At 34.3% G+C, this 72,089-nt stretch overlaps 7 protein-coding genes across 10 annotated transcripts in view; 4 read left to right on the forward strand and 3 right to left on the reverse strand.

The window, feature by feature from the left end:
* Positions 1-9,875: 9,875 nt before the first annotated feature.
* On the reverse strand, positions 9,876-15,836 carry LOC104092309 (probable hexosyltransferase MUCI70). Of its 3 annotated transcripts, none has more exons than XM_009597872.4 (8): positions 15,689-15,836; positions 15,299-15,505; positions 13,863-13,961; positions 12,285-12,643; positions 11,681-11,892; positions 11,332-11,588; positions 11,050-11,228; positions 9,876-10,509 (listed from the first exon to the last, which is right to left on the reverse strand). In XM_009597872.4, exons 2-8 carry the CDS (start codon positions 15,450-15,452, stop codon positions 10,432-10,434), a joined length of 1,338 nt encoding a protein of 445 aa, XP_009596167.1. In that variant the 5' UTR covers positions 15,453-15,505; positions 15,689-15,836; the 3' UTR covers positions 9,876-10,431. The 3 variants fall into 3 exon arrangements, with proteins under 3 accessions (XP_009596167.1, XP_009596168.1, XP_018625041.2); XM_009597873.4 differs by having other exon boundaries at positions 15,587-15,758; XM_018769525.3 differs by lacking the exon at positions 15,689-15,836 and adding an exon at positions 15,074-15,089 and having other exon boundaries at positions 15,299-15,435.
* Positions 15,837-16,492: 656 nt separating this feature from the next.
* Positions 16,493-24,289, forward strand: LOC104092308 (uncharacterized). Of its 2 annotated transcripts, XM_009597870.4 has the most exons (9): positions 16,493-16,644; positions 18,097-18,219; positions 19,181-19,378; positions 20,005-20,083; positions 21,699-21,847; positions 22,126-22,239; positions 23,237-23,368; positions 23,644-23,757; positions 23,858-24,289. In XM_009597870.4, exons 1-9 carry the CDS (start codon positions 16,591-16,593, stop codon positions 23,903-23,905), a joined length of 1,011 nt encoding a protein of 336 aa, XP_009596165.1. In that variant the 5' UTR covers positions 16,493-16,590; the 3' UTR covers positions 23,906-24,289. The 2 variants fall into 2 exon arrangements, with proteins under 2 accessions (XP_009596165.1, XP_009596166.1); XM_009597871.4 differs by lacking the exon at positions 18,097-18,219 and having other exon boundaries at positions 16,514-16,644.
* Positions 24,290-34,283: 9,994 nt separating this feature from the next.
* On the forward strand, positions 34,284-37,607 carry LOC104092307 (origin of replication complex subunit 6). Its single transcript, XM_009597869.4, has 10 exons — positions 34,284-34,574; positions 34,682-34,728; positions 35,313-35,417; positions 35,551-35,631; positions 35,806-35,917; positions 36,030-36,092; positions 36,396-36,483; positions 36,587-36,654; positions 37,041-37,137; positions 37,239-37,607. Exons 1-10 carry the CDS (start codon positions 34,455-34,457, stop codon positions 37,310-37,312), a joined length of 855 nt encoding a protein of 284 aa, XP_009596164.1. The 5' UTR covers positions 34,284-34,454; the 3' UTR covers positions 37,313-37,607.
* A 2,542-nt stretch (positions 37,608-40,149) lies between these two features.
* On the forward strand, positions 40,150-43,908 carry LOC104092306 (sphinganine C4-monooxygenase 1). The gene is made up of 2 exons (XM_070186279.1): positions 40,150-41,114; positions 43,170-43,908. Exons 1-2 carry the CDS (start codon positions 40,851-40,853, stop codon positions 43,722-43,724), a joined length of 819 nt encoding a protein of 272 aa, XP_070042380.1. The 5' UTR covers positions 40,150-40,850; the 3' UTR covers positions 43,725-43,908.
* Positions 43,909-48,887: 4,979 nt separating this feature from the next.
* LOC104092305 (putative late blight resistance protein homolog R1A-4) lies at positions 48,888-54,846 on the reverse strand. Its single transcript, XM_009597866.3, is given in 5 exon segments — positions 48,888-49,218; positions 49,568-50,724; positions 50,898-52,003; positions 52,006-53,631; positions 54,581-54,846. Coding segments are annotated over 4 exon segments (3,861 nt in total). The 5' UTR covers positions 53,593-53,631; positions 54,581-54,846; the 3' UTR covers positions 48,888-49,207.
* A 6,277-nt stretch (positions 54,847-61,123) lies between these two features.
* LOC138900216 (uncharacterized) lies at positions 61,124-61,834 on the forward strand. Its single transcript, XM_070186936.1, has one exon. It carries the CDS (start codon positions 61,124-61,126, stop codon positions 61,832-61,834), a length of 711 nt encoding a protein of 236 aa, XP_070043037.1.
* Positions 61,835-71,555: 9,721 nt separating this feature from the next.
* Positions 71,556-72,089, reverse strand: part of LOC138900217 (GRIP domain-containing protein RUD3-like) — a 1,265-nt gene continuing 731 nt past the window's right edge. Inside the window, exon 3 of the mRNA XM_070186937.1 lies at positions 71,556-71,891. Within this exon, the coding sequence (XP_070043038.1) occupies positions 71,556-71,891 (336 nt within the window). The remainder of the gene's footprint in view (positions 71,892-72,089) is intronic.

The following is a 72,089-nucleotide window of genomic DNA, read 5'->3' on the forward strand; positions in this document are numbered from 1 at the left end:
TGATAGCACACATTGCACATGCCTACACATTAGTATGTCATTTATACCAGTCCAGGAGCAAGATAATCTTATTTCATTCATCATATATGTGTATACTTGTTTAACTGCTCCAGTATGATATGTTCGGACTGGAGGCTTGTGACTATGCCGGGCGGATTATGTTATTATAACACGTGAGTTGTCCGTGCGGATATAGATATTGTACTATAGCACATGAGTTGTCCGTGTGGTTGATATTGATGTGAGCTCTAGGAGAGCCGGTTACAGTTATTGGATCGGGTTGCGCGCCGCAACTGTACTATGATGAGATGTAATTCCTTATGCTTATTTCATGTGTTTTGCTCTTACTTATATGAAAATAGTTCATAAGAAAATGTTAAAAATTTCCCTGATTGCTTAGCTTGTTTAGTAGCCTTCTTATTAATTTTTTTACTATTATATGTCATGTCTGAATTATTACTTGTTTGGTGTACGGGATCGCATTGTGTGGGGATTTATATGATTTTTGGCATGACTTATCAATTGGGCTGCTTATATTGGTTGAGATGAGGTTTCTAGACCTGAGATTTTCCCTATTGTATTGGGATAAGGAATGTTTGGAATAATGATACCATATTTTCGCTATGAATATGGGGAATGGCCCTGATTGGGCGAGTGAACTTCTCGGATTATTGATCAGATAAGTAGTTAATAGATTATGCGTGTTTCCTTCATCAACAACAATGTACAAGGATTTTATTTGATATGAGGTTTACTATCGGTATCGGATTTGCTTTGGGCTAAGCTATGGTAGTCAGCAGTTATTTTTGTGAGTATCTAAGTAATGTGGTGTATCACGTGATTATATATTGAATCATGGTTATGGCTTGTCACGACCTATTCAGACTTATACAGTATGTAAATGAGAGATTCGGGTCTTGTAAGGAATTTTGGATATTAGAAATTAGGTTCCAAGGTTTATTAGCTAAGGCTAAATTGGTGATTTTCAGTTATGTTGTGTTATCAGGCCTATATGGAAGAGAGTGACGTGGGATCACCCCTGGGTATGTGCGTTATAAGATGGCACAGTAATTTGAAGGCTTAGGAACAACTCTTCGCACGTTCGAAGATGAACGTATGTTTAAGTAGGGGAGAATGTAATGACCCGACTGGTCGTTTTGAGCGATTGTGCTATGTATAGTTATTTGAACTGTTGAGTAGCTTCGTATAATGTATTGTGACTGTTTGAATCGCTGGTTTTGATTTTCAGGTGTTTCGGAATTTATTTTGGGAGAATGAGTTTCACGATTTAAGCGTTAAGTTGGAGTAGTTGACCAAGTTGGACTTTTACGTATTTGACCTCGGATCTGAGTTTTAAAGGTTCCGTTAGGTCCGTATGGTAATTTTAGACTTGGGCGTATGTCCGAAATTTCATTTGGATATTTCTAAAAGGTTTCGGTGCTAATTAGAGAAAGTTAGAAATTCGAAGGTTTGGAATGTTCATAAGTTTGATCAAGAGTTGACTTTAATGATATCGGGATTGGATTGTGCTTACGGAAATTTCAGTAGCTTCATTATGTCATTTGGTACTTGTACGCAAAATTTGAGTTCATTTTGATTTGAATTGATATGGTTCGAACGCTTGGTTGCGCTTCTAGAAATTTTTGAAGTTCATTGCGATTCTCATACGTTTTGGCATCCAATTCATGCTTCTAGAGGTTATTTTGGTGTTTTGATCATGCAAGCGAGTTCGTGTTATGATTTTGATCTGGTGTGGGTGTTTGGTTTGGAGCCTCGGGGGCTCGGGTGAGTTTCAGATAGGTTTAGGTTGTGTTGCGCTTGTTTTTTATGTTTCGACGGCATTTTTTCAAGCATAAATATACCGCATTAAGCAAATGAGCTCCAAATTCAGTTTGGAATGAAGAATTAGATTTGTATTGAAATTATGTAACCATAACAAAAAGAATCGTCAAATTCGGACATCGTATGAGAAAGTTATGCCCATTTTCGTATCGAAAAAGATTGCTGGTTTCTAGTGAGTAACTGTTCAGTTCGCAATTGCGAACAATTCATCGCAATTGAGAAAATTTCGTTGACTTTTGGTTGACTCGTATCGGAATGGGTGTTCGAATTTCGTAAATTTAGTCGGATTCTGAGACGTGGGCCCCATCGTTGACTTCTGGTTGACTTCAGGGTTGTAATTATAAATTCGACGTTTATTATTTGGAATTGTTTCCTCATGCATTAATTGATGTAATTGAGTTGCTTTTAGCTAGTTTCGATCCGTTCGGAGGATGATTTGAGCGGGATGATGCTCCCAGTGTATCGAATTGCCTTGTTTGAGGTAAGTATTTTTTCTAACTTTGTTGAGGGAATTTTTTCTACTAATTGTCATTGTTTGCTACATGCGGGGCTGATACATATATGAGGTGACGAGTACATATGCATGTACCAGGGTTAATCATACTCGGGGGTAAACTATATGACTTATTGTGCTTTGAAGAATTATGTGACACTCTGGTTTCATATCTTTTTTGACTTTTAGATTTCTATGAATATGATATTAAATGATAGAAACCATGATTTGGCTTATTATAATTTGATTAAAACTTGATGCACTTTTGTGAAATAATTAATGTACTAAATCCGGTCGTTATTATACTTAATCACAAATACGATGCTACGACCGTTATTCTTGAAATTTTGAATTCTATACTTGAGTGGAAGATCATTTTTTAGACTTGTTGAAATACTTGAATAATAAAGTGCTTGAGATTTATTGAATTGTTATTGACTTGAAAATCGTGATTGATGTTCAATTGGAACATTCGTTTAAACACTCTCCTTGATGTTATTTATGATCCCTACCTTGCTTGTTAATGATATACATATGCTCGGTAAGGAAGAGTGTAAAGCGCGAAGAGTGATGCCGTGTCATTTCATATATATGATTATGTGAGGGAGAGTATAAAGCACGGAGAGTGATGTCGTGCAATTTCGTATATATTATCATGTGAGGAAAAGTATAAAGCATGAAGAGTGATGTCGTGCCATTCATATACATTATTATGCACCAACAATAATATCGTGCCATTTCATTTATATTATCATGTAAGGATGCGAGTAAAAGCACGAAGGGTGATGTCGTGCCTTTATTTTTATATTATCATATGTTCATGGCACGAAGGGTGTTTCCGTCCATTATAATGTGAAATCTTTTCGTTGTGTATGCATTCATTCCTTTATCTTGAGCTGTTATTATGCACCTATATTTTCTATATGACTTGTAGTCGTTGTTCTTTCTGTGTCCTCTACCCCAAGTGTTATTGTGTTATCCATGCGTTCTATTTGTTTAACTTGCAAATATTATGATTTTCTGCTTGTTTGTTATTTTTGTATCTAAGCCTTCTACCATGCTAATTAGTAAAATTTATATTCTTCCTTCCTAATTGTTGTCATAATTTATATGCCCTTTTTCCTAGTCTGTTTCCATGGTCCGTATGTACTGCTTTGTTCATTGTTGCTTCCTGTGTGCCTCCCACTTTTATTTTTTTATAGTTATTGGCATTTCTCCCACCTAGTTTGTTATATGTATACTCGGTGAGAAAGAGATAAATGCACGAAGGATGTTGTCGTGTCAATTGTCTTAATATATATATATATATATTGGGTGAGAATAAGATAAGTGCCATAAGGTATTATCGTGCCATTCAATTTGATATCTTGAATATATTCCTCAAATCAGAAAAGTTATGAATTTATTGAGATAAATACACGAAGGTGTTACCGTCTCATTCGATGTGATATCTTGAATATATTTATCACACCAGAAAAATTATGAATTTACTATTGTGACTTCTCCTAGTAATCATTTACTGCCTCGCATAGCTGTTTTATTGTACTCTTATATGTTATGCTCTATAACTGTTTCTATTACTAGTCCGGTGTACAGGTTATAATGGTGAGTATCTTTTAACTAAAAATTCTCATCACTACTTCGACGAGGTTAGACAATATACTTACTGGGTGTACGGGGTCGGTTGTACTTGTACTACACTTCTGCACCTAGCGTGCAGATTTTGGAGCAGGAGTTGTTGTACGTGGCGGGAGCTGACTTTGAAGATGTACCTGCATTCCGGTTATAGCTGCCACTTATTCTTGGTAGCTTTAGATTCCTTAATTTGTTCTCGTGTATATCAACAGATGATGTATTTTATTTCTTATCAGTTTTGAAAAAAAAATCTAAATCTTAAATGTTCATGATTCGTACTACAAATCCTTGAAAAAAGTAGAAAGGTTCAATTATTTTATCCTTTATTCTCCTCGATAAATCTTACTTAAGTGAATTGTAGTTAAATGGCTTACCTAACGAGTTGGGTTAGGTGGCATCACGACTGGTCGGATTTTGGGTCGTGACAAGTTTAGGATAATAAAGAAATCACCTAAATCGTGTATTTTATCTTCACTTGAATTTGAGCTCTCGGTGTCCTGTGATTTAATAATAATTGTTGGAAATAGATAGGACTTATACGTCTTAACTAGGGGTATACATATATCGGGTTGGTTCGAATTTTCTAATTACCAAACCAAACTAATTATATCGGGTTATTAAATCTAAAGACCAAAACAAACCAATAAAAGCCGGGTTTTTAAATCTTGATTTTTCTCGGGTTTTCGGATTTTTTGAATTTTTTTTATAAAGTCTTCATAACACAAAATATATAATTTGTGCTCCAAATATTTGTTTAATCCTAGTAAGACAGAACTATATAAGGTATTTTTTTAATAAAATAACATAAATATGAGATGATTCATGGCATTGTGCTAAAATATTCAATAATAAATATGAGAAAATCGCATAAAATAAATATTATTAATAAGCCATAATGAAAATAAATACAATTTAAAATTACTAATAAGTTGCTAAAATAAGTACGATAAATAAGTATTATTATTTACATGACTAAACACTAAAAGAAAAATAAGTTATGCATTTTATCTAAACCATGAAAAAACTAAAAAATAAATATCCAATATTGTTTTCATTCATAGTACAATTGAATTGAATGTCTTTTATTATCGTTAGTATTGATTTGATTTTGGTTTAGGATTTATTTGAGTTACTGACATTTATGGACAATAAAACTTATTGGAGCATCCAAAAATTATAAGTCCAAACTTGAAATAATACGTTAAAAGATAAAATTATGAAAAAACTTAAGAAATATTTATAAACTACACTATAATTAATAAATATTTTCATGTATTAAATATATTTAAAACTTTTATACATATAATGTCAGATTGGTTTTGGTTTCGATTTGACTTTTTTTTAGTTAAAACCAAACCAAACCAAACCAAACCAAATATCGTCGGTTTTTTTTTTTCAACATCAAACCAATCAAACCAAACCATAATCGGATTTTTTTTTTCTCGATTTGACTTGAATTACTGTGTTAGTGTTGTTTGTCGGCATGCATCCGAAAAAGAAGTTTAACTTGGTAGCCAAGTGTGGAAATAAGTTAAACTCATCTTTTTCCATCATTTTCATTTATGATCACTTGGATATATCTTATACAGATTGATACTATACAGTAACGTAACAAATGACATTTGAAGTGTCTATTTCCCAACTTAAACAATGGAAGGTCTTTCTCCATCCCTTCTGGCAAAGTTGGTGGTTAAGCTGACAATTCCATGTCGGCCTCAAGCACTCAAAATTTGAGTCTCTTTGTATTTTCCGATCGTTACAAAAGTACGACCATGATTAAAAATATCTGGTATATATATATATATATATATATATATATATATATATATATATTTAGTGGCGGAAATAAAAAAATTTCCAAGAGAATTAAAAAATAAAAAAATAATTCCACAAAAAAGTGAAGAAAATTCAACATCTAATATATATATACAGGAAAACAAAATTGATCTTATATAATAACAACAACATATCCAGTGTAATCTCACAAGTGAGGTCTAGGAAAGGTAGTACCTTTTGAAGGTAGAGATTCTGTTTTCGATAGATTCTCGACTCAATAAAAATATAATTACAGCAATTATGACAAAAAAAATACGGTAGTGAAGAAGCTATGGAAAGAAAAGCAGTAACAGCCAGCAAAATAAAATAACTGAAGTAAAGAAAACAACATGTAATAATAGAAATCTAAGAATAAGAAATATGAGAATAACGTTAATACTATTCGTTAGAAAAATCCTACTTTCTAGTAGTACTGTTTAAGCTAGGTAATTACAGGTAACTTTTATGATATGTGTTAATCAACAATTTAACTGAAAAAGATTTTGACGTACAATTAACAATAAGGAAAGAATAAGAATTCAAGTACAAAGGATCTTTACTACTATGCTAGGTAGTTGAATACAACACTTTAGTTAAATTCATTGATTGAAAGCCAAGTAAGGCTAATTAAAGAACTTAAGTTTTGCATGAGCTGTAGCTTTGACTGATGATCATGAATTCGTGATTGGCTTAATTAAGTACTGTTTTTTTTTAACTTTCATAATTAATTTGTTTATTATATGTTTAGCATCTTCAATCAAATCTAGTCACTTTCATTGTGACTTGTTTCCAATATGATTTGACAATGATATGATATAAACTGGCTACCGAAATTTCAACTACGAGTCAATATCAAATGCTATAGAATTTTGAGTGGGGAAAAGAAAGATTTGAGAAAGAAAATTGAAGGGTAACCAATTGCGGCGTGATTGATAAAGCACTAAATTTAATTCTGATATTTTGTTGAAAACATCACAAAAGAACTCAAGAAGCATGCATTAACATTGCGTTATGACTATTTTGATTCCGACTTACTTTTCCAGTAGTCTATATTATTTGACTTAAAGATTTCTACACACATTTTGAAAAAATCATTTAATAAGATTAATATTTTTTCAAACTATCATTTATTTCATCTTTAAATATTTTATTTTATTTACACTCCATTGATAATAACAGTCCTAACTCGTGATAGACCAACATGAGTTGTGATGGGATTGATATAATCTCTCGCCCTTAACGAGAGGTTTCGGGTTCGAGGTCTGGGTGTGGGGAAAAAATTATTTTAGAGAGTATTTCCCTCTTAAATGTGCGAATCCAGATATAGTCGAGTTTCGATACGAGTTAGACGTTATTTAAATAAAAATGGACATTATATTGTGGGGTTTCCACATAGTAGTTCATACGTAGTTTTCAATTTTCAGAAGAGACATCGCTTTCCATCTTGAAAGAGCCAATTCCTTTGGAAACTGTCTGTCCACTTTCGTAAAGGACGCAACTACGTGGACAAAACTCTTTAAATATTACTCTAAAAAAAGAAATTAAAAATTTTGGGTTGGCATATAATTAAAAGACTTCTCATACAAAGATGTTCAAATTCATAAAAAAATTAACTTAACACCAATTTTCTGCACACTCCCTTTCCATGTGAAATTATTATTTTTTGTTTTATGGATAGTGACTCAAATTGAGGATTTTTACATGCTCCGATATCATTTTGAAATTAGTTAATCACGCCATTTAAAAGTTTAATTATTGGAATGAAATACTTTTATATAAGTTTTTATGTCTACCTCCCATTACCATAATTATTATACTAAAAATAAAAATAAAAAGTATGTTAGGAGAGGGTAAATATATAAAACTTTCACATTTATCCTGATTGTAAATCTTTCCCGTGTGGCTTTGTTGGATGCGCAAGGTAAGAAAACGATATTCTTATACCATCAGTGCATAAAACTTAAACTCTAATATTATTAATAATAATTTCATGTATTCGACCTTGTCAAGAAATACTATTATGATATCATGAACCCTGTCGACAAATCCTCCTATTCCTATGACTTCCAAATATGCTTACATTATTTAAGACAGCCAATGCTTGAAAAGGACCCGATGAATTAGATTAATTCACTTTAAAACTTTGCATCTATATATTATGTACAACCTGATATTTAAAGTCAGAAACATATGGCCCCAACAGCTGCTTTCAAAAAAGTCCAGTTTCTAAATTGGACAACTTTTTAGCTATAAAAAGACTAAGGACCAAACATTTAACATTCATATTATACACCCAATAATTCCTCGGGTACTCGGCCAACTATTAGCATTGTATGTCACAATTATCATGAACATGTAAGTCACAAATTTTAGGTAACAACTTTTTCAAATGAATGCTATGGAAAAACATTGTCATTATAGTTTAATTTGGTGTAGCATGTCATTTTCCATTTTGATCCGGATACAAACTAAAATTTACATGCAATCACTTTATAATTAATGACATAATTATGTAAATATATTTGTAATTTTGTATCAATAATGCATAAAAATACTTAATTTCACTTATCAGTATCACAATGATATCAGGACCTGGGGTAACCAACTTTATCTTCCTTCAGAAACATCATATTAAAAAACAAAATTTGAAAAATGTATAAAAAGAGCAAGATATTAATAATGGTTATATGTATAGAACACAAGATTAGGTCGTTTACATGAATGATATTGAATATTTCACCAAATCATCAAAACGAATTTGACTTGCTAACTAGACCATCAAAACTAACCAAATGTATGACACACGTATGATGTATTATACAATTAAAAGGTAACCATTAAATATTTGTTTTTTAAGGTAATCATTAACTATAATATTTAACTCAAAAATGGTGAAGTAGAAGCCCCAAATTTTTCAAATTGTAGCCCAAAATCCACAGGCTTCTGAATATTCCCTAAAATATAGAGGCCAAAAATTCAGCCAAAAAGCAATATATATCAGAGCCAGGTTTCGATCCTGGGACCTGTGGGTTATGGGCCCACCACGCTTCCGCTGCGCCACTCTGATTTGTTGTTTTACCCTCACAGTAATATTAATTATACTAATCGAATAGCAAAAGAAAAATAAGCCCAAAGGTCCCTTGAACCTCCTTACAATTTTCACTTTGCCTTCGTATCTTCGATTTATATTTCTATTCGTTGCCATATCTTTTTTGGTTTTTCACAAAATTTGCTACATTTTCTTTTTCCAATTTTTTTAACATGTATGGGTAAGGGGAAGAATTAAAAAAATAAACAGAATTTTACACCCATTTTGTTTGCCAATGACTAAGGTTTTTCTTCTTCCGACAGCTAAGTTTGAAAAATAAATCTGTGAACTATAAAATATAGCTATTTGTTGGTTCGTCATGAATGTATTTGGTTAATTAAAAGTATAACATGATTGATTAATAAGAAAGTTCTAACTTTTCAGGTTGCACACTAAAATCTTGCAGTATGCTTATATTCATCAAGTAACTTTCACTCTTTTTCACATTCTTGTTCAAGAACTAGATGTTGATATCCTAGGACTACTATTTTATTATGTTTCATCTTGGGTTTTCAGTGTTGTTAGAGTTTGTCATTTGGTGCGTAACAAAATGGGAAATATTCTTTCGCATACATTTCTACAAAAAGTTCACTGCAACTAGCCTCAAGGTTGTTTTGAAATTTTTTTATGCCAACCACCAATTTGAACAAGCATCAAGAATCACTAGACATGAAGTGTAAAATTCAATTGCATGTTACACGAGTTGTGTTTACACTACTCTTTCATTTTTCATAGTGTCGAACCTTATTTACTGGTTATTGTTTTTGCTTTTCATCTATTTCCTGATTCGTATAATGTTATTATTTCTATGGTTTCTGTTGATGGTACTGATATATTGTCTATTTTCGTCAACAGTCTCTCTACTCCCTCTGGGTAGGGATAAGAACATGCTACCCTCCCCAAACCCCACTTGTGGGATTTTACTGGGTCGTCGTCGTCGTTACAATTTTCATGAAAAAATGTGCATAGACAAAAGTTAAGAGCATTTCACTACAGAAAAAATGAACCTGCCAAAAGATCCATGGCTCGATATGGTGAGATGGAGTAATTTCATCAATGTTAGCTGGAAATGAGAAAATACAATATCCAATATACAGAAAGTATATCTGGTCAAGATTGTACAAGTGTTTCAGATGAGATGGTCCGCGCTCCTCTCAGTGGAGTCTCTACTACAGTTAAATACATTTTTACAAGCTTCTGCAGAACTTGTTAGGATCTGAACCCACAAGTAGTCTCAGAAAATATCCAACAGTAATGATAACTCAAGCTGCAGTGACACCTCGCGAGCTAACTACTCCGTCCTCAATCACATGAAGAGGGTGGCTCAAAGGCAGATCAGTGAGTTAGTGCCCATTCTCTTGGGCCAAAATGACAAACCAAAGGTATTCAATGGAAGTTCCATCACCTACTCAGTAGAGCCTGAACTAATTCCGCATCCTAATATGTATAATATCTAGTTGTCAATGAAATGCATCAGTTCATCTTCAAACTGAAAATTAGTTCAAGTGGGATGAGCAAGAGGTCCAGTTTACCAAGTCCATGTAAAAAATGAAGAATATCAACTTATTCTTGGAGGAGGTGGAGAGGATGGATCTCTGTGATGAAATAACTTCACCAGTGACCTACGCTCACAATCCTGCAGAAGCAAACATTTAAACAGACAATGAAACTCCATAGAACTGCGTTTACACAGGTAGAGACACAGGGTCCAATGTTGTTCAAATATCAGAACTTCACAATCTAGCAGAATAATGTAGTAGTTAGTAGAACACATATGTTTCCAGCAAACAAGCACATCTGTTGCTGTGTACTGATACTATTTCAACAAAATAATGACATTGAGAGCATCATGTTTTACATGTTCACTTCCTAGTTTAATGAAAGATAGAGTAGCACAGGTGACTACAAGTTGTCCGAGCTCGATAAGATGTCAACTTATTTTAGGAAAATGGTGTTAATATTCAAACTGACACAAAACAATATTGCAAAATCAAATCACAAATAGCTTATCCTGGTTAGGCAGATGGATTGAAGGAGGTTAAAATACTGCAGAAACATATCTAGCAAAACAGTTAGTTTTCAAGAGCAAGCAGATGATTCAACAGTGACCATCTTTGTTTGTTAGTTTCGCAAGAGTTGTAAATAAAAGAATTAAAGCGGCCCGAAGAATCCTCACCTTAAACATATTTAAATGGAATGGTTTGTCTGGATTCATTCTCTTCAGTTTTAGGAATGTATACGCGAAGCTTAGTTGGTCACGTGAAGTAAATCGGTCAACTTCATTGAACCAGAGGCAAGAAAACAGATTTGACATGGGTGTATGTGCTCTGACAATAAAAGAACCTTCAGGCACATCTGCAGTATGCCAGAAAACCAAAATTAGTTCAACAAACTGCATATGAACGAAGAAGGCAACAAAGAAAAAGACAAAATAGTAAGCATGAAAATGGCTACATACAGCTCGGCAGAGGAGGATTTGGATCTGAAGGGTCAAATTTGGTAAGACCATCAGATTGGTAAAATGAAAACTGTTCGTCAATGGCAGTGTGATTGTACTTATTTAGACGCTTATTTTGGAGTACTTCTTCCCAAACACAATGCCGAGTATAATGATTTGAAATGGCATACTCAGAGCCAGTATGCCACAAGAAATGATCAATTATCAACATTGGATCAGTTGTGAGCCGCAGTTTGCTATCAAGCCAAATAGAGTACCTAATAATTGCCACAAGAGGAGAACAAATTCATCTTCAATTGGAGCAAGCTGCATAAAGAATGAAATCCAACTAGGAAATATGGAAAATCACCTAGAAGAAGGAAAGAGGCGATGTGTCAAAAACTTTGGCACTTTCCCTGTTTTACGCATATCTTTGTATGGTAAATTCTTGACAACAACTAATTTCCACAAACCAACGAATCCACCATCATCAGGTGTGCTTCCTTCTGTTGAGAGCGTGGAAAGAGTTTCCTCATCAACAAACATAACAAAACATACATTCTTCTTCGAATACTCACTGATCTGAAAAGGAAATGATCAATTCAAACTAAGCACATATTGTTATATCTACGCCTGCTTTGGGCTTTCCAAAGATAATAACATCTAACAATCTGTAAAATATTGCTATATTAAGTCACTTTTTATTAGAGAAAACTGATGTATCCGCGATACATGTATTAGAAAGTTACTAAAGACATTTCTGGATTACAAGTTTTGTATGCAATTTCTATTTCCGAGAATAAAGACAGCAAACACAGTTGAATACTACAAGGTTATTAGAATGAAAAAGAAAAAAGGAATTTCCAGCCTTTGAGGTGCTTAATAACTTCGGAATGGATATAACCAAACAATCTAAACGGATATCATTCCAAGATAGAGGAATAAATACAGAGAAAAAAAAGCCAAATCATTACCAATTTGCTTGTTGGTCTTCTTAGAAAATCAGAACTTCCAAAAATACATGATGATACGACCACTCTGCATGTACTCATGTATCTTTTATCCTCCTCTTTCAAATCAAATCCAGTACTTGGAAAACCTTCAGCTCCCCTAACAAAACCACAACGAATTGTTTGATTTACAGCAAAAAATGATTGTTCTCTTTCTTCAAAGGTCTGATGTCCACCAAATTTGGGTTCATGAGCATCAATATGGGAAGCTTCCTTTTCTGTTTCCATATATCCCAAGGAAAACTGGGTGAAATTCAAAAAGTCCTTGGGTTCAACAAGAAAATCGACGGAATCCCTAAATGCTACCTCACAAGGAAAAAAACCTGAAAAATCAAATAGAAAAGAAATGAGGATTTGCAAATTTCCTAACTGATGTTAACAAAGGGATAGACTTTCACTAACTGATCTCTAGAAGTTATGAGAATTCAGCATAGCCACGTGATAATATATACTTTTTGGCACTTTTGGAGCAAGAAAAAGAAGTGAAGAGGATGAATAAGACTCGAAACTTGTTGTGTGGGGCAAGCTTTATTTCATATCTGCGCACTCCAAATTACTTGGATTAAACACATCCAAAGCATGTTTAAGCTTTGGTTGCCACCAGCCTCAATAAAATAAACCGTTTTGAACTTTGACCTTGAAATTCATTGATAGATTACATAAGACAGGTAATAATATGATCTTGTATAGCAGGCAATATTTGCTCCAAAGAAGAGGTTTATCGAAGGCATTCTTATCCTCATATCAACCTTTTCTATATTTCATGGAACCTTTTCCAAAAGAGACTTATGTTTCTTTATAATTTTGTTATATCACTATATATGCAATAGACATTTTGATGTGTTAATCCCAGTTTGTCCAAACAAGGCCACTTCACTGTAGATGACTGAAAAGGAAGGTGCTTCGTACTAAAATCAACCTACATAAGCTTTATCAACCTTGTGTAGAGTTACCAGTTGATTGAGGTGTAGTTGAGTGGTTGATGTAGAGTTACGAAGAAAATTAAAAGTACGTATTACGGCTTAGCTTAGTTTATGGCTATTTTGGATTATGGAACAACAAGACATTCAAAGAGTGGACACCGGAAAACCATAGAAATTTGAAGCACATCTTCTTCTTATCCTTGTCATTTGGAGTAACAAAATTGTTATTTTTTTACCTTTTGATAGCTATTAACAGTAATTAACGACATAGTTTCTAAAGGACGTACTTCAGGATTTATAAAGAAAACTTAGAGATCTGCACTATCACTCTTAGATTGCCACACAACCATCAAACAAACAGGTAAAAAGAGAATGCTCAGCTATAGTTCTCCACATGTATCTCTGCTTATTAACAACTGTGGAAAGTGCTTCAAACTGACTACAAAGTTCTAGGATTTACGCTGCACTAATTCTTGCTAAAATGTCATTATTAGTTATCATCTATTTTGGCCAGGACAAATATAACTGCTCTGCTCATTGTCTGCTAGCTGGAAACTCTCTTATTAAAGACATAAACTCATGCAAGAGTCTATACGAGCATAGTAAAGGTGAGTCTTACGCTGCCTACGGGGTTTCTTCGTTGGGCGATCAGGGACATCATGCCCAATATAATCTTCTTGTAATTCTCTCCAAGGCAACATGCCATGTTCCAGTTTACCTGCAAAGCACAATCGGATTTGAATAATATCTAAACATAGGAAAAGCTTATCAAAGAATTTATAAACTCTTGAGACTCCTAGATTAGTTTAGATTGAAAACAAAGCCGATTTCTCTAACGATTTCTATATTATAGTTATAATAATAGTAATGGTTTCAGCATGAGAAGCTAGTCTCGGTAAAGCAGGTCTGTTATCCTCCAACTAATGTCTAGGATGTTAAAGCAGCCACAGGGATACAGAAGCGGATTAGGATTTGAACTTTATGGGTTCGAGTCCGGGATTCTACCATAGTTCATTTGATTTACAGGATTCAAAATCTAATATTTGTAGTTATATAGTAAAAAAATTTAATACATATAAAGAGTTTTAACCAAAACTATTGGATTTGGATGAACCCGTAACGTGTGCTCTATGTCCGTCCCTGCTTGGACGCCGCCTGCCCAAAATATACTCACGGTAGTATTACTCATTTATAAGTGTAGAAAGCCCAACGAGAAAGAGTAGCAATTGCCAGCAGTAACTTACTAATATTTACAGTCTTAAATGAATAAATTATAACATCCAGTGCGCTAGAGGATACAGATATCCAGTGCACTAGAGGATAAGCACATACAAGTTTAAAGCTTATAGCTAGAAGTTTGGCCAATAAAAAAAAAAAGATGTGCCTAAGATCAGAGGCGGATCCAAGATTTGCACATCACGAGTCCGAGTTCGGAATTCTACCACTATCCATTTGATTTACTTGGTTCGAACTCTATTACAATTGGTACTTATTTAATGGTTTTTTCACACATATACCCGGGGGCAGAGCCCCAAAAAAAGTTACGAGTTTGGCAGAATCCAGCTTTGTAGTAGCAGGTTCATCTTAATCCACTACTTTCGAAACGGACGGAATGTAAATTTATGTGAAAAAATTCAGCAAAATTACAATATCTACGCAATAACTAGTAGATATGAACACATAACTTTAAAAGTATAATAGATGGTTGAACCAATAGAGTTTAAATACTTGATCCGCATTTGTTGTGTTTGAGCCAAAGCTACCAGGTTTGAATGAAACCCATAAGTCCTTAACTACATCCTCCCCTACCTAAGATGGAAAGAAAATTACCCATTTCATAACAGGCCTGCCAAAATGCAATAAGCTTCAGTCTTATCAATAACTATAAAAATGTTAAGACTGCAATATGGAACTGTAGAATGAAATGAATTATGAGCCCGTGCAGATTATCTGTTTAAATAACTGATAAGCATTAACTACCAATGACAGTTAACTATTTGGATAGAAGTGCTGAAATTGAAAAAATTTCCAAAATGCTTTCTTTATATTACTTACCATGGAAGTGCATCCCTAAGCCAAAAACAGCGAAAGAGATAAAGCAGAGGACAGCAAGTGAAAACACCCAAAACAGCAATCCGTTGTTTGAAAACCGGCTCAACTTTCGTCCTCCTCTTCGAGAAAGTTCAGTATTGTTCTTATAGAGACCCATCACTCACAGTCACAACAACATCCCTCCAAATCCTTAAACATCAAACTTCTCATCTGTCATAATAATTATTAAAAAAAAATATGAATTTGTTTAAATATTACATGATACGTGTAAATCTAATAAAAGCATTTTACCTATTCATTTCCATTCCGATGAACGTAAATACAATTTAGGTTAGTTAAATTTGTAGATCGATAGTTGTAGATAAAAATTTGTGTTTTAGATCGGTTTTTTACCTGAGTAGTGTGATCTGAGTCTAATAACAGACCGTCGGTTGGCTCGCGCCGAGTAGAAGCTGAGCCACGACAACTAGCTCCATTACACAGTTTTTGACAATTTTTAACGTTGTCTGTTTTTAGGAAGTAGTAGTATAGTAACTTTACCATGTAGTAGTAAATCTTCCGTTTTCTTTTCAATTTTATTTTTATGATGATATGGCATTCTTTTTTAGTTTAAAATTTCTACATATATATTTTTTTTCATTACTTTTAAGAAATTAGATTCATTTAACTATTTTATTGAATTAACTTTTCAACCATTCACATATTGTTCTGCTATCACTAACATAATATACCCGCTTAATTAATTTTGCTACTTAACTGTTTTAAATTTTGTCTTATATTTTTTTATTTTCAAAACAATGACATCTTTTTGTATTTGAAACTATTTAACTTTAAATTTTATATTTTATTTGCAATCACTATAACATAAGGACATGTTTAAAGGATATTTTAGTAAGTGGCAAAAGCTATTTCTCTTTCGTGAATAAATTTCATATTTAGTCAAAATATTCTCATATAAGATGAAACACAAAGAGTATTAATTTTATATTATCACTAATATAATACACAAGCAAAATCTAAATCAACATATAAGCTCTCTCTTCATTTAAATACAACAACAGACAAAAAAGAAATACTCCGATGCACTAACATTGTATTTTCTTTTTGTGTGTAAATCATCAATATTTGAAGTTAAAGACTCAGATTAAAAATTAGCCCATGGATAGCCCGACCGAAACTGACCCGAAATAAGGAGGCGTAATACCAAGACCAAACGACACCGTATCATTAAAACCTGAAAACAGCAAGACAGCAGCAGCCGACTGCCGCCAAGTGAAAGAAGAAAGAAAACAACAATGGCAACGGAGTTAGAAGAATTGATTGCCTTTCTCTCTTCCCCTTCTCCTCCAGTAAGTATCAAAGAATCCTTTTGTACTAATAATACAACTCAATAATGTTACAAGTATTCTTTCTGCTTGAGTTTTTAATTTCTTTCAGCTAGTCTTCAATTGGATTAGTTGAAGTAAATGAAGAATAGTTTTCTTCAAATATTTATATTATAACTTGAATTTGGACCAACCCTTTTCATCAGTATAATTTACTTCTTGATTTTTTATTTCCTGTAGGCTGTAGCTACTCTTTAATTGGATTAATTTAATGTGAAGAAAGAATTTTTTTTCTTAAAATAAACAAAACAGCTGAATTGGGTCGAACCCTTTTCGTATTAAAAATTTATAATACCCTTTAATCTATTTATACTAATAATTCAACTTAATAATGTAATTAGTATAATTTCTGCTTGATTTTTATTTCTTTTAACTAGTCTTCAATTGGATTAATTGAAGTTAGGAAAGAATATTTTTCTTAAAATATTTATGTTAGAACTAAACTGGGACAAACCCTTTTCGTTTTACAGGTAATTGATTAGAGTATTTTGTCAATTAGTGATCATTTTTGCTATGTAAATGTATCACAAACCTATACCCTTTAATTCTTTTATATGAATAATTCAACTCAATAATGTAATGAGTACAATATTTTTGAATTTTATTTCTTTTAGCTAGTGTTCTAATTGGATTAATTGATGTAAAGAAAGAATCTTTTCTTTAAAATTTTATATCAGAACTGAATTGGGATGAGCCCTTTTCGTTTTACAGTTAATTGATTTGAGTTTTGGTCAATTACTGAATAATCTCTTACTATGTATGATTGAACAATGATTTTTAGTGGAAAAAGTAGTGTCTTTCTTAGATTTTTAACGTGGAACTGTGATGCATTTGAACCCCTTTCATATTTATTTCTGATCTTTTGGTCTCTTTGTTGAAGTTTTTGCTATGTATGTTTGAAGAATGGTTCAGCTTGAAATGCAACGGTTGAGATAATGGAAGAATCTTTTCGTATAAATTTTAAATTAGAACTCACTGAGGGGTGAACCCTTTCTGTCGTAGAGCTATTTTCTTTTAGTGTTTGCTAGTTTGATTGAGCTTTTTGGTATATGCTTGAGCAATGATTTTAGGTGAAAAAAGTAGCTGTTGGAATAAAGTAAGAATCTTTTGTTAAATTTTTTCCTTGGAACTGAACCATGGTGAACCTTTAAGTCCTTTTTTTTAATAGGTTTGAGTTTTAAGTTGTGCTGTTATGCTTTTTCGCTATGTATGGTGAACAATGCTTTAGGTGAAAATAGCGTTGGATTAAAAAAAATAAAGTTAGAATTTTTTCTTAAAAATTTTAATGTGGAATTGAACTTGTGATGAATCTTATTCGTGTTACAGCTAATTGCTTTGAATTTGGGTTGTCTTTTTGAGTTTTTTTGATATATATATATATATATATATATATGTATGTTTGAAAAATGATTTTAGGTGAAAAAATTAGCGGTTGATATTGTTCGTGATTACACTGGTTCTGAGGATGGCTTGGAATCTCTTGGCAAGTATTCTAACGTTGTGCTTCCCTCTCTGTTTCGCCTTCTCGGTGAAAAAAAGGTAGCAGCATCTTCTAATTTGTTGCATGACTACATCAATAAAGTTTACATCATGGGTACTTGAAACACGAAGAGTTAAACAAATACTCCATTTTATCCTGAGTTATATAGGTAACACTTTAACTTCGGAATTTGAAATTAAAATTGAAGATTTGTTCAAAAAAATAGTAAATAAAAAAAATATTTTAACTGTTATAATTGGCTGGATGTTTGTAATATTTTCTTTAGCATTTAAAAGATTCTTACCAAAGTCAAAATAGGTCAGATATTTTGAAGGAGGGAGTAGTTCCTTATCCCTGTTAGCTAAATGAACTGCTACAGTTAGCCTTGATAGTAGCGTAAACTAGGCGTAACCATCCATATCTAAACATGGTGATAGAGCAACAATTCTTTTGTTCTTTTCCTTCTTCTTGATATGAGAATTTTATTGCCAAAGCATCCAGGCGATCTGCATAGCAATGATTATTTACAATGACTTTTGAAAATAAAAAGAAACAAATATTATGTTATACCAAAGTTCACAGTGCAAACTAACTTACTTTTACCAGATCAAAAAAATGTTCGCTGTGCAAACACTTTATCCCAACTTTGAGAAAGACTTTATGCAAAAATTAAACTGTTCATGAAATCTTTTCTTTTATTTTACTAGCATAACGTAATGAGCCTGAACAAGATAGAGCTCAATGAGATCTCTTGAAAGTATGAAACTTTCCGTGTTGATGGATATACATAGGGGATCGCTTTCTTTCTTGCAAGCGCTTGTTATTTTTGTTCCATACTAATTGTTCCAAAGTCCTACAAATTTATCGTTGATTAACTCCTACCATGATGAGTTCTTTTATCTAACTCAGTTTATTGACGTGTTCTTTAGTTTTCTTTTCTTGTATTGATAGTTATACTATGCAGTAACCTCCAGAAGTCTTATTTCATTTATCTTTTCTTGTATTAACAAACTCATTCAGGTGGTTTCTGAACCTGCGGCTCAAGCACTAGTAAATCTGTCACAAAAGCCAGAGTTGGCAGGTAAGATGGTTGAGATGCATATGGTTAAGACATCGATGGAGACCCTGTACAAGCAAGATTGTGAAATCACAACTCTGCTGATTATGCTCCTTGTTAATCTCACACAGCTGGATGCTGGTATTGATTCTTTGCTTCAGGTTAATTCTCATCTTTATTTTTTTTAACACTATCGCTTTATATGCAAAGTTTAACTTTTAAGCTACTAATAGGTGTCAACATTCTTGTTTACACAACAACAACAACAACAACAAACCCGTGTAATCCCGCAAGTGAGGTCTGGGGAGGGGGTCTGGGAAGGGTAGTGTACGCAAACCTTACCCCTACCTTGTGAAGGTAGAGAGGTTGTTTCCGATAGACCCTCGTGAGATAAATTCCTAAAATTGTGTCCTGTAGCTTTCTTAAGTTAATCAATAATGGAAGAAAGTTTCCCCATTTAACCTTCCATATGAGAAAAGAACGGGCAATTTTGCATATATTAGGTTTCAATTCTGCATTTCTCTTGCATTTATTGAATGGCTGGAAAAAGAAAGAAAAAGATACCTGTCCAAAAGTTGAAAAAAATAAAAAGACAGAAAGAGAGACACAAAAGAAACAAGAGGAGTTCCATAAACATCTTAAATCATGTCGTACACTTTGCACCTGGTGTTAGGTTGTGGTCATTCAGTCATTGTTTCTCCCCAATTAATTGTCTAAGTTGAATACGCCATCATAAAAATAACAGTGTCTTATGCTTACTATGCTGATTGCTTTTGCTGGTTGGCAGTCTGCAGACGAGAAGATGCATGGCTTAAATGTCATGAAGCTTGTGAGATCATTTTGTTCGTCCCCCGATGAGGGAAAAGGTATGTTTAATTATCATTCAGTTTTCCCTTTTATCCAGATTAATGATTTTGAGTGTTTCAAGCACTTTTGGTACTTTAGTCTCCAGAGACCAGAACTAAGAGTGAAAATGAACCGATTGCAGCTGAAATTGTACAAGCCTCCAGATTGTCTGTTTGAACATGAATTGATTGCCTAACTGGAGAACTTGGCTTTAGTTTACCTTAGCTCGGTTTAAATTGGATACAAATCTAAGTCAACAAATTACTATTGTGAATTTTCATGGATCTTCTCATATATTCAAAGGATTGATGCAAAAGTCTTCAAACCCGAACCCACAAGTTCTATCCACAAATTTGGTCCGTTGAGCTTTAAACTTAACCGTATGTGACTTCCTGTGTTATAATAAGAAAAGGTGAATTCTCGATTTAGGAACAAGAAACTTGGTAAGTATGAGAACTACTGCGCAAAAGATAATTGAAGCATTAGATCTTATAAGTCACTGAAAACCTAAGGGAGAAGAGGCAGCAACGATTACTAATCTGTGGCCTAAACAAATTCTAGGATTTGTGGATTTGTTAAGAACAGGAATAACTTGATTAAGGACCAGAGATGTAGGAGGTGGTGGTGGCACTTTCAAGGTGATCTTTCTGGTGGCAAAGGACATAAATAGAACATTGAAGGTTTTGGTAGCTGCTTAATGAGGTGTGATGGCGGGGTTTTGGTAACTGCTTAGTTCCATAGATCTTACCCGTTCTGTGCAAAGATTGATATTGGCCAATGCTGGAATCTATCCAAAGAAAGGACATGTATGTTTAATGCCTTCCTTATAAGTCGTTTATCCTCAGAAAAAGCGAAGAAAAATAATACTAGACCCAATGTTTTCTTCTTAAATTTTGGTGGGGGTTTGTGACAGGTGCAATTCGTGATGGGGTATGTGTTTGTGATCCTAGCACTTCTTCCTGATGAGTGAAACTGAAAAGTGGCAACTCTTTGATTTAAAGTTCCAAACTGCCAGTAGATGAAGGGAACTATATTGGAGGAGGAAAAAAGTACTCCCCGGGGAAATAGTTTATTCAGTTGACCGCATTATTGGCCATTTGGCTGCTCATAACCTTGGGTTACATTAAAGCCGAAAGTAGTTATTATATAGCTGATTCTTGCCCCAATATATGTATTTAACCTTTTCATTTCGCACTTCTTGCAATATAATCATTATCAAAATTGCTTCATAAGTATGTGTTTTGGCACCCAAACATGTGGCCTAGTGGTCAGTAAAGTCGGTGCTAACCTTGGGTTCACATCCAAGCTTAGACAAAAAGTACTAGGTAATATCTTCCCATCTACCTAGGCTTTGGTAGGCAAAGTTACACCGGTACTTGTGCTGGTGGGAATTAGCAGGTACCCGGTGGAATAGTTGTGGTGCGTGCAAGCTAGCCCGGGGCACCACCGTCATAAAAAAGTTTGTGTTTTTATTTTATTTTGGCTGATACTGAACAGAGTAAACAGTTAGATGCAAACTACTTTAAAATTTGATTTTGTATTCTACGGCACAAGAAATTATTGGCTTAACTTTCTGATAGGATTATTATCTTTATTGCTGTTATTACTACAGATCTCTTTTTCCCTTGTTATCAGGTGATCCCTTTGAACATGTGGCTTCTGTACTTGTTAACATTTCCAAGAAGGAACAGGGAAGAAAGCTTCTGCTTGAACCAAAACGAGGCCCTCTAATAAAGCAAATAGTACAGCAGTTTCATTCTAAGAACTTGTTGAGAAAGAAAGGGGTATGTGGTAGGATACCTTTCAGTTCGAGATGGCTTTTTGTGCGTATATAGTCTTCTGCTTTAAAATCTATGTATTTGAATGTGAAAATGGAAAAGTTTGGAAGTGCTTCAAAATTCTGCCATCAAGCATAAAGCACCAAGATATTTAGTTTGTGCCCCTTAGACTGAGCAGCTTGGCTTGATCCAGCGTTTTAACTGTATATTTAAAGTTTTTTTTAACAATCATATGATTAGCAGAAGATTAGCTGGAAAAGTTGTGCAATGTTTTTTGGATACAGGTCGCAGGAACCATCCGGAACTGCTGCTTTGAAGCGGAGAGTCAGCTTCAAAATTTGCTTTTGATTTCTGAGTTCTTGTGGCCAGCTCTGCTCCTGCCTGTTGCTGGAAATAAGGTGACTTTTACTTCTTTAAGGAAGATGCGAACAATAATTCAATTTTTTTTGCATGTTTGTAGTAATCTTCAATCTATTTATAATTAAAAGTTGAAAGAATGGCGGGGTCTTTGCTTTTCTCAGTGCATATGCAACATTTTTTGTTTCTGTTTCATGAAACTCCTAAGAGTCTTCAACCTTCTAAGGCTTGTGTTTCCATCATCTCAAACTCATATTTATAATCCTTGATAGAGAGTTATCGTTCAATTATTCTCTCTCTGATTGAATTAGTTCAAGCATGCAGAAAAATAGATAAGTTCAAGCAGATAATGTGAAAACTGAAAATTAAGAAATGCTTTTCGCTCTCGTTGGAATGGAATAGCAAAGTTTCCATCTTTATGTAAGGAAAGCACTGTCTGCCATGATTTTCTTTCAACAAGTATGCTCAGAGTTTCTGTGTTAATTGTTGTTACAGAAAAGGGAATGGTTTATATGCACACTGATATGCTGATTAAGATTTTTATCCTGACAAGTAGAGAGTAGCTGCATCTCAGTTATTCACTTCTCAATTCTTAAGGGCTAGTTGTTTTAGGATTTAGCCAATAACATTATATGTTGCTGAACGAGTGTAGTAAGCATTAGTATGGTAACCTGAAGGCTTAGAATATCACTTATACAGGGAAAAAAAGTTTGTTAGGAGAAAAGAGAACAAGTCTTCAAAACGGGGCTAAAGGCGTAGGTGGAGCAGAGAATCATTTATGTTCGGTGCGCTGCTTGGATAAAGGCTAAAAAGGCTTGATTGAGATTTTTGTATCAGTTTTAAAATATCTTCCATGTCTGGACATATTTTTTCTTCTCTCTTTGCGTTATATATTTTTTCCCTTCTTGCTTTGTCTCCTCCTTTCCGATTATCCGTAGCTTGCTGTTATAGATATGTTAAACTAAATCTTATTGTCTCAATCCTCCATGTTTCTTCCCATTCGAATTGAATGTTTTCTTATAGGCTGACTTCTGACAGGTTTATAGTAAGGAAGACGCTCGTAAAATGCCACAGGAGCTTGCGAGTGCACTCTCAATCGAGCGAGAACCTGTTACTGATCCGGAAATTCGTGTACAGGCGCTAGAGGCTATTTATTTGCTCATATTACAGGTCTAACCTGAACTATTTTTCCTCTGTACTTCATTTTCTTATTAAACCCTTCAGCTGTGACAATAAGCAGCATATATTCCATCCTTTTTATGTTTGGAGTTCATATGTAGCCACTTAAAATGTATTGTAGCTCTTCTTGCTTTACGTATTTCATTCTCTCAAAATTGTCTCACTTTCAAATGCATGGATAGAAGGCAGCTATCGTTCTATCTAGTGAGATCATCTAATCAAGAATCGCCAGAATTTAGTTTTTGGTCATCCTGGATTGATTGCAGGAAGCAGGCCGAAGAGCATTTTGGTCAGTGAATGGTCCCCGGATATTGCAAGTTGGCTATCAAGACGAGGATGATCCTAAAGCAATGGAAGCGTATGAACGAGCTGGCTCCTTGGTATTTCAAACTCCAGCATATTATCCGTCATATCTGTTCTGTTTCCTCGTAGGGAATATATGTTTAACCGCCTAACCTAAATTCATCTGAATGTTAACAGCTGCTTCAAGAGGGTGGCCTCGATGAAGCAACAGAGACATCATCATAGGCATCCTGCTTTCTTGCTGGTTTTGATACTGAGATGTCAACGAGTTCAAACAATCAACACAAACAGAAACTGCATGTTGCTTAGAGTATTCAAGCACTTTAGAAGTGACAGTGGTTCTAAGAGTATTTTAGATTATTTTTTTCTTCTTGTTTCGGTTTCTTGTGGCAGGGTTGGTTATGGTCCTCTACGTTAGGGACTCGGGTGGTGAATTAGTGGTTATATATATAAAGCAGGGCTTTGCTGCTGAAGGAAATGATAGAAGATTGATATGGAGAGTATGATTTCAGATATCTCTATACTGTTTAACTGTTATATTAGTGTCATTAATTGTAACATGCTTTTTTAGCTCCAGTGTAAAAACTGCAGCTGGTTTTCTTGCATTAACGACCTCTTCTACAGTTCCCTTAAATTCCCTTGACTTCAAAATATAGAAAAATCAGAAGCAGAAGTACAAACTATTGAGTAATACTTCAATTTGGTAATTTTTTACTTTAGTATTTTCAAGAGAAATGTTTTTCTTGATTAAATTATATTGTTGTGTTGAACTTTCGTAATTGCTGATTAACATTTTCATTAACGATAATGCTTTGCACAGAACAACAGAAAATCACTAATTTCCTTTTTTGGAGTAGAACATTTTCCTCTACTAGTATTTCAACTTTTCTTGCACAGTACTATTTGCTTGTCTCAAAACGTAATATTTTTTCCCGCAGACATGAAAACACCAATAATGCTGCCTATTTATATGCTCGACCAAACTAAAAGATACCTTAGAATATAGGAGTTATTACTGGTAAATACGTTACTAAAAGTAGTAGTGGATGGTAAGTACTTTTTTATTTTAAGCCAAAAATTTCGGATTCGAGATTTGGTAATAGAGTCGTCTTTGGTGAGGAGTGCTTTATCGTAAAGTGGGACTTCCATGTGCAAATTCGAATTAATAACCCTTAAGTGGGACTTTTTGGAGCAAATTTGTATTAATTGAGCCCTAAAATGAGATTTTCAGGTGCAAATCTAAAATAATTAGGCCTTAAAAGGAGTAGTGGATATTATTATGTGAACTAAAAGAGTTATTGATAAATATTGTACATTACATGATCTCGCACTAAATAGGAAAAAAAGGTAAGAATCTTTCTACATACTTTTTGTTATTTTCAGTTTTGGAGTTGGTAGAAAGAGAGAAATCTAATCAACCTTAAAAGATATTCCCATAGTAAACCAATCAGATTTTTTTCTCTTACCCTATATTTATGCAAAATTAATGTAGGAATTTTTACCTTCCTATACACTATTTAAAACTTTATTACCCTCCCTACTCAAGTTTCAATTTAATTATATAGGCATATATAATTTACCAATTATATACATTTTAGGAATTTAATGAGAATCAATTAACTCCTATAATCTCGCTAACGTACATAATCCGCTTCCCCCACGTTTCTCTGTCCATACCCCCCACGATTCTGTACTCACTCCCTCCATTAACGCTCTCTTCCATTTTTGTTCAAAAATCTTTTACAATCTCTATCAATCTTTCTGAATTCTCGCTCAAAATCCTACGAAATCAGTAACAACTTAAAAATTTCCTTCCCTTACAGTGAAGAAGAAAGGAGTTCTGAAGAATAGCCCTAAATAGCTAGTGTTAGTGATATTCTTACTTTTTGATTTGGGTGTTTTCTCACCGGATTCACACAAAAAAATAGTGAAATCGACACATGCAAAACCAGAGACAAAGTCCAAGCTTTCCCCTCGTGAAGTTAGGGCATAAGCTCGAAAAAAACTCAAGCATGACAGGGATATTGGTAAAACTTCGACATCTTCTAAATCAGTAAAGCGGAAGAGCAAAAAAAATGCTTGTGATGATGATTTCCTCGAAGAAGAAGTTATCATGAAACCTGCAAAAAAAAAAAAAAATCAAAGTTTCTCCTATTGTCAAACCTTCCAAAAAGAAGAAGGTTCAAAAATCTCCTAAAACCATACCCCAACAGTCATTGGAGAAGGTAAAATTTTAGTAGTTATAATTTTGGTTCTTTTTTTTTTAGTTACAAAACATGTTCTCATTCTCACGACTATACATATTTTATATTTTTCTGTATTTGTAGAAATTTTGTTTACATTGTGTATATTTATTTTTGGTTATCAACTTTTTTACATTTTCCTGGAAATTATAGATTTCTTGTATATTATTCGAAATCATTTTGCTAGGAAATGTACTACATGATTTAGTTATTTTTATTGGTTATTATTTGCTATATTTGTATATGTTAGTTTCATTTTCTGTAAACAAATTGTATATATTATGTCTAGTTGTTAGTTTCTAATTTCTTGCTCTAAACATAATTTTATCAGTGCATTTGTAGTTTCAATTATGATTACTAATTTTATAACTTACTTGTATACAATGTATTAATATCTTTCTGACTGTAGCTAAAGTGTAGTAGAATTGTGATTATTTTATTTTTGGTCTTTAAACGAGTTTTATTAACTTACTGTTTCTTTTGGTGCAGAATTGAATATTTTTTGCACCACATGATGTTGATTATGGTATCACTAGGTTCCAGACATTATCCGACCCTGCTGTTTCTGGCCAAATCAAGGTGTTATTGTCTGAAAATGGGTTAAAGTTGTTTAAGAAGACATGTCATGGGCACTTCCTTTCCCTGCCCAAAATATGTATCCAAAATCAGGCAATTCACCTTATCATGAAGTATGAATTGAACGCATCTGGTTCTCATTTTTTACAGCAGAGATAAAGGGTGTGATGTTGAACTTTGGGTTGAGGGAGTTTGCCCTTATCACTGGCCTTAGATGTTTTACAGAAGTAGCGAATTTTGGTTACACAACTAAGTATGACAGTAAAACAATGAGGAGCTATTTTCCGAATAAGGAAAAAGTTGAGAAGTTATACTTGCAACAAATTGTAACCGACCGTAGTTGGGTGAATGGTGAGGATGCAGTCAAGCTGTGTATTTTCTATCTGACAGAATTCTTTTTCTGCCCTTCAGAGAGAGATAATGGTTTGATAGACCATTTTAGGTTCTATTTGGTGGACTCGGGGCAGTATGGAAATTTCGCATGGGGTATCGAAGCTTATACACAATTGCTTCAGTCTGTTAGGCATAAGTTCAACCCTTCTATGCATTTTTGTCTCATTCGAGGTTTTCCACTCGCTGTGCAAATCTGGTTGTATGAGTGTTGCTCTACAGTCAACACTGATATAGCTACAGGGGTTGGTAATTCGATCTCTCGCATACTTAACTGGACAGCTAGTAAGGACAAGATATGTATTTCTGCATTGGAAGATAGAATGATCAAACCATCATGGATCAAGGTAAATATTTTTCACTTCTGGACAGACAATATAATACAAATTATCTACACATTTTATAAATATGATGACTAGGTCCCTCATATATTTTTTTCACTCAGTTCACCAACATGCTTGAAGCCCCAGAAGAGCTTTCTAAAATGACTCTGCCAGACAAAGTTGAATACATCCTTGAAGAAGCTGAAACAAAGGGCGAGTATCCGACAGATGCTCCATCTCCATCTGGACATAAGCAGGCAATGAGAATATATGACAAGAAAGATATTGTGAAACAATTAAAAAAATTAAGAAAAAGATGTTGATAAAGTAACATCTTAAGATAATCCTAGCTGGTTTCTTTAATTTATGTTATGCAAATTATTTCTTTAACTCTTTCTATTTTAATATGTAGGTCGGTTCGGACCTTGGATTGTTCAAGAAAGAGGTATACCTAATTCTTGTTTTTTAGTCTTCTTTATATATACAATTGTCAGATACATTATAACCATTTTTTGTTCGTTAGGTTTTTCAAGAACTAGGTAGCATTCAACTGCTACTCAATGATTCCATCAAGCCTGTGTTACACGCAATAGAAAGTCAACTGGATACAAACATTGACGCAAAGGTTTCATTCGAAATATATTCATTTTGGACAATAATTTTTACCATGTTTATGTTTATACTAGCATTCATAAAGTATATAGCTTAACAAATTCCCATTGCAGTTTACTGGTAGTTCTATAAAAAATGATAAGCATTACAAAGAAAAGAACAAACAACAGAATCTGGGCAGTAGTGTTAAACCAGTGTTGGGCAACTGTAGTAAAACATGTATTTTAACACAATTTGATGAGAAATAATCTACATTATATATACATATAGACTGAATTACCAACAAATAATCTACATTATATTTTCAATTGTTGTCTTAGATACAGGACACATGTCTTACATTCAAAATGAGGAGAATGTTCCTGTAAGTGTTGACTTGTCTTCCCAGTTTCAAAGGGTATTGGAGGAAGAAACTGTAGGTATGATTTAGTACATTTTATCTACATATTTCACAATACACATTACATCTCAGCGACAAGACAACATTTCACTAAATTAACTACAACTAAACTACAATTTATCTACAGTGTTGTTTCTGTTTATTACAAATGATCTACAATTTTATTAAGTTATACACATTTATTGTAACAGAGAAGGAAACTATGCATGTGGACTCTCCAAAATAGGATGCAAAAGTTGGCATACAAGGAAAGCATTTAAACGAGGAGAAAGAGACTATGCATTTGCAATCTCCCATTCAACAAGCAAATGTTATACAACAAAGAGACGATTGCAATGAATATTTCAGTGGTATTATAAGTTACAGTATATTTGTAGGAAAAAAATAACAGCTTTCATATAAGTTTCAGTTTTTCCAAAAGAACTAATGCAACCAACATACAATGTTGTCCTTTTGTTTTAAATTTTGTAGGTGAACCAACCGACTACATCAATGTAGGTGATTCGGACAATGACTTCAGGTCTGGAAAAAAGGGCAGTAACACTTGATGATTTTGAGTTGCTAGAGAACTTCTCACATATTGTTAAGTTCGGCGAGGTAAATAAATATGAAACAACCTCTGTGCATCAGGGATGAACAAGGGTTCCTAGAAAGTATGTCAGATCCCCCTTTCTCGCTTATTTCAGTTCTGGGGGAAGCACTTCTGTTGGAACTCCTCCAATTTTCAACATCAAGCATCCATTTACTGGGGTTATTGACGACGATGTTGATCCTGACTTGTTGAAAGAATTTAATAAGTGGTTATATTTAGGTACCGACATGGTTTCAAATAGGTTAGATTATACAATTTTTTTCATATTATCGAGTGCATATAATTTATGGATTTCCAACTGAAACTACATAATAATTGTACTTGCTATGTCTTTAAATAGGAGGAAGGCGTCTTATACTTTGAAAGATAACCAGCTCAAGCCGTGGTTTGATCTTGGAGTAGATAAAGTTAATAAAAATGACTGTTTTTATACTTTGGCACATTCCGGGCAAGTCCTCAACAATACGGTATACACATACATTGGCAGAATTTAATGATTAGCTGTAGTATTCTGTTATTTTAGAAATCTGTAGATTTTTTGTTTGAAAATTGTAGTTAAATTATATGAAGCATTGAGAAATAATGAAATATATATTTTTTACAGGACATTGATATTATTTTATACTATTTGAGGAAGAGAGGAAAGTATGGTCCTGAAAACAAAATACGATTTACAACCACTGACTGTATGTTCAATACTAGAATTGAACAAATTTATGAGAGGTACATTAATTCTCATGTCGATAAGAAGCTTGTTGTTGTCAAACCCCAGGACATCGTATAAGAATACATATTGGGGTACCGATTACTTGCAAATGTTGCATGGGACAAAATTGATTTTGTGATTATGCCCATAAATATTGTGGAGAAATTTCATTAGTTATTGATTGTGTTTGACATTATTGATAGGGTTCTATATGTTTATGATTCTATGTTCTCTTCACGAAATCATAAACTTGTTGAATCTGTTGTCGACAAGTTTGCTATTATGATCCCCCTCTACTTGTCATGCACCGACTTCTATGGCAAACGTCCAGACATCAACTACAAGAACACAACGGCATATATTGAAAAAAGGTGTTACCGACCTTCTTGACATTCAATGATTGGTCGGTGAGATACCCCAGTAAAAAGAAGGATCATTGTATGTGCTGCTTTTCCTTCTATTTATTTAACCAATTATATTTTACACTGAATGCTAAATATTTTCCCCTGTTATTTTTTGCAGTGATTGTGGTGTATACGTGGCGGCATTTGCAGAATATGTCAATATTGGAGAGCTATCGATTTCAAAGGAAGACCTTCCTAATATTGATCAACACCGTAGATGTTATGGAGTGCTCCTTTGGGATTATGCTAGGAAAAAGTAAGAGTTTGGTGCAATTAGTGGAAGTGAGTTGACTGACAGATTAGCAAGAAGAAAAGGTGCACCAGCTGTGAACAAGAGAACACAAGTCCGGAAAAAGAAGAATTAGTTGCCCTTTTCAGTAGAAAAATCGTAGTTAAAGTATTTAGTTGTAGCTGGATTGTAGTAAAGTTGTAGACAAATTATTTATTAAGAACAAGTCAGCTAGAATTTATTTGTAGCAGATTTGTGCTACAGTTATTTTACCTTTTGTTTGGTTATTTTGTCTAGAATTCTATTGCTTATAATAGAAAATATCTATGACTTTTTTTGGTTGAAAGTTGTTAGTACTTAATCTCGATATCGGTACTTTATAATTTCTTTACAACATAACTACAATTATGTCTACAACTACTATATAAAAATATATAATTTATTCAATTTTAGTAGTGTTGTTAGGAAATGCTTAAAAGTAATAAATAAACCCAGTATTTGAACAAAATAACTACAACCCAATTGCATTAAGAGTTGAAATATGTTTAGCAAACATTTATTATAGGAGACAATCTTTATTCAAATTAGCAACACAATTATACCACAACTATAATTCTCCAGAACAAAATAAATACAACTTCATATGTCTTAAAGGACAAATTATCATCAACAGTACTCAGTTAAAAAAACCTTTAAACTGTATCAATTTTTATTTTCTTTTGGGAGCATTCCTACAAGATCTTTTGTTATGCCCTTCTAGTCTGCAGTTGCCACATGAACCCTTGTACTTTTTTGCATTTACTTCATCATATAGTTTGTATCTTTATTTTTGAGGTCTCCCTGACTGCCTTTTCCCGGTAGGTGGCTTTACAACTTCTTCAGATATATGTTGTGGCACGTTTCATTTGCTTTCATCAGGCAGCGGGTCTACTGGTATTTCATAAGTATGCAGAAGGCTCTCCCTAGTGTAATAAGGAGAACAATAGTTTTCATAATACTCGTTCCTGTGCCTCAAAGCCGCCAAAGCATGTGGACAATGAAGTCCATCAAGCGGGAATTGTCAACAACTACATCTCTTATTTTGAAGGCAAACAATGAAGCGCTTCACCCCATCTATCACAGTATGGATGTAATCTGTTGAAGCCCTCACCTACAATTTCATTACAAATACACAACAAGTTGTCAGCAACCTATACAAAACAAAATTACTACAATTATACAATAATATTTCTATAATTAACAGTATATATTTAGTTTGATGGAATCAATGATATGATGTTATTGACTATAACTTACTCTCATATTCTGTGATAATGTCCTGTTGTCCTCCAACTCTTTGTTGTATTTTTTCCCAAAGTATGTGAACATACCATTTGCATTCAATAATTTTTCATTAGTCTAACATTCAAGAAGAGTCCTCATGTACTCTAATAATTCTACTACGGACAACTCTCTTGCATCTTTGGTTACCACATTCAATGACTCTGCAATGTTTGATATCATCATCCACGTTCTGTTCACCGTAGCATGTACCCGAGGCCATCCGTGATAGCCAATATCGTATAGGTATGCTTTAACATGTGTGTTGATCTCTTCAATCTTTGACATTCTTTCATGTATGATCGTGCTGTGGCAAAGTACAATTCGCTTAACTTTAGATGACCCTTCTTGAACTTTGATCTTACATTTGTCCAAATATGCCACATGCAAGCATAATGTGGCATGCCTATATAAACAGTAGATGTTGCCTTCAAGATACTCTCATTCCAGTCCGAAACAATACACATATTTGGTTTTTCACCATATGCATGTTTGAATTGCTCAAAAAATCACCTCCATGATATGTCATTTTTCGAATCAACAACGGCGTATGCTAGTGGTAATATGTTACATATCACATAGATAGCAAAAATAAATTCAATTTCTGTAATAAAACTTAAAATATAAAAAATACAGTCTTAAAAACAACTTTTTTCACAATATTTTTGCAATTAATCTACATTACCTGCTGCATCCATTGTGCTAGTTGTTAGCATGATTCCCCTATATGCCTACTTCAAGAAGGTACCATCAACTATTACAACTGACCTACAATGCTCCCAACCCTTGATGGACGTATTAAGTGGAACAAATGCATACAAGAAATAATCATCTTTAGTCTTCTGCCATTTCACTACCCACTCCGGATAAGTCTTCTCCAGAATAATACGAATAACCCGGCAAGCGACTGTAGGAATCGGCAGGATGACCTCTCAAAAATTTCAAAGGCTTTTTCTTTGCTCTTAAAGCTTGCATGTATGTTAAGTTCACACCATGATCCGACAACATGTCAGTTTGTATGTCTTTTAATGTGTATATTGTCTTAGGATCCGCATATTTTGGCATCCCCATGCTGCCAACTACCATGGCAGTAGGTTTGCATTGTATATATGTGTTGTCCATCAAAGAGCATGTGTGCAAGCTGTTGATTTTTCGAACCTTGAACAATGCTGATTCATTTATGCTGGTGGACTTGAAGTGCCACGTACAATTGTCTCCAACACATACGAGGCAGTAGCTACATAATAAATACATTTTAAAAAATATTATGCAAATTGTAGCTACAGAATACGAGGTTGTTTATGCACAACAACTTGTCTTAAACAATTTATATACAAAAAACTACAACTTATACACAATATTGAATTTGACAAATAAAATGTTCCTACCTTTTTGCACTAGACATTTTCACCCTAAATTGAAACTTATCCATGACAGAATAGTGCTTCATTGCACTGACAATTGTTTACTTGTTGTAAACTTGGCCTACTTCAATTATATTTGGCGTATGTTCTGTTATGATGATACTTTCATATTCCACAATTGACGGACATGTTTGCATATCAATCAACTTCAGTATTCCTGAAACTTCTCCAATTATGTTACAATTGCCTGACAATTGTACCACGTTAGTATTACGATAATCAAACGAACCTGAGCTCAATTAAAAATATATTAATTCAGACCACTGTATATTCATGTGTTCAGTATTTGACAGAATACTTGTAGAGAGTAGAGACATAACAATTGAACTACATTTGTTATGTAGTATTATTGTAGATAATTTGTAGAACACTTGAAATTGAAAAAACATCAGCACTGGGAAAACAGAGCAAACATGCAATTGTGCTCGCATTCGATATACTGCATTCCAAATCGAAATCACGCACGGTTATACATAACAAATATATTCCTAAATTTTTGTTTTCCTTTTTCGTCTCCATATACATTCGAACTCCCATATCGTTCCGAATTTCCATTAGAGGACAACGTTCATTGACAGTGTATTTGATTTCGATGAATTTTGCGGAGGTATCGATCATTAGATGCTCTGCAATTACGGAATTCAATTGACCATAATTTGAATCTTCTTTGGCTACAATTTCGTCAACATCAAAATCTTTGTATCTCCCAACGCTATCCCACTGACCATTGAGCCGGAGCATAATCACTAATTTTGTCATTATGTTGCGAAATTCAATTCAATTGTAGCTAATTATTTGCAATTGTTTCCTTCATAACCTTTGTTTATGAAAAATCAGAGGAAACCAGAGAATAGAAGAATACTACAGATATATTGCCTTGTTTATTGTGCGATGATAACCAGAGAAGATCTGCGTAATAGAAGGATTCTACAAATATGTTGCCTTGATTATGGTGTGATGATTGCGTCAGTAAAATCTCTAATTGAAATATAAGCGATCCCAAAATCCCGCGTCTAAATAAGGAAGACTATCGCAGAAAAGATTCTAGTTTAAACAAATATATATTTTTTGTAGCTAAAACGTGTTTAGGTCGGGTAAATACGAAAACTTGGACATTTTTTGTAATAAGGTTTCAAATAGTGTATAAGAACAAAAAAATCCCATTAATGTATAGATGATATGTGATCTTTACGTACGTTTTATCATTTAACCAAAATTATATTTATTATCACCACAATTTATTATCAAACATAAATAAGTTAATGGTGAAGTCAATATTTTCCCTAGCTGTACTAATAAGAATCCTCCAAAAAGGGCTATATTTCCTTTAATTTTTTTCCTCCAAATTAGCTTTTAAACCCCCCTTTTACCACAGTAAAAATAATCCTTGGCGCCAAAGGCAGACTCTCCGTATCATAACCCCGCGCGCGCGAAAATTAAACCGTCCAAAACGCAACCAATTCAACATTCCCGCCATGCCCACTTTCTCTCCTTAAACCCTCCAAAATGCGACCCAAAATCCCCAATTCCCTTTCATTCCCCAACCTGAAATCAAATGGATCTATCCGACATTGCCCGAAAGCTCGGTCTATCTGAAACCAAGCACATTGTACGTAAAGCCGCCGAGCTCCGTCGTCTCGCCGATGTCCAATTCGATTCCTCTGTCATCGGCGTCGTAAGTAACTAATGTTATGAATTGGTCGTTTGAAAGAAGAAATTTATTCGATTGGAATGTAATTTGGAACAATGTTAACCAAAAATCTATTTGATTCTTTTCTGTAGGGCGAGATATGCAAGGCTATAATTTGCCTAGAGATTGCTGCTTCTAGGTAATGAGAGTCAATTAATGATGTGTCAATTCTTAATTAGTTCGGGTCAATCGTGTAATTTAGGGATTGATTCTATGAATCCTCTATATGTGTTTCAATTAAATTAGGATCTGTATCAGTTTTTTGTTGATTTATAGTACTACATAAAAATAACAAAAATGTGTTGCATCCTCTATATGTGTTTCAATTAATTTTTTTGGGGGGTTGATTCTGGATGTCAAAGCACCAATGGATCAATTAGTTGGGAAATATATAAATTCTGTTTTATTTGGACTTATTTTGTCTTAATGCTTAATTATTTGTTTTATAAGGCAAATTAGCTGTCTATTTATTGTATTGCATCAACATTAAAAAAAGGGTAGCTTTATCCACTAAGCTCTCGATATGTGTGAGGTCTGAGTATAGGATGGACCAACATCGGGTCTAATATATGCAGCCTTACCTTGCATTTTTGTAGCAAGTTGTGAAACATTATTGGGTCTGAACAAAAAATTATTTTATGTGCTGATGAGTTGTGAAATGTGGTATAGTAGGAGTAATATTTGTGTGTATAATTTTGTAAGATGTTTTGATGATAAATGTAGGATGGATGTGGTGTTTGATCGTCAGGCAGCGATAAAATTGAGTGGGATGTCTGAGAAGGCTTATAACAGATCGTTCATTTCAATGCAGAATGGGATTGGAGTGAAGTGAGTTGTTAATCTTTTGTTTCAGTCTACATTTTCCTTTTGTGAATCTGTACATTCCTTTTGGAGCCAAATAGTGTTTTGTTATGTGTTAGATTCTTGCTGACGTGAATGCTTCTTTGATTCTACTTTGCAGAAACAAGCTTGATATTAGAGAACTGGGAATTCAGTTTGGGTGTGTCAGGCTCATTCCTTTTGTTCGTAAAGGTCTATCATTGTAAGTTTGATTGTCGACTTTGTACTCACTCGTGGTTTTACAGAATTGTACTGCCTATGATATTTGATCGAATGTGTGTGAACCAAATTGGACAAGAATAAGCTGCTTTTGTATAAGCAGTTAGAGAATTAGGCTTCTCATAGTGAATGAATGATTTGAATTGTTTATTTTCAGGTACAAGGATCGGTTTCTTGCATCCTTGCCACCTTCTCGAAGGGCAAGTGCTGATTTCACTCGACCTGTGTTCACTGCTGCTGCATTCTATCTGTGCGCAAAAAGGCACAAGGTTTGTTTGTTCTACTCTTTACTTATTGTCAGTCTTGCTCTCTTGTACTGGTTGTAGTAGCATGATAATTTGGTATAAAATGCCTCATTGTTTCTTCGTCTGTGTTTTGCAGCTCAAGGTTGACAAAATGAAGTTAATTGAGCTTTGTGGCACATCAGAATCTGAATTTGCTAGTGTAAGTCCTTATGCTCCTTTACTTCTCATTTATTTACTTAAGCTATCAGTTTTCTATCAGATGCGGATCCAGGATTTGAATTTTATAGGTTCAACTTTAAGGTTTTTGGTATTGGACCCATTATAATGTTAAAGTTATGGGTTCATATCTAATATTTTTGTAATTTTAATAAATTTTTACATACAAATTTTTACTCCACATCAAAAGTTATGAGTTAAGTTGAACCCGTTGCCAAAACGCTACATCCGCCTCTGTTTGCTATACCATGGTTCTAATATTTTTATGTGTATTGACATGATACAGGTTTCTACCTCGATGAATGATCTTTGTTTTGATGTTTTTGGTATATCAAAGGAGAAAAAAGATCCTACAAAAGTAAAGGGGAACCGAGGTAACACATGCTGATTAAGTTCTCACTTTATTGCAAGCAAAATGTGGTTCAGTGCTTTTCAATACATAAGAAGATAATTTAACACAGTGATTTGCATATGCAGAGCTGCTAGATGTATTACCTGAGAAAAGGACTGTTGAAGATGGTGGCTATTCATCTGAGGAGGATAATGTAAATAATAGGAACTCTCTTGAATTTTGCTACTAGTTAATAATGCCATACCACTAATCAACATAATTAAGGAACAAGAAGCCCTCAACTCAGATGTAAAACCTGTTATGTATATATGCAACGAATAGATGGTAGGATACATCCTACAATTCTTGAGGACATAGGGTCTGTGGCAAGCCACACAGATGCTTATTTGAATCCCTAAATTGGAAAAAAATATGATGAATTTGACTTGTTACTGGCTTGTCATTTTCACCATAAAATAAAGCATGGTTGAATGCAAGTTATAATCTCTGCAAAACTTTGTGCTGGTGTTATATAATTAAAATTCTTACATCTTAGTTTGAGTTGTATGTTACTGAATTTTGAGGCCTTTCATTTTGCAGTCATCAGCATACAAGAAGCGCAAATGTATGGACAAACATGCTTACGAGGAATGGAAATCTACTGTCCTAGCTTCAAATAATCAAAGTGGCCAAAAAGGTAGAGTAAATGCATATCTTATGCATAACTAATCGTTCCCTGAACATTTAGTAGCTACATTAGCTTATGTGCTGATGGAAATTGTCTGTTTATTCTTGTAGCTCCTAAACAAACCAAACAAGCCCGGCTCGATTTCATGAAGAAAGTTCCTGAAACACAAGTGCAAGCTACATAATTCTCAATTGTCCTTTTCAATTACACAAATTTTAGTTGATTTTTCAATACAGTGAAGAAAATGACTGGGAAGAAACTTCCTTTTGTTTTCTTGATACCATAGTTGACTAGAGAAAAAAACAAAAGAAGTGTTTCATTGAACTTTGATGGTGGTAGGCCACTACTAAAACGTAAATCACCATTTGGATTAATCTTTTGCTTAACAGCAAAGTTTCTCTGTATAGATATAGATTATTTTTATTTAATAATCACATCACATGCTGTTGATAATTCAATTATTGTGTTTTCTGTGACCATATTCTTATATAATACTTAACTCATTATCTTACTATTTATAGTTCTCATGTCTTTCAGAATTATTATCCTGTATGTATGTATCATAAAAAGTATAGTTATCCACTCTTGATGAAATGGTCAAAACAAAAGGATGCTTTCACAATTGGAGACCTTTGTATTTCAAGAAAGAAATAGAAAAGGATGCTTCTGCAATTGGAGACCTTGTCTTTGAAACAAAAATATCACAGTAAATATCAGCATGTAGAAGGCCAAAGTTCCACACTTGGTCCTTGAAACGTCCTTTTCAACTAGCTAGTAAATGACTGCCGAACTTTAAATATTCACAAAACGGAAGCAAAGTAAGGATAAAACATAGTAATCACTTTCGAGTAAATTTTAGGTGGTCTTCAACTTTGTGTTCATTATTTAAAAGTTATTTTTTTTTTTTGTTATGTAAAAGTTATTTAATTTTGTGTTCGTTAATCATTTTATTATATAGTTATCACAATAATTACTTTGATCATATTTTACAAACCTTTCACTTGAAAAGTTTATTATGCCCTTGACATTGTAAATCCTCCCATTTATATAATATCTTCTATATTATATGCTATATAATATACTTTTACTCGGGTATTTTACTTATAATTAAAATAATTTAATATTACTTTATTTATTATTTTTATAATATATTCGTACATTTTATTTTTTCTTAATATTAAGTTAAAGATATATAAGTAGCATTATTAAATTTATTAGTAACATTACCGTGAACAAATCTCAAGTTCATGTTCTTAATCATGCGTAATGAAAATTAAAAAATCAAAGCTCATTGACTTATCAGTCAAGCCATACTCATTAATTTAATAAATAAAATACCCACATTTAACAAAACGACACATTAGATTAATACTTTCAAATAAATAATATTAACAGATAAAACTTTAAAAAATTTAATATTAAACACAAATATCTTTGAATTTTTTTAAAAATTTTTGTTGACTATAAAAAACTATCATTGTTAAGCAAATATGTTTTTATTATTTTAAATAAATATTAAAAAATAAATATTTTTTATTTTTTTATATTTAAAATATGTTCATGTTTAAATATGATTAAACAAATTGAGTGCCATAGAAAAATTAAATGTATGAATATATTATAAAAATAATAAATAAAATAATTTAAAGTTATTTTTAATTATAAGTAAAATACCTAGGTAAAAATATATTATATAGTATATAATATAGAAGGTATTACATAAATGAAAGGATTTATAATGTCAAGAACATAATAGACTTTTCACGTAAAAGTATTATAAAATCTGGCCAATGTGACTTTTGTGATAAATAGGGCAAAGTAAAATAATAATTGTGTAACAAAAGAAAGAAAATTGACTTTTGGACAATGAACACAAAATTAAATGATTTTTACGTAACAAAAAAAAAGTGACTTTTGGGTAATAAACACAAAGTTGAATGATTACCGTAAAATTTACTCAATCACTTTCTAATCAAATTGTTTGCCAAGATCAATCAATGTATATAATTTAAATTTGTTTTTTGTGTGAAAAAGAAATGAAATAGGCGTATGGGATAAACAATGGGTGGGTAAACTATCTTGTTGGCGGCTTATTGTATTTTAGGAAAAACTGCCAACTGGCCAAGGATGACAAATTGAGCCAAAAGTCCAAGTCAAATTCGGACGACCCCAATTTAACATATGTATATCGGAATGTCCAATTGTCCATCTTAGAAAATTCAAATGTTAAATTACACATTTAGTTCGGTCGGCAAATATAATTATATATACTAACTAAATATAGATATATATATATATATATATATATATATATATATATATATTAAGATATAAGAAATTATATAATTAGTATCTATTATTATTGGGAACGGTTATACTATATAATTTTCCTAATTATTAAATTCTCATAAGCCACGATGAACCCAACACTTCAAAAAAATAAATAAATTATGATACCTCAGTGTTTAATTGTTTATTATCTGTCTGCCACGTCAACATTTCATAGAAATATCAAACAATCAGCGATACCACGTATTACTACTATTTCCCAAAGAAGAATTTACCAGTTTTATTATAAAAATCAACAAATAAATGATACTATTTTTTTGTTGTTGTTTAATCATAATTAATCAAAATATATTCTACACACTTATTAGATAGAAAATTAAGAAAATTTAAACTTTTAATACTTATTTTACTTACTGTTACGTTAATTTGAATTTAAGACGTGACTTTTATTTATATCAAGTTATCAACAACATCACATATTATTCTGAATGTCAGAATACTGATTCTCAATTTAATGAAAAAAAGAACCTTAAATTATCACATATTATTCTGAGCGTTCTTCTGCCGATTTCTACGAAGAATATTAAAGGGAAAAAAAGAAGAAATTTTGCGGAATCTTCTCCACTGAAAAGTTGTGGGCCTACTAAGCTGCCTTTTTTTAAATTAAAATTTCTTTAATAACACGACAAAGAAAAAGCACTATAAATAAAAAGAATTAATTTGATGATCATCGTTATTATAGGAGGTAGTATCTGTTCTGAAAAACAATAATATCCTCTCTAATAGTTTGAAAACACAGAAACAACAAGCAAATTGATCATTTTTGCTTAACCTTTTTGTGCCTTTTTCTTTTTGAAATTTCCTTCCAAATTTGGAAGAGAATTTCATTTCAATCAACCCCTCTATACCCAAAAATTCTTTTTCTCTACAAACCCTAGTTCCAATTTATCTCATTTTCTTTCCATTTATACAAAAGCCTGAATCTTTTTCAGAGTTTCTTGATATTTTTTTTGCTTTTAAGGGGTAATTTCAAAAAAGATATTGTTTTTCATTTCTGGGTGTTTTTTTGATCAACAAAGAAACTAATATATATATATATATATTAAACTGTTGTTCATTTCTGGGTGTTTCTTTTTTCTTTTTAAGGGCAATCTCAAAAGATATAACAAGGAGCAATTTTGGTTCCTTTTCTGGGTATTTTTGTTGCTTTTAAGGGTAACTTCAAAAAGATAGTACTAGTAATTTTCATTTCTGGGTGTTTTTTTCTTTGAAGGGTAGTATAAAAAAGATATAAGAAGGAACAAAATTTGTTCCTTTCTGAGTATTTCAATTAAGGGTAATTTCAAGAAGATATAAAGAAAGAATCTATATATTCTTTTCTGGGTATTATACCTTTTAAGGTTTCGTATCAAGAAGATATAAAGAAAACAGAGATGATGGGTAGTGAGAACAATAACAATCAACAGTTGATAGGAGGATATCATGTGTCAGATGAATTGTTGGGAACATTTTTACCAATAATAGTGTATTGGGTATATTCAGGATTATATTCAATGCTTGGGGGTATAATGGATAATTATAGGTTACATTCAAAGAAAGATGAGGATGAGAAGAATTTGGTGGCTAAAAAGGAAGTTGTTAAAGGTGTTCTTCTTCAACAGGTTGTTCAGGCTGCTGTTGCCACCCTTCTCTTTGCGGTTAGTTGATTTGGCCATCTCTAGTTGATGCAAAGTTTCGTTACTTTTTCAGTTCGAAACTTGTTATTATGCATCATAATGGATAACTTAGTATGCAAATGCTTATTTGGTCTTTTACTGATTGAAATGAAATGTTCATATCTGACTTTTCTTTTCCTTGGAAGTTTATTGCTGTTCTGTAGATGTTAATGGGAAAATTATCATAGATGCCTTTACATTCTTGCTTTCTGTTTGATATTTAGAAATTATTTGATCCGTGAATATATGATTTTGTTGACTGTATCTGCAATTTCATAATTGGAGATTGTGTATCACAATGTGGGGTGAGCATGAAAAGAAAGGGGAATATGAGGAGGCTATGTTGGTAACATAGTTTCGTCTTCCAAATTGGCACTGTTAGGCTTTTTTTGTTGGATGTTAAATATGAATAGCATTTGTGTTTTAGGCAGATTCAAACATTTTGAATTATTGTCATTGACTTGAGTGAGGAGTTTTTTGTGTTTGTCCACATGTGCTCCTAGAATTTCCCTATAGATTGGAATTTGCTTTAGGAATCTTTTAAGTTTATAATATTCTGAAGCTTGCAGGTTTGGTTTTCTTCTGTGCGTGGTAGGAAGTAGGAGTTCTTAAAAAATCAGGTGCAAATGTGCACCGTAGGCTTGAGTAGCTTGCTTTTACAGAGACAGGTTGAATTTGAAGTTCTTCTAGGAAAATAGGATTGCAAAATCGGCTTAGCTATCGATGCCAATGCTTTGAATGGTTGGAATCGACTTCTTGTTGTGTCTGGGTTTCTATGGTTCAGATATATGGTTTTTAAGGACTGCATTCTTTCATTTCAATCTGTTTGTTGCTTTAAATGATTATTCAAATATTGTGAGGTTTGTGGGAAAAGTCAAGAAAGAGTAATTGGAGTTTTGTTCAGTTGAAGAGCCCAGCTATGTGGTGGTGATTCCCATGGAAATGGATATGTGCTCAATATTTTGTTCTTTAAGTTAGTCAACACAAAGTAGAGATCCTGCTTGACAGGGGAAAAAGGTTGCTCAGCAGTGTTCATTAGACTTGCAACCTTTTGGTTTGGAAAAATGTAGATTGTGTAGATTTATGATTCAAAGATCAAGTCAGAGACTGCTCGACGTCTCGTAGAGCAACCGCCAAGAACACCGCTGAGACTATGATTATATTCGCTTAATCTGCCTTTATTAAAGAAAAAAGGGAATCATTGCTTTCACTTTTGCATTTTCGTTGTCTGCTCTCTTGTTCGTGTCCGTCCGTATTGCAAGTTGGTCAATGCAGCTGTTATAGTTAAGAATATTTGTGTGTGTGTGTGTGGGGGGGGGGGGGGGGGTAACCCTGACCTCCTAATCAAGCTTTTCTCATGCTACTCCCTCCGGTCCCTTTTAAGTGTCTTTAAAGGTTTTGGCATACCCTTTAAGAAATTCAGTTAATAACATTAATTATAAAAGGTATTCGACCAAATTATCCCTTATCTTTCTTTAAACATGGAAAGATATTTTAGAAAGTTGCATGGGTCATTTATTATAGCAAGGGCAAATTTGAAAAAGAATAGTTAATGCCGTCTTGGTTTGATAAAACACCACTTAATTTGGACTAAATTTGAAAGGATAAAAAGACACTTCAAATGACCGGAGGGAGTACTTTGCAAAGTTGGTCAACCCGAGCTTCAAGCTCTTTTTGAAACTTTCCTGGCTGTGAACAACTTCCAAAGCTCTCATAATATCTTGTATCAAAATTGGCCAGCTTTTCTGAATGAAACCCATGGAATAACCATCCGGCCCAGGTGCTTCATTTGCGCAACTCATGAATTAGCACCTGCCTTTTCATTTGTGATAACAAAAGTGTAAGCTTTTCTGACCCTTAGAGAAAGATAAATAAGTTCAATTAGGCGAAGGCTAGCTCATGCTGAACACAAAAGTAACATAAAGTTTATGCCATGGGGAGTTGCACTTCTTATACCATTGTTTGTACTTTCAGTATCTTTGATGTTTGTATTTTGACTAATTCTTGGCCATCTGATTATCGACTCATTTGGAGCAGGTCACAGGGAATGATGGTGAATCTGATGGGGATCAACACGCTTCCATTTTTGTTCTTGGTAGACAGTTCTTTGTTGCCATGGTGATGTTAGATACTTGGCAATATTTTATGCATCGGTACATGCACCAAAACAAGTTCTTGTACAAGCATATCCATGCTCAACACCATCGGCTAATTGTTCCGTATGCGTTTGGAGCTTTATACAACCACCCTTTAGAGGGTCTGATTCTTGACACAATTGGTGGGGCTCTAGCTTTCCTCGTCTCAGGCATGTCACCGCGTACCTCCATCTTCTTTTTCTCCTTTGCTACGATCAAAACGGTTGATGATCATTGCGGACTATGGTTGCCTGTAAATCTCTTCCATATCTTCTTTAAGAACAACTCTGCTTACCACGATATTCATCACCAGCTTTATGGGACCAAGTTTAACTATTCACAGCCTTTCTTCGTGACGTGGGATAGGATACTTGGAACTTACATGCCATATGAACTTGAGAAAAGACCAGAAGGAGGTTTTGAAGCTAGGCCCGTTAAAGATTGCAAAGAGCATTGACAAAACTGTTAGTACATGTTTGTCATAGTTTGTACCACTGCATTTCTTCCCTTTCTGAAATGCTTAGTTACTCATTTAATTTGTATATAGTTAAATGTTTATGCATATATTGTTGTATAACTGGTGTTCTTTTTTTTGAGGTTGAAAAAAGGAATAGGGGCGAATAATAGTTTCCTTTTTAAAACATTGTCTCTTGAATCTGACTTCTGGTATTCAACTGCAGACAGAGATAGAAATTGCCTTAAATATATTGTGTCTTGACTTCTTTAGTTCCAAGGTATCTGGACATGTAGTGTAACTTGCTCATTTCTCTCTTCACTGAGTTCTGCTTAGGGCTCCGATGTGGAGCTATATTGAGTTGGTCAAAATCTTGATCTCATGCCCTAGGCTCTGGTTTTGAACATGATATGTGTTTGGTACGACAAAAGTTATTTTTCGAGAAAATATTTTCCATGAGGAAGTCATTTTCCTTACAAGTTACAACTATCATAACATTTAATTTCATATTAGTTGTTCCATTCAACACGGAAGGCATAGTATTCAATCTTGTGGACTACCCAAACACTAGAAAATATTTTTGGTGAAATCATAAGACACATAAGTGCGCATAATTCACAAGAAAAAAAGAAAAGGCCGAAACCATTCACCTCAAGAGTCGAAGTATAATGGCTTGCACCAAACAATAACGATCCAATGAATAATTTGTTCCGTAGTTAAAACTATGGAATGTAGGTTAGAATGACTACAACAAATAAAAAAATTTACTTAGTGATCTTCCAAACTGCTCCAGCTACAAGCTCTTCATACTCTGTTTAAAACAAAACTTGAGTTAATAACTCAACAAGCAGTAGTAACTGATCTAGAATACTTGGTAGCTACAAAATATCAGGAGGGAATTTCCTAGTTAACTGTTTGCATTGACGTTGAATATATAAGTTAGTAAAATCATAACATTAACTTTCAAATAACATACAGTACTTGGTTCCATTTTTAAATACAGTATCTGAATCGTTCGTCTGAGAAACCATCACAAGATTTCTTCAAATAAGATTATCCTCCAAGCTCTTGTCCCCACAACTTTTAATAAACGAAGAGAAATTGGTTTACTAATAGATATAGCATTATTGGCAACCTCAAGATGTCGCGTTGTTAGAATGATTCTGCTTCCATTTTTAGCATCATAGAAGCAAAGACTTAAATCATCCCATGCACTTGCTTCCTTATCACGCCCAACTCTAATCCTAAAAAAGATAAGCGGTCGCTGCAAATATAATCTGGTCTAAAAGTCTGGAGCCGAATCCCACATAAAACTAAGGTTTTGCTGTAACTGTTAAGTATCACTAAGAATACAAGCTCGAACAACTCCTAATTTATAAATATCAAGATTCCGTTTTCTTACTAATTAACTAGCAAATTAAAATAGTAAATTAACAACTAAAGATACTAAGGTTCTGGGGACAAGATTAAGGAGGCCTAGAGTTATAATTACCCCAATTGTCGGAATCCTTCTCGCTACGTCTCCTATAATATCGCCTAAGTATCCTCTATTGATCATGAGCACTCGACTTATCGTAATTCTCTCTCGAGCAACTACGACAATCTACTAGTCATATTCTCTCGAATTACGCTAGCTCGCACTTTTTCACCGCTCACTATGATCACGTCAAAGCTTCGTTATCTCTAATCCCGCTTTTAAACCCGCCGTATTGATCTCTCATATACGTTAGGAGTGACGTTGTTCAATAACCACCTAAATATGTACTCTTTTTCAAGCAATACATAATAAATAGGCGTCGTTAATTGAGAGATCTTCAATTAACTAAAATAAGCACATAGTTGAACAAATAGAAAGATTCAAAAACTCGATTATATCAAAACATATCAAGAATTCATCCTACAAAAGGTTTCATCAAAACCCTAAATAATAAATTAGCTATTCATAATAGTATGCAAAACTACAATACTAGAATTCATAACCAATAATGAAAATAGGAAGAAGAAAGTGAAAAACTCGTAGAAGAATTCTCCGTCTTGCTCCTTGTGTGTTATTTCCTCCTTAGGTCGATTCCCTCTCTAATGATGTCCTACCATAAAAAAACTAACTTTAAGGGGTATTTATAGTGTAGGGGCCGAATTCTACATGTCCAAAACTAATGAGGAATTAAAATTTGCTCGGATGGCATCGTCGACGCGAGGCACTGTCTATGGCGCCATTGTTTCGGTGCAAGGCACTATTTGGGGCGCCAATGACAGTGCCCTGGACAATGCCTTGCACTGTCTATGGCACTGTTGTTTCTGCGCAAGGCACTGTCTGGGGCGCCAATGACAGTGCCCTGGACAATGCCTTGCACTGTCTATGGCACTGTTGTTTCGTTGCCTTGCACTTCTTCTTTTATTGCTCCATTTTATAGCTCTGAGGTACCATTCTGTGTAATTTTTCTCCAATTCATGTCCAAGCATTCCTATACGTGAAATAAGCTCTATTAAGCGCAATTGTCGCACAAATTAGCATCCAAATAACAAGCAAGTAGGGTAAATAGCATCAAAATATATGGAATTATAGCACGACATCAACACCCCACACTTAAATGTTGCTCGCTCTCGAGTCAACCAACCAAACACTTCTTCTTCAAGGACCCAACAAGCCACATATTTATAGCACACTATACTTATGACCATGGTTGATAGCAACAATTAAGCTCTAGCATATGCGGTCAAAATACACTTCCCGTACTGAAGCCCAATTTCAAAACATCTAACATAGGAACAACATAATTATAACAATCCTAGCCTCGAAAACTAACTTAATGTCACAATGCACCCGAGGCTTGAATACTTAATCTAACAGAGAGGTCTAATAATGTTACTTATCATTTGTGAAACCATGTGCACTCTCAATAAAACAAAGAGTAAGTAGTCCACACATCCAAATCACATTGATCGAATATATTTTAAGGACCCACACATATGAAGAAAAATCACACACTCTCTCTCTCAAAGAAGTCACATGCATGCAAAAGGTACCATAGGCTTGCCCATTATATAAACCTTTACTATTGTAGACCCGCTCGATCTGAAATCACTTAGGACTTATTATGGTTGTAATGTGGGCTAAGGAAAGAGTAGGATATATTTCGGATATAATGGCTAACCCTCATAAGCACTTTAACATATCCCGCATTCAATTTTAAGTGCAATTCCGTCAATCCACTTCAATCATCACAAGATATCTCACCCTAAAATATTTTTTCTTCTTCTTTACACACTACTTCATATCACATCCACTAGCAAAAATAAGAAACCTTTATTTATTTAATTATTCTTCTCTTTTTTTTTTTTTTGTTGTATTTTTTGTATTTTTGCCCTGCCGCTAGTGGATTTTATTTAAAGCACAAGTGCACATTTCTTCCTTCTATTGGTTTCACTCGAAAGATATTCCAAGTTTTCTCATTACTTCTTTCTAGTGTTCTCTTTGCAATTCAAGTGCTTTAAGGGGTATAAGGATCAAAATGATTCAATTAAGAACAAAAGGGGATAGACTTATAATTCGGGTGCCAAAAGAAAGGCTAATAGGCTCAAAAGGGTAAACTAGGGATGACTTAATTTGTGATAAGCAACAAAACTCAAAAAGATAACATCACTTTTCAAACCGAGCAACACCTAGGATTTCGATTCAATTCACATTCCGGGTTCTAGACTCAAATGCGATAACATGGACTATACAAAGAACTCAATTCACACATGTCACATGACTCACTAAGGACGATTTCATTCGGACTCTCACTCAAACACGTATTCAGAAAGCGAAGAGATATATTAAGCATAAAGCACAAAGTGAACACAAGTCAAGCAACTGAGACATAGGAGTTATACCACATGCTATTCATTTTTACCAAGGCATCATCATATATTTAAAACTAAGAAAAGGTGAAACGCATGCCAGAACCTAAGTATGCAACCATCAAACAAGTCCAAGGATGCAAATCACATCAGTTCTTCAGCTTCTTTTCTCCTTTATTTCCTACATACTACTCTAAAAGTAAAAATAAAAAAATAAAAATAAAAACTACTACCCGATTCAAGTTACATCCCATGAAAAATAACCGAGGCACTAAGAAAAACTACAGGGGATTATTACTACCTAAGGAAAATAAAAGACATATTTTTGTATTTTGTTTCTAATTTTTTTATATTTTTTGTTTAGACTTAAATCTCTCAAGAAAACTATCTAGGAGATCTATCGTTGGGTCCATGAATCCTTGGCAAGTTAGATCGAAACACCTTTCGAATGATGATGAGGTAGATCATCGCCTTAGTAGGCTGAATGTTACTCGGAAGATAGATCTAAACCAAGTGCTTGGCTCACATCCTCCAATTGTGAAGAAAAACATGATCCTAGTACAATGCCGCTAGGACTATTACAAACTAGAATTCATGGAGGATAGAAGAATACAGTTTTTTGTTCAAATGAGGATAGAAGAATACAAGCAAGGACCCATTACTAGGAAACATAAGGATAGTCTATTATTTGTTCTAACAAAGTCATCTTATGATTTTCTTAGCTTAATCCATGAAATAAGCAAATAATACCTGCAAGAAAATTTGACACCTTAAAACTTCAATTCTTCGACTTTCTAAACATTTTGAAGGGACTGGCCACTTAAAGTTTAGCATTATCTGATACCTAAGTTATTCACTAAAAGCTTCAATGACGCTAAAAATGTCACCACAATTCAGGTTCGCTTCATAGCAATAATGTTTAAGAAAACAATTGCTAGTCGAGGACATAAACTGGCATTTCGTAGGAAAAAACAGCTATACAGAAGAGCAAAGAAAGCATTGTCTAACGTTTGAAAACATTTTCTTATTTGTAGTGGAGTGTGAATGAAGTAATGGCGAAATAAGAAGATGTGGTCTCGACTCAATTTCAGTCCATGTTCGGCGCCCAGGGACTACTCTAATTCTAATACCAAAGTAGTCATGTTTTTAATTTGGTATGCTTTAAAGAGCTGCAATAGACAAGGCTGCTAATTGAATTTATCCATCACCCACACGTCTGTTTTAAGAGTCTAGCAAGTCTGTTCATGTCTAAGATAATCCATAGGTAAATATGTTTCTTTTTCAAATAATGAAGCTTCTCAACAGACCACAAACTAAGCCCAATAAACCAATAAGCTCTCTAGATGTTAATTACTTAGTAGAGCTGCAACAAGAATGTGGGCGTCTAATGTCTCTGTTTTCTTGAAGTGCTTCTACTGCAATTAGTAGTAATTGTATTGTTTTACAGTTACAAAACATACATAAACAAATGACCAGACAATGTTATGGTCGAGGAATACACTTTTTACAATTAGACCAATAAATAAATAAAACTAATTTTTCAGAGATATTTTACTTTGTAGCGACATTCCTCAGTGTTCATTTATCATCTAGCAGATATATTTGTTGCTACATTCCAGAAATGTCAGCTCCACCACCTTGCTTTAAGAATCATCTGCAAAACCAACAATTCACAGATGTAGTCATTACAACCAATCATCTGATCAAAAGAATATATATAAGGAGGGTATTTCCTAGTCAGTTGTTTACATTGATAAATACCACGCTTTGAGAAGTTTATCGATCTATCATTGCTAAAAAATTCTCCTTTTTTTTCATTGGTAGCACTTCTATGTCAAGAGCTTTTATTTTTGATTAAAATAAAATACTAAATAAATAATAAAGCTTTAAACAAGGTGGCAAACAAAGAGAGTGGAGTTATTAGCAAAAGGAAACCTTTTATAGTAACGGGAGTGTATCAAACAGAGTTCAAAAATGAAAGTTGAATTTTCTCATTAGTGTACCTGAATCTGAGTTGTTATCATTCTGCGTCGTGGTCTCGTGGATAAGGATCTTGAAGCCAGAATTTAGATAATCTTCAACTTGTATTTCTCGGATATCCCTTGCTGACATTACAACATATTCGTTGCACTCCCTTACCTCAATGGACTTTAAAGAAGAGATGTCTCCAAAACAAGAAGGGATCTCCTTCAGATTTTCTAGTCCACGCAAAAACAAGCGTTCAAGGTTAGGAAATGCGTCCTTGGAGATAGTCCATTCTTCAAGACTGTGACAAAACATTAATTTCAAGACTTTAAGTTCAGGGAACCCGTCTTCGCCAACTTCCCATTCTTCATCGTCAAATTCAATGGCTAGCAGTTCTAGCACCTGAAGGTTCTGAAGTTGAGCAATGTTTGATAAGTGCTCATGGCCCAGTCTAAAGACGGACAGTTTCAATATTTTGAGATTTGACGCGGAGATGCATACAGGATACCGATGCTGGAGCTCTACGACTTCACTAATAACGTGTAGCGTCTCAAGCTGTGTTGAAAAATCCAATACACGGAACGTAAAGCTGCAAACACCCTTGAATTTGCATTCCATTTCCCGAATATTAGGTGCTTTTCTCAACATCACTTTAACATCCTCGACACAAGAAAAATATGGTTGAGACAGAGTGTCCAAATCATAAAATTTTGAGGAGTCCTCAAGTAACTTTTCCGCATTTTTTATTGTGAAGAAGTGACTAATATGCAGATGTCTCAATTTACTCATCTTCCTAAGAGTAACCGGTAACAACATTTGTCCCCTAGATTTTAATATTAGAGTTTCAAGATTCGAAAGATTGGCTATGGATGATGGAATTGACTTCTGATCAATTTCTGCAGAGAGGTATCTCAAGTAAACTAGACCAGCTGGAAAAAAATCTATAACAATGTGGTGCTCCAAATCCAACACTTTTAGAAACTTGAAATTCTGTAAAATGCGTGAAATTGTGAGACCGGGTTTGGGTACGGGGAGACGGGCAAAGATATCTGTATCACTCCTGAAAAGTACAGATCCAACAAGTGAGCAAGACGAGCTCCATTCTTCAAGATTATCCACTTCACGAAAAGCCAAGCGACATTGCACATGCTGCTTACGAGAGTAAATGTTGGAAGAAAGATTGGCATTTTGTTCCCTGTGAATATAAGAATTAGCAAAATAATAATATTGATGTTCAATTATAACCAGTATACTTGATCATTGTGAATATATAAATTAGTAAAACCATGTACAATTAATTTTCAAATATAACTTTAAATACTTGATTTATTGAACAAATGAAGTATCATTAATTGGTATATATATTACCGTATTATCCATATCAGAAGATTCTCCTCTGTTGCTTTTTCCTTGCAGAACTCGAGCAATAAATCATGAAGGCGACATGCTTCGACCTTACCATCTGAATCAGCTCGTTGAGAAATCATCACAAGATTTCTTCCAATAAGATTCTCCAAGTAACCTTCTGCTATATCCTCCAAACTCTTGCCTTCACAACATTTTATAAATGCTTCTGATATCCATAGCCTTGTTAACCTGGAAGCATCAATCACTCTATCCTCTAAAAATTCTCCAAAATAAAGGAAGCAAGACCTGAGATGATAGGGTAAAATCTGATAACTTTGTTCCACAATGGCTTTTGAGTCACCGTGAATGTGGGAACTTAAAGTTGTAGCCACTTGTTTCCAACTCTCTTCTTTCCTCTCCATCCTTGCCAGAATACCAGCTACCAAAATAACTGAAAGAGGCAGCCCTCCACACTTTTTTGCTATTTGTCGACCAACATCTTCAAGGGGAGAAGAATAGCTTTCCTCAGCAAACACTTCAGATTTTAGTAACTCCCAACTTTCATCATCATTAAACATACGAAGGAGAAAGGGATCAGTATGAAATCTAGCATAGTTGGCAACTTCATGATGTCGTGTTGTTAGAATGATTCTGCTTCCATTGTTAGCATCATAAAAACAACCTATCAAATCATCCCACGCGCTATTTTCCCACACATCATCAAGAAGGATAAGGTACCTTTTCCATACTAAAGCTTTGCGAAGCATATTAGCTAATTCACTGTCACGCCTTCCTCTATGTTGAAAATCCTCACCAACAGCATCATGTAGCAATGCCAATAACAATTCCTTACGTGAATATACTTGAGACACACAACACTGTGCACAAATATCAAAGTGAGAGACAACTGACCTGTCACAATAGAGTCTATAGGCCAAAGTCGTCTTACCTTGACCCGGCATGCCGACAATTGAGATAACATCTCGCCCTCTGGTTCCTCTTATTAGCTTGTGTCTTAACTTTTCTATTACATCCTCAAACCCCACAATTTCTTCATTTATCCTTGGGGTCCTTCCCAGTTGTGATGACATATGATCAGTGGCAGTATTCATGGTATCATATATACTGAACTAGACATTTTCTTTTCTTGAATCTCTGCTACGTTTGTTTTGATACAAGTAATCTCCTCTATGATATCAAGGAGCCAATGCTCAAGACACCAGGGAGGTACTTCTTTGCTTATACAAGCATCAACTACATACTCCACCTCGTATGCTATGCCAATCAATAGTGTAGCCCCCTTTTGAGTTTCCTCGTGCTTGTCATGTAGCTCTTCGGCAACAGCCTTTAGAAAAGGTTGCAAGCTCTCAAGTTCCTTCTGAATTATTTGAAGCTGGTTCATGACAAAAGCGAAGGAATCTGAATGGCGGCTCTGGAACTCCTTCAAGTTGTTTAAATAAAAATCAACATAGCCTAGTCCATGAATCCTCGGCAAGTTAGATTGAAACGCCTTACGAATGATGAGGTATATCATCGTTTTGACAGGCTGAATGTTTCCCGGAAGATCAAGACTAAGTGCTTGGTTCACATCCTCCAACATCATGCCTTTTTTCTCCCCCTCGCTATCATATAATGAGTAAATTAGAAGTCCGGCATCAACAATAACAGTGTCCATATCTTGACAATGAAACTCAAGACCTAGTATTGGCAAATGGATGAGATTGGCTCTTATAAGGCTGAGCATATCCTGAAGGATTGCCATTTGATCATTTGAAGAAACTGTCCCACTAGGATTACTAACAGTGGGTAGCTTCATCAAATTGTGTGCGGGAGCCTCAAGAAATCCGCAACAGTTAGTTGCATGCTTATTTTGAATATTGGGATGCCATCCTGGTTGTATAATCGACTTCAAATCGCACAGGACATCTGCATAAATTTTGCGAATGCCTGGCTGAATGGGCCTAATCTTCATTTGCAGGAGATTAGAAAACAAAGCATTCATTTCACCTGGAGCCACGTCTTGATTTTCCTTGGCATGGATTGGCAAATACAACCATGCAACCATTGCTGCGTGGCTGGACGCAATTAAGACGTGAGTGAAGAAAGTATGTTCGCTTCGAGTTGGCTCTGTGCATTTGTTTGAAACAAAGCAGACGAAAAATCTCAGCAAATTCAACTCCTTTAAAACCTCTTCTATTTGTTCCTTGGTTTTCGGAACATAAAGTAGCGAACAAGGATCATCAATCTGCACTAGAATATTGAGATTCTCTATAACAGCATCGATGAATTCCATTAGAAATTTGGGGGTATGAATATCATCCTTGTTAGCTGGAAGTGGTATTGATGATACTTCGGCGAAGGAGTATTTTGATCGGAATTTCAGCTTAGTCTTCCAATTTCCTGTTGGCACGTCAGAGGTAAAGGGATCAAAATTTGGATCCACAGACCCCTCCCAGTCAGAATCAGAGAAAAAGATTCGTTGAGTAGCCTGTTGAACTGATATGGATTTCTTCCAAATTTCTTTCATTTTCTGTGCAACGTCGAGCATGCCGCATTCACCTGCGAAGGTGAAGCTCTGCAGACTGAGAAAACTGTCCAGGAAATTTAACTCCCACAGAAAGAACTCCAATCGATCCCTTGAAACATCGTCAATGTTAGAAGGTCGAAGTTCAAGAAAGTCACGTCTTATTTTAGACAAATCTTTGTCTAGAAACATGATTCTCCCTCTTTCTTAGAAATTGTGTATGAACTTGAACTGCAAGGGGAAGAAGGAGAGAATTTGAGATACAAATCAGACGTCTTCCTTTAATAGTTTTTTTCTTTACTTTGATTCTGTCTTGCTCAGAATCTTACTATTCAGACATCTATTTTAGTTGCATCAATTATAACCAGCAAGTCAACTTATTGTAAGTAAGTCCACATTATTTGTTGCTGCATATTGGTAGATTCCTTTCCTTTTCTTTTTAGATCCAACCTATCCAATTTTTACGGTACTTCACGGCCTAGCTGTACCTAGTTACCAATTAGGCAAATACAACAACAATAACAACAAATCCAATTTAATCCCATAAGTGGGTCTAAGGAGGGTAGTGTAACGCAAACCTTATCCCTACCTTGTCAATTTATTTTTGTAAATACAACAACATACCCAGTGAAATACCACATAGTGAGGTATGAGGAGGATACTGTGCAGACCTTATCCCTACCCTAGTGGGATAGAACACTGTTTCCAATAGACTCTTGGCATAGTACAAGAAATAAAGTAAAGGGAAAGCCATGGAAAAAAGAAAAAGCAATAACAAGAAGCAGTAATAACAACATGAAGATAACATAACCAAAGCAAAATAGACAACCAGTAATAATAGAGATGTAAGTGGTAAATACATAACCATTATTGAATTCTCATATCACATGGGTACAGGTAGATCTACCTACAGGCTACACAAAGTAATATAACAGTAGTCATTACATCTGTGAATAATCAACCAAGAGCCAGGTTACCCAGCTCTACTTAATTAATCATCAAGTTGAAGTATTTGAAAACAGATGCCTTGAAATGTATTTGGCCATTTTGTAACTCGATGAAGTGAAAGAGTTAGATAAAAGGGGGAAAATAAGTAAATTAACTAGAAGCATGGAGTAGCTAAAACAAATCGAAAAGATTTAGCACAATTTATGAGGAAAAAAGAAGAAGCTCCGCTTACATAAAGAGTCAATTCAACTCAAAGCTTCTCCTTCAACTTCCTTGTCACTTATTCTTGCTCATCATTCCTCACGCCGGTTCAGAAAGGTTCCAGCTTCCCAAAAATATTACTCCGTAGCAACTAGGCATTAATTTATCCGATTTGTCAGCTAAGCAATTGCCGGCCTTTCCCTTTGTCAGCGGTTTTTTCCTATAGAATCAGTGGGGAAAACCCGGCTTCTACAGAACAATTCAAAATTTGTTGCTTATGCTGTTTTAGTTGCTGAGGTTAATGGTGATCTCTCGACACTATACAATACTACTGTTAGGCTCTTAAAATCACGGGTATTGCGTAATTTAGCCAAACAACGTTATAATGACAATAATAAAAATAATACAAGTTGATAATAACGATAATTAAAGAAGATAAAAAAAACATAAATTTAACGTGGTTCGGTCAAGGTGACACACGTCCACAAGCGGAGATAAGTAATTTCACTATACCAACAAGAGTACAAAATACTCTAATTTGTCCCAAATAACCCAAGAGAATAACCTAACAAGATCACTTCAAAGAAAGGGTCCACACAAGTGTTTCCCAACACTCACTCTCTTACAAAATACTTTATAATGAAATAAAAGAATAGAAAGAAAGACAAGAGTGAAAAACTCTTGAATTGGTGTGTTTACAAATGAGGAGAAACTTCTCTATTTATAGCAAGAAATCTTTGGTCTAATAGTGTATATTATGTCATGACAAATGTCATGGTCCACAAATTTTATTATAGTGGATATTATGTCATGATTTGTCATGAAAATTTAGCCCCCACTTGAGAAAAAACCAAATTAATGGCCATATTACAAATCTCCTCCTTGGCCTAATTTTGGCTTATATATAGTAAATTTGCTTCACCTTCTCCGCAAAACCCCAATGTGCAAAATCATTCTTCATAAATGCCAATCAAGTTCAGGCAAAGCTTGAACATGGACACTCGAAGAGGTTTTGTGAATATGTCAGCAGGATTGTCTCTAGTGTTGATTTTCTGAACATAAACTTTTCCTTCAGCAATGATTTCTCAGATGAAATGATACTTTATATCAATGTGTTTCGTCCTCTCATGATGCATCTGATGTTTAGTAAAGTGAATGGCACTTTGACTATCACAGAAAATGATAAGACCACCTTGGTGTGAGCTGAGTTCCGCAAATAGACCCTTCAACCATAAGGCTTCTTTGATTGCCTCGGTCACTGCCATATATTCTGCTTCGGTAGTAGATAAAGATACTACATGTTGTAATGTAGCTTTCCAACTAATAGCGCAACCACCAATGCAAAATACATAGCCTGTCAGTGATCTTCTTTTGTTAAGATCACCTACATAATCTGAGTCTACAAAACCAACCAAAGTGTTAATATTTCTCCCAAACTCCAAATGTGTGTTTGAAGTACCTCGCAAGTATCTGAGAATCCATTTCACAGCCTTCCAATGTGCTTTACCAAGGCAAGCCATACGCCGGCTTACCACACTTACTTCTTGTGAAATGTTTGGATGTGTACAAACAATTGTATACATAATACTGTCGACTGCACTGGAATAAGGAACATGTTCCATGTACCTCTATTCTTCCTCTGACTGTGGGGATTGAGCAACTGATAACTTAAAATAAACAGCAAGAGGGATACTAACTGGTTTAGCATCTTTCATGCCAAACCTATCAAAGACTTTCTCCAAATACTTCTTCTGGGTCAGGAATAATATGTTGGCTTTTCAATCTCTTTTGATCTACATGCCAAGGATTTTCTTAGCTACTCCCAAATCTTTCATCTCAAATTCACTTTTCAGCTGATTTTTCAAATTGTGAATTTCTGTTAAATCCTTAGTAGCAATGAGCATGTCATCAATATAAAGTAATAAGTACACAAATGAACCATCATTTAACTTCCGGAAGTAAACGCAATTATCATACATGCTCCTCGAATAACCATGACCCAACATAAATAAATCAAACCTTTTGTACTATTTATCTTGGAGAGTGCTTTAATCCGTACACGAATTTCTTCAACAAGCAAACATGATCTTCTTTTCCTTCAACTTCAAATCCTTCGGGTTGATACATGTATATTTGTTCCTCAAGTTCGCCATGTAAGAAAATTGTCTTAACATCAAGTTGTTCTAATTCCAAATCATACATGGCAACGAAGGCAAGCAAGACATGAATAGAGCTATGTTTAACAACATGTGATAAAATACCATTAAAATTAACTTCTTGTACCTGACTATAGCCCTTTGCAACTAATCGTGCCTTATACCTCGCATCTTTAACCCTTGGAATGCCATCCTTTTTCTTGAAGACCCATTTGCAACCAACAATTCTTTTTCCTGATGGCGGCTTCATAGGAGACCAAGTACCATTCTTGTGGAGAGACTCAATTTCTTCTTTCATTACAATCAGCCACTTGGTTGAGTCAGCACCTGAAGCTGCTTCTAAATATTTTGATGGTTCTCCAATTTCTTCAGTTTTCTGTGCAACTGAAAAAGCAAATGCAACATAATCTCCAAACCTTAATGGTTGTTTACCTTCTCTTCTTGGTCTATGTTTGGCTATAGAATACTCCTCTTCTTCTGGTTCAACTTCAGGAGTCTCAACTTCAGAAATTTCAACTTCTAGCTCAACTTTAGGAGTTTCAACTGTATTTTGCTCCAAAGTTGATGAGATTGGCTTAGAAGGAATGCCAATCTCAACCCCTACCTGCTTCTGTGTACTCTTTCTTTTATCTCTATTATAAGAACTATAAGACTCTTTTCTAGAATGTAACATAGAGGATTCATCAAAGGTTACATCTTTGCTAATTATAAATGTTGGTGTCGTGGGATCAGGACACCATAGTCGGTATCCTTTCACCCCAGATGCATACCCAAGAAAAATGCACTTTTTAGCCATTGGCTCTAATTTTTCATCATTTACATGCATGTATGCAGGGCAACCAAATATCTTTAAATCAGAATAATTAGCAAAAGTACCTGACTACATTTCCTCTTGAGTCTTAAAGTTCAAAGGTGCAGAAAGAGCTCGGTTGACAATATAACAAGCTGTAGAGATAGCTTATGCCCAAACAACGTTTGTTAACCTAGCATTTGAAATCATGCAACGAGCCCTTTCCAAAAGAGTTCTATTCATCCTTTCTGCAATACCATTTTGTTGAGGTGTCATTCTCACAGTACGATGTCAAGCAATTCCTTTATTCTTGCAAAATTCGTTGAATTCATCATTACAAAATTCCAAGCCATTATCTGTTCTAAGCCGCTTAACCTGTTTTCCCGTTTGCTTCTCAATCAAAACTTTTCATTGCTTGGAATTTAAGAAAATATCACTTTTATTTTTCAGGAAATAAACCCAAACTTTCCTTGAATAATTATCAATGAAAGTTAACATATACCTGCCACCACCTTTTGATGGGGTACGTGAAGGACCCCAAAGATCTGAATGAATGTAATCCAAAGTACCTTTTGTTCTATGAATCACTGGAGATTTGAAGCTGACTCTTTTTTGTTTTCCGAACACACAATATTCACAAAACTCCATATTTTCGGTACTTTGGCCACATAAGAGACCTCTTTTGCTGAGGATGGAATGACCTCCGATTGGGACACATATGATTAGAACAACCCGAATCTAAAATCCACTCATTGTTAGATTTGAAACTATTATTAATTTCTAAAAAATAGTTCCCCCAGTCTCATCAGCAGCTACACTTGCTTCGGCAGTGTCAATATTTTTGTGCTCATTTTTTTTTCCTGTATACTTTTCTTTATTTTTCAATTTAAAGCATTCACAAATAATGTGACCTTTCTTATGACAATATTTGCACATCACATTTCTGTATCTGGATTTTGACCTTGATTTAGGTCTCTCACTATTTGAATCTTTCTTATTGGATCTACCTCTTATGAATAAGCCTTTCTCTTGGTTCCCACTAGTTTCTCCAGTAATATCTCTATCTATTTATTCTTTTGATTTCAAAATAGATTTGATATCTTTATAAGAGATATTATCCTTTCCATAAAGCATAGTATCTCTTATATGCTTAAACGACTGGGGCAAGAAAACAAGCAATAACACAGTTTGATCCTCATCTTTGATTTCAGTATCTATGTTACTTAAATCCATAAGAAGAGAATTAAAAGTATCAAGATGTGTAAGTATAGAGGTACCTTCAGCCATACAAAAAGTGTAGAGTTTTTGCTTTAGGTAAAGCCTGTTTTCTACTGTTCTTTTCATATATAGAGTTTTCAGTTTTTCCCATATGTCTTTGGCTGAGCTTTCTACTGCAACTTCACGCAAAACTTCATTTGAGAGATTTAAAATAATACTTGCTTTTGCCTTTTTGTCTATGACGACAAACTCCTTGTCCGTCATTTTATCCGGCTTCTTCTCCTTTCCTTGCAGTGCCAAATCTAAGCCATCTTAAGTTAAGATAGCTTCCATCTTTAATTGCCACATTCCGAAGTTTGCACTTCGGTCAAATTTCTCAACATAAGACTTTGTTACAGTCATTTTGGCTATTTAAACTAATCCGTTTAGATCTGACTCCGATACCAATTTGTTAGGCTCTGAAAACCGGATATTGCAAAATTTAGCCAAACAACGTTATAATGACAATAACAAAGACAATGGAAGTTGATAATAACAGCAATTAAAGAAGATAAAGAAGACACAAATTTAACGTGGTTCGGTCAAGGTGACCTACGTCCACAAACGGAGAGGAGTAATTTTACTATACCAACAAGAGTACAAAAGAGAGTATAAAATTAGAGTAAATACTCTAATTAGTCCCAAATACCCCAAGGAAATAATCTCACAAGATACTCCAAAGAAAAGGGTCCACACAAGTGTTTCCCAACACTCACTCTCTTACAAAATACTCTATAATGAAATAAAGGAGGAGAAAGAAAGACAAAAGTGAAAAACTCTTGAAGTATTGTGTTTACAAATGAGGAGAAGCTTCTCTATTTATAGCCAGAAATCCTTGACCTAATAGTGGATATTATGTCATGATCCACAAATTTTGTTATAGTGAATATTATGTCATGATTTGTCATGAAAATTTGGCCCCAATTTGAGAAGAAGCCAAATTAATGAACATATTACAAATTCTCTCTTCGTCTCTTTTATGTGGCGGTGTTTGTCTAAAACGGAGAGTGTGATCATAAATGGAGTGCTAATATTCTATCTCGTCTACCCTTAGCACTAAACTAAATAGAATATTATTATTATTGTATTATTATTATTATTATTATTATTATTATTATTATTATTATTATTGCTATTAATACAGTATTACAATCGTTTACTTTTAGAAATTTCAAAACTTTTACACCTTGTAGAGCTGAATAGCTTCACTACTGAATCGTTATTTCTTTTGCTTAAAATATAGGAATTTTATGCAATGAAAGTTTTTTTTCCCTGACACTGAACATAGTTATAAGTAGCAAGCAATGATGCGGTGAGTGACGTATCATATCATAGACCCGAAATTTGACCTTCTGGCCATTTATATTTTCTCGATCAATTCATACGTAATTTTGTTATCTGAATGTGACAAAAAAATAAAATAAAAAAATCGTGACTTTAATGTTATATTATAGTCGAAAAAGTTCAATGATCATACGTGAATTAATCAAAAATTACTCTCAAGACATTTTAAAAATGTTGACAAATTCTCCCTTTTCCCATTTCAGATATATATTTTTAGCATTCTTTCTTTAAGAATTTAATTTTATATATTTAATCAAAACGTTTTTTACTATTCATCAAACAAAATTTACCCTTAAACTGAACTTGCAAGAGAACTATAAATCATGACGTTATTCCTTTTCTTTAAATTTTTGGTATTTTTGTTTTCTTAAGAATTTATAAATAGTACTTAATCATTGTTGAGAAGAAGTTATCAATGGCGGCTCATTCTCACAAAGACGAAGAAGGACAAAACACTCTAGGTTTCAAGTCAAATGACTATCTTCCGGACATATCTAGGACAAATACTAAGTCCTCTTCTTTGGACTCGTGGCTCAATCCTGACCTTTGATAAAAAATATGATAGATTAAATAAGGGCCGTTCAGATAAAGCAATTAACAACTGTATAGCTTTGGATTTCACATTTACCTCTCTCACATGTGCACCATATAAATAGGATAGAGAAGAATATTCTTCAGTTATTTAGTTATTAGATAACAAATAAGAAATAGCCAGATGTATAGATAATTCTTTATTATTTTATTTTTCTTTACACAAATACTTGTATAAATACACTGCTTCTGCAGATGATGAAATACACAGAGAAAATTTCCACAAATCTATTTTCATATTTACAATCTTTCATGGTATCAGAGCAATAGCTCGTTTCTGGGATTGATCTTCCTTCTCCTTCAACTTTCTATTCATCATAGTCTCAGTCACCATGAGTGATACAACAGATCTTACTGTACCTCAAACTGGTTCCAGCAATGGAGCTAACTTCGATCCAATCACCCTTACTTCTTGCATTCATCAGATGCTCCAGGAATGAGTCTCGTGAATGAAGCCTTCGATGGAAGGGGCTTTCAAGGTTGGAGAAGGTCAGTTCTGATTGCACTCTCAGCAAAGAACAAACTGGGATTTATTGAGGGAACATGTGCTCCTCCTGTTATCACATCTAAGGACTATCAACCATGGACTAGATGCAATGATATGGTAACTTCTTGGTTGTTGAATTCACACTCCAGAGACATTGGAGATAGTGTCATCTACTCCAAATCTGCAAGAGAACTCTGGATCAGTCTGGAACACAGATTTGGAAAATCAAATGGAGCAAAACTGTATCACTTGCGTAAGGAATTATCTTCTTTAGTTCAAGGAACAAATGATATAGCAAGCTATTTTACAAAACTCAAACGTTTATGGGATGAGCTAGACTCTCTAATTTGTGATGTAAAGTGTGTTTGTGCTTGTGTATGTTCTGGGAAGCAAAAGCTGAAACAATCCTTAGAAGATGAGAGACTTATACAGTTTCTCATGGGACTAAATGATGTTTATGGCCAGACTAGGGGAAACATTTTAATGTTGAATCCTCTACCTAGCATAGATCATGCTTATTCTCTAGTATTACAGGATGAGAGTCAGAGAGAGGTCTATATGAATTCTCTTATTTCTTCTAATTCCTCAGCCTTCATGGTGGGAAGTCAGGGAAGTTATGCACTAAGAAACAACAAGCAGATGCAAAGGAACACAAGGTAGACTCATCAATTTCAAAAGGGAGAAAACCCCATACAACTCCAGAAATCAGGAAATAATATGCAGAGATTTGCAAATCAATCACAAAGAAATACATCTTCAAAACCAAAGAAACAAAGGTTCAATCCTAATGTATCTTGCACTCATTGCAAAAAGATAGGACATACAGTTGCAGATTGTTACAGGATTATTGGATTTCCTAGGGATTTTGAATTCACAAATGCTAAAGGAAGTCAAAATCAGATTATGAGCAATGTAGTGCTTGCAGGGGATCAAGCAGATGATGGAGTCAGTAGTTACAATGAAGTGTTAAATCAACACCTCTCTAAAGATCAATTTTCACAATTGGTTCAGATGATCAAACAAGTGAAAGTTTCAGATGGAGGAAGCAGTTCAGAAATAAATGCAAATGCAGTAGCTGGTACTATTAACAAATATACTGGCAGATGTTTTCAGTTTTTAATACTAGTGTTTGGATAATTGATTCAGGGGCTTCAGAACTTATGTGTTTTGATTCAAATGCTTTTATCTCTTTAGATCCTCTTCCTACACCTTTACACATAAATCTACCTAATTCATTTAGGGTAAGTTACACATACTGGGAAAGTCCCAATCTCTCCTAATTTCATTTTAGAAAAGGTCCTTCATGTGCCTAGTTTCAAATATAATCTATTATCAGTTAATAGATTTTTTGTTCAGTTTCAATGCATAATCTTATTCACTCCTACTCAATGTCTATTGCAGACCCCTTTAATGAAGAGGCCTCAAGTTTTTGGTGATACAAGTGAAAGACTCTACCTGTTCCTGCCTAGTTTTAAGGAGAAACTTGTTTCACCTTTAGTTCATAGTGTTTTCAATTGTCTTTCCATTTTCTGCTAATGTGGTTACAAATATAAACCTTTGGCATATTAGATTAGGGCGTATGCCTTTTTCATCAATGAAGAATCTTAGTTTTGTTTCATTGCCTTCCAATTCTGATTGTCTATGTGATATTTGTCCTAAAGCTAGGCAAACTAGGATTCCTTTTCCTTTGAGTCAAATCAAATCCAAAAGAGCATTTGAATTAATTCGTGTGGATACATGGGGCCCTTATAAGGAACCTATTTATAATGGCTTTAAGTATTTTTTAACTATTATGGATGACTATAGCGGTGGTACTTAGACATTCTTGTTAAGCACCAAGAGTAATGCCTTCATAGTCTTAAAGAATTTTTTAACAATGGTAGAAAGGTAATTTGCAGTCAAGGTACAAAAATTGAGAACAGACAATGCCTTTGAATTAGGCAAAGGATCACAACAAGCAGCTTTTCTCAGCTCTCAAGGAAAATACACCAGACTTCTTGTGTATCAACACCTCAACAGAATGACATAGTTGAAAGAAAACATAGACATCTTTTGAAAATAACAAGGGTTTTGCTTTTTCCAATCTAAGGTGCCTATCAGATATTGGGGAGAGTGTCTATCAACTGCAACCTACCTGATAAACATACTACCTTCTAAGGTTCTTCAAGGGAAAACACCCTATTCCATTCTGTTCAATCAGTCTCCTTCTTATGATTCATTAAGGTCATTTGGATGTCTTTGTTATGTTTCTACCTTGTCTAGTGGTAGAAACAAATTTGAGCCAAGGGCAAATAGTTGTATATTTTTGGGATATCCTTTAGGTCAAAAAGGGTACAAAGTGTTGGAATTAGATACGAAAAGAATTCTTGTGTCTAGAGATGTTCACTTCCATGAAAACATCTATCCTTTTGCTTCAACCACCACACCACACTCAGGTTTTTTCAATCCAGATCTTATATTTCCTACCCCTTATCCTATAGACACAACCACCAGTGACCTTCCACCAAACACCTCTTTGGTTGAGCCTACATCACCTTCATCACCTAGTATCACCAGGATCCACTCACTTCATTTTTCTCCCTCACCATCACCTGACTTTTCTCATCCTCCTTCTCCCATCACCACAGGTTTGCCCACTACATTTATTTCTACACCAGGAATCAGAAAGTCTACTAGAGTTTCTAAATGGCCTTCTCACCTCAAAGATTTTATTTGCTCTAATGTTTATTTGACCGACCTCACTTCCTCCTATTTTATTCAGACCTGCCAGCCTAATATCTTTAGCTTTGGTGCACTTTCTGCTCATAACAGGTAGATGATGCAATCTCTTTAAGAGATTTCAGAACCTACCAGCTTCTCTCAAACTTCTGCCCATCTAGGATGGATGCAAGCAATACATTCAGAAATTGAAGCTTTAGAATCTAACCACACATGGGATGTGGTTCTTTTACCACAGGGAAAGAAGGCCCTACCTTGTAAATGGGTCTACAAGGTCAAGCATAATTCAGATGGAACTGTGGAAAGACTCAAAGCACGATTGGTGGTCAGGGGGGACATTCAAAGGGAAAGAATTGACTACACGGAGACTTTTTCTCCTGTAACCAAAATGACTACCATCCGTTGTTTAATGGTTGTTGCAGTAAAGAAGAATTGGCCTATCTATCAATTGGATGTTAGTAATGTATTTTTATATGGTGACTTACAAGAGGAGGTGTTTATGGAGTTTCCAGCAGGTATACACCCACCTAGTCCCAATCATGTATGTTTACTTAGGAAGTCACTTTATGGTTTAAAACAAGCTTCACGACAGTGGTATGCTCGGCTTGCTGGTGCTTTAAGTTTTAAGGGTTATTCCTCCTCCTTAAATGATTATTCTTTATTCTTCAAAAGGACAAACAATCTAATTTCTATAGTAGCTGTTTATGTTGAGGACATTCTCATTAGTAGAGATAATATAGAAGAAATAACCATACTCAATTCTTTCCTTCACAGTGAATTCAAAGTCAAAGATTTGGGTGATCTTCATTATTTCTTAGGTATGGAAATACTTCGAGACAAACATAGGATTATAGTCTGTCAGAGGAAATATAACTTAGATTTATTGAAGGAGTTTGATGTTTCTTCTCCCTCCTCATTCTCTTCTCCGCTTGAACCTTCATCCAAGCTTCACGCTGATGGAGGTCCTTTGCTTCTTGATCCAACCATCTATCGGCACCTTGTAGGAAAATTGAATTACTTAACCTATACAAGACCCGATTTATCATTTGCGGTGCTGAAGTTGAGTCAATATATGCACCAACCCAGACACTCGCACTTCTCCACAGCCCTTCGTGTCCTACTCTATTTGAGTTTGGATCCAGGACAAGGAATTCTTTTGAATTCAGACCCTTCTCTATCTCTTCTGGCTTTTTGTGATGCCGACTAGGCTTCGTATCCTGATAGTCGCCGGTCAGTGAGTGGTTTTTACATCAGCCTTGGAGGCTCTCCTATCTCTTGGAAATCCAAGAAACGGGTCTCAGTTTCATTATCATTTGCTGAAGCAGAATATCGATCCATGCGCCGGGTAGTAGTGGAACTCACTTGGCTCACTCGTCTTCTCTCCAACATCTCTGCTACTCCATCTCTGCCGGTGCCAGTTTTCTCCAATAGTAAGGCAGCGATTCACATAGCCCGAAACTCCGTGTTTCACGAGAGAACGAAACATGTAGATCTGGACTGCCACTTTGTCCGGCAATAATTTCTCTCAGGCTTAATCTCTCTTTCCTATGTTCCCTCATCTTCTCAGCTAGCAGATTTGCTCACAAAACCCCTTTCAGGGCCTTCTCACATAGCTATCCTTGGCAAGTTGGGAGTCACTTCATTACCCTCCAACTTGAGGGGGATGTTGAGAAGAAGTTATGAAGAAGTTATCAACGGCGGCTCATTCTCACAAAAACGAAGAAGGACAGAACACTCTAGGTTTCAAGTCAAATGACTATCTTTCGGACAAAGACTAAGTCCTCTTCTTTGGACTCATGGCTTAATCCTGACCTTTGATAAAAAATATGATAGATTAAATAAGGGCCGTTCAGATAAAGCAATTAACAACTGTATAACTTTGGATTCCATATTTACCTCTCTCACATGTGCACCGTGTAAATAGGATAGAGAAGAATATTCTCCAATTATTTAGTTATTAGATAACAAATAAGAAATAGCCAGCTGTATAAATAATTCTTTATTATTTTGTTTTTCTTTACACAAATACTTATATAAATACACTGCTTCTGCAGATGATGAAATACACAGAGAAAATTTCCACAAATCTATTTTCATATTTACAATCTTTCAATCATTACCCATCCTTTCTCCTTTATTATTTCTAACTACTTTTTATTTTTATTTTTTATCTTTAATGGATTTATTTGAGGTTAATATATCATATAGATCTAAGTAAAGATAAGAGGTTAAGAACGACAACCTATAACATAAACAATGATCTCTTATTTTTTTTTGGTTTTCGACCCGGTGTCCCGTACCCACATTGGCAGTGGCGGAGCCAGAATTTTTATTAAAGGGTGTCAAAATACGGAAAAGGTCCAAATATACCCTTGAACTATTGAAAATAGAGAATTTATTTGTATTTGGGTACAAAATTGCCCTTGCCGTTAATAAATTGGTTCACTTTTGCCCTTCCCCACTAACAGACTCCATATCAAGGATAATTTTGTACCCAAATATAAATGGAGAGCATAATTATTCTATTTTTAATAGTTTAGGGGCATATTTGACCATTTTCCGTATAAAACAATATTTTTTTGCTGAGTTGAAAATCCATGTTGGAGAAAAAGTCTTTTCTGTAAAAATAAAAGGAACGGAATGTTGTGCCATATCTTTTACTTAGTAATTACTACGATGACGAGAAATCTTACGGGAAAATCCCTTCGGCCAGCTGATCACAACCTCCTGCTTCACTTATTATTTTCTTATTGGATCAAATTCGTGTGATTTGATTTTATATTCTTTGAACTCCTAAGTCCTAGCATGTAAGATAACCAAACAATACCCCATTAGAAGGACTCGAATCCGGATCTGCTCAAAGGATACAATGCCATTGTTCAACATTGATGTATCCGTAATAAAATGATCTTTTACATTGTAATATCAATTCTTAATGCAAAACCTTATTATTAGAGTACCAAGTAATTAATGGTGAATTTTTTTTCGTTTCATCTTCCTATTTTAATTTGCAATCGCATATCGATACATCCATAAGTTACTATCACAAATTTCACTTTTACATTTCTTTGATGTGGGTATTTGGGTACAAAATTATTCCCTCCTTTTGTACCCAAATATAAACGGAGGGCATAATTGCTCTATTTTGAATAGTTTAGGGGCATATTTGGACATTTTCAACTCAGCAAAAAAGTATTATTTTATACGAAAAAATGGTCAAATATGTCCATGAACTATTGAAAATAGAGCAATTATGTCATCCGTTTGTATTTGGGTACAAAATTATCCTTGATGTGGAGTCTGTTAGTGGAGAGGGGCAAAAGTGAACCACTTTATTAACGGCAAGGACAATTCTATACCCAAATACAGACGGAAGGTATAATTGCTCTATTTTTAATAGTTCAGGGACATATTTGACCCTTTTCCGGTCAAAATATAAAGAAATAAACTCACCAAGAAGTCAAGGGGTGTTATTATATAGTTTATATATATATATATATATATATATTTTTTTTTAAATTATCGAGTTATACAGTGTAATTTTCCGGCGAAGGGGTGTCGGTTGACACCCCTTCGGTGCATGTGGCTCCACCACTGCACATTGAGGCATGACTAACCGGATTCGTGCTGGGAAGTCCCACATTTGGGGGTAAGATGCTCCCTAACAAAGGCAACTCCATACTTAGGAACTCGAACTCGAAACCTCTGGTTAAGGATGAAGGAGTACTTACCACTTTACCACAACTCTTGTCCGGTACAAAGTCTACAAACAATGATCTCAAGCACTCGTAAGATAATTTTTAGGAGTTGGAGAGAAAGCTTCTCTTGAAGGGTGAATTTTGATACCAATTTTATGGTTTTATTTAGTAAACTTTACATATCTAAAAATCACATAACAGTAATATAAATTATAATTAGTCATAATAAATACTTAAAAAACAATATACTTAATAATTGTAATAGAAAAGGCTACTTGATTCTACCAAGGGACATGTAAATGAGACCGATGAAGCATTATTTTTATATTTAAAGTTTTCATATGCCTTTTTCTGACTAAGTAGTTCATTCTGTCGCTTTCATATAACCTCACACATAATTCAACTAATACAAACAAAAAAACAATTGACAGTTAAAAGACTAGGAAGGTGGACAGACGGTATCAGCTATGGAATACTCTCTTGTTCACTTTTACTCTTCCGCAAGTAGCTTTTTAAGAAATAATAATTACTATAGTATATATTTTACCATATAACTCCTAATAACGATAAATAGTCTCTTAGCATTTCAAAATTTCTATAGAAATGAGTAATTAATTAAAAAGGTAAAACAAAAAAAAATATTTTTCTCTTGATTTGTTTAACTTGACAAGTAAAAGTAAAAATCTATTTTTAGCATAGTGAACAAATAAAAGTGAACGGAAAGAGTTATTTTAATAGCTAACAATAGTTCTTTGAATTGTCCCACTCCAACACGTGTTCGGCATCCGATGCATTAATTTTTCATTGAACGAACAATTAACCTCTAAACTCATGATAAACCGTACATAACATAAAGTAATCTCTCATAACTTTTGAACATAATACAGAATCCATTGGCATTTAACATGTTTAAAACTTTATACATAATTCATGAAGTGCATATGGTACTATCATTTACATAAACGCATAATCCATACTAAGGGGCGGATCTTATGTGTTAAGAGATGGGGGCACGTTCTGGCCGAGACTATGCAATAGAATGCATGCATCTATGTATATATAGAAGGAATGTAGTCAAATATTTTAAGTGGCACCCTCGTTAACAAAATGACTCGAGGTGCCACTGATAATGTACTATCATCTCATCTTGGTGGTGCGAGTTCGAGTCAGGCCTAGGACACTTGATTTAAAGTTTTGTTTGGTTCATTTAAGACAGCTATAATTAGAGGTTTACTCATTTGTTTCTTCTTCCTAATAAATTGCTCTCTTTTGTTAATTAGTAGTTCTGCTGATCTTTTCTTTGTACGTAGTTTATTTTAAATTTTTTTTTTTCTATAAACATAAAATATAAAAATATTTTCTTTTCTCGTAACTCCCTCCCTTCCCCCATACTATTGCGCTTTCCCAACTCCTCCATGATTTATCAATAGACGATAAAAAAATCAATCTTTTTCTCCAGGAGTACAATTCTGATAAATCTATGTGTAGAAACCAAAAATATAGAAATACTTGAATAAGTTCTTGTTCTAATCAAGGAAGAAAGTTTATTTTATTGTCAGATTGCTCTATAATAGGACAATTTTAATGTTGAGTGAGATAATTTTCACAAAAAAGATAGTAAATTAAAAAATCTCTGTAAACTTGCTTCTGTTTTAATATTTAGAGTGCTTATTAGTACAAGTGTTTGCCTTGAGTATCTAAATATAAATTGATAACGAGCCTTTTTTTAAAAATACAAAATGCATCATCCAGTTGAATTTTATGCCTTTTTTCCAAGTTCTCATAATAATTACATAAATTTTTTGCTCGATCGATTTATTTATATTAACTTTAAAGACGAATAACCCAAACCGAAACTCAAATAGACCAAACCGATTAAATTTATACCCTATTTTGACAATGTAAATTATAGTATGGTTACGCTCAAAATTTTGTGGCACCCGAAGCCTCTGAATTCTGGATCCGCCTCTGTCCATAGTGCACATATATTATAAATCTGTCGACTATTTATTTATTTATTTATTTTTTTTTTTTTGTGTGTGTTGCTATACAGTGTTTCTATATTTGTATTGCATGAAATCAAATACAAAGTCAAAAATTATATTCAACGTTTGTACACAAGCAAACTCATAAGAAAACAGAAAAGGGTGAAACCATTCACCTCAGAAGCCAAAATCTAATGGCTGACACCAAACATTAAGGATTGAATTTGTTCCGTTGTTAAACTTGAAATGTATTAGCTTACAATGAATGCAACAATTGACGGAATATTTTACAGAATATATTAAAGAAAATACTAACAAAAATATTACATAGTTATCTTCCCAATTCCTCCAGCTACAAACTCTTCGTACTCTGTTCAGGTAAAAAATACCTATGAGTTAATAGCTTAACAAGTAGTAGTAATTGCTTTGTTCTAGAGCTACAAAACATACATTAACATATGACCGGACAAAGTTATGTTCGTACTCTTTTTAGTTTAGTGTAAAATTTCTCGCTCGAGGAATACACTTTTTACAATTAGACCAATAAATAATACAGTAGTAAAAACTATTTTTCATAGATATTTTAGCAAACATTCCTTAGTGTTAATTTATCATGTAGCAGATATACTTGTTGCTACATTTAGGAAATCTCAGTTGAAATTAGATTAAACCTTAGGTCCCAGCTTCCAGGATGCCTGTAGGCTTTCATGAGTTAATCCATCTTCTATTGCTAAGAAATTTACCATTTTTTTGTTAACTAATAGTACTATTTAAAGAACATTTACCGTAAATAAACAAATAAATAAATAATGAAGCTCTAAACAAGGTGTCAAACAGAAGGAATAGTTGTGCATTGTCAGTACTATACCTGAATTCGAACTCTTATCCTTCTAGAGGATGAAGAGGTTGAAACCAGCATTTCCATAATCTTCAACTTGTTTTAGGATATCTCTGGCAGAGTTGGAACCTGATTCATTGAAGTTCCATATCTCAATGGACTTTAGAGATATCTGCGAAACAAGAAGAGATCTTAAGATATCGATCGGCATCCACACAAAACCAAATGTTCAATGATAGGGAAGGAATCTTCAGTGACAGTCCATCCTGGCAATTGACAATTTAATACTTTCAAGTTTTTGAGTTGAGGGAACTCGTTATTGCTCGCTTCCCATTTGTCATAGTCAAAACTCAAAACCATATGCGGCTCAATTTAAGTACCTCAAGGTTATGAAGCTGAGGGATGCTTGATAGGTGCTGAAAGCCTAGTTTAAAGCTGTGAAGCGTCAATTTTCTGAGATTTGATGCGGAGATGCATACATGGCACTGAGTCGTGAATTCGACAATAAAAAGAAGAAATATTTAGCAACTCAAGCCATGTTGGAAAATCAAACACAAGAATTAAAGATCCTCATAATGTATCCTTTCTTGTCATTTCCAAAGGATACACTCCTTCCTTCCTGAGCCTTAAGTGAAAGGAAATTATTTGTACTTCCAGTCGTATGCTTTGAGCAACCGCTATTCATGTACCATTGTAGGCTGCTTCCTTTCACTGTTCCCTCCACAAGAAAATCAGGAGTTAAACTTAGGAACCCAAACGAGTTTGGGTCCCTTCTAATGAGGAAAGGGGTGAATGAGGGATCTTATGGTCCAGGCAGGCATCATGCGTATTTTATATGAGGGACCAAGTTCTCTACCAGTAGTTACTTTTTCAGCGAAAACTTTGTTTTTCTGCTGTGACTGAAATCTGGCCTTACAGTTTTCTTTAAAGTGCCAGTGTTGCCACAGTGAGTGCAAAGCCAATTATCAGGTACAGTAACGTACTTGCTATGAGGATTGTAGGGAATCTTTTTCCCTTTGAAACCCAATCCCCTACATGTTTCCCCCATTGTTGGTGTATATGGCAGTGACAGCATCAGAGGACCAGGTCCACTTGAGTGATTTTTCAAGGTCACCCTTCACTCTTCCTAGTTCTTCATGAAGTTATTTGTTTTTCTCAAGCTCAGCACACAAACTGGACTTCACTGAATTTAACTCACTTTCAAGCTTAATGTGTGCCTCACTGGCAACTTCCTTTCCCTTTTGAGAATTTTCATGCCTACTCTCCATTTTAAGTTCCCCAATTGTTTCCTTCAAGTCCACTACCACCATTAATAGGTCATCTCTCTCATGCTCAATGTTAGCAACCCTCTCAGTTAAGACATCTTTTTCTTTTCTTAAATACTCAATGGTCTCTTTTAGGTCTACCACAACGACCATTAGATCATCTCTTTCATGTTCTATATTTGCAATTTTTTCATCTAAGGCATTCTTCTCTTTCTTCAGGTTCACAATTGTTTCCTTTAAATAAACTACAAGGACTACTAGGTCATCTCTGGTTTGTTCTACTTCTCCTAATTTTACAGTTAAAATATATTTATCATTTATAAGATATAAGCTTCAATTAACACATTTGCCAAAGACATGAATTTTTTAGGAGAATAAGATTTTAGATTTCTCTGAACATCAGAAAATTTA

The sequence above is a fragment of the Nicotiana tomentosiformis genome, chromosome 10 (assembly GCF_000390325.3).
Source record: "Nicotiana tomentosiformis chromosome 10, ASM39032v3, whole genome shotgun sequence".
NCBI classification, from domain to species: Eukaryota; Viridiplantae; Streptophyta; class Magnoliopsida; order Solanales; family Solanaceae; genus Nicotiana; species Nicotiana tomentosiformis.

Excerpts from the sequence above, each read along its gene's own strand:
- LOC104092308 (XM_009597870.4), top strand. The coding sequence starts at position 16,591 with ATGGCAACGGAGTTAGAAGAATTGATTGCCTTTCTCTCTTCCCCTTCT. Across the intron at positions 20,084-21,698 it reads GTCCCCCGATGAGGGAAAAG|GTGATCCCTTTGAACATGTG; the intron begins GTATGTTTAATT and ends CCTTGTTATCAG. Across the intron at positions 23,758-23,857 it reads ATGAACGAGCTGGCTCCTTG|CTGCTTCAAGAGGGTGGCCT; the intron begins GTATTTCAAACT and ends GAATGTTAACAG.
- LOC104092306 (XM_070186279.1), top strand. The coding sequence starts at position 40,851 with ATGATGGGTAGTGAGAACAATAACAATCAACAGTTGATAGGAGGATAT. Across the intron at positions 41,115-43,169 it reads TTGCCACCCTTCTCTTTGCG|GTCACAGGGAATGATGGTGA; the intron begins GTTAGTTGATTT and ends CATTTGGAGCAG.
- LOC104092307 (XM_009597869.4), top strand. The coding sequence starts at position 34,455 with ATGGATCTATCCGACATTGCCCGAAAGCTCGGTCTATCTGAAACCAAG. Across the intron at positions 34,575-34,681 it reads ATTCCTCTGTCATCGGCGTC|GGCGAGATATGCAAGGCTAT; the intron begins GTAAGTAACTAA and ends TCTTTTCTGTAG. Across the intron at positions 34,729-35,312 it reads CTAGAGATTGCTGCTTCTAG|GATGGATGTGGTGTTTGATC; the intron begins GTAATGAGAGTC and ends TGATAAATGTAG.
- LOC104092309 (XM_009597872.4), bottom strand. The coding sequence starts at position 15,452 with ATGGGTCTCTATAAGAACAATACTGAACTTTCTCGAAGAGGAGGACGA. Across the intron at positions 12,644-13,862 it reads GAAGAAACCCCGTAGGCAGC|GTTTTTTTCCTTGTGAGGTA; the intron begins GTAAGACTCACC and ends TTGATTTTTCAG. Across the intron at positions 11,893-12,284 it reads GAAGACCAACAAGCAAATTG|ATCAGTGAGTATTCGAAGAA; the intron begins GTAATGATTTGG and ends TTTCCTTTTCAG.
- LOC138900216 (XM_070186936.1), top strand. The coding sequence starts at position 61,124 with ATGAGTCTCGTGAATGAAGCCTTCGATGGAAGGGGCTTTCAAGGTTGG.